The 72,089-nt window shown below is 38.8% G+C and overlaps 1 long non-coding RNA gene across 1 annotated transcript; it reads right to left on the bottom strand.

Annotated features, from left to right (window-relative positions):
* Positions 1–12,618: 12,618 nt before the first annotated feature.
* On the bottom strand, positions 12,619–60,728 carry LOC150049995 (uncharacterized). The gene is made up of 4 exons (XR_016538695.1): positions 60,611–60,728; positions 43,534–43,663; positions 13,448–13,519; positions 12,619–12,744 (listed from the first exon to the last, which is right to left on the bottom strand). It is a non-coding gene; the product is annotated as an uncharacterized LOC150049995 (long non-coding RNA).
* Positions 60,729–72,089: the final 11,361 nt, after the last annotated feature.

Here is a 72,089-nt window from a genome sequence, read left to right as displayed (position 1 = left end):
ATGGGATTCCAACTCCGGTCTCTACTGATCTGAACACTTAAATTGCTGACATGGCTGAGTGGGAAGGTAGCCAGGTGGTTTGGTTATACAACTGATCCATTCCCAGGGTCTCTGTGTCCTAAGAGGTGCAGTTTTCCACGTTGGGTGGTTAGACAGATGAATTAGTTGGGTGATCCATTCCTGTTAGTAGTGGAACAGTCTCTGGGTAGCACATTCCTCAGGTTCTGGGGTGATTTTGCTTCTTCCTTCCTTGTCATGCTCAGCTCAAGGGCTGTAGACTCATTTTATAATTCTCTGTCTTCCTTCCTGGCTAGCCCGGCTCTGGCTGCATCTGCTTTGATATGCGTTCCTGGTTTGATCTCTTATTTATGAGAGGCAGTTTTCACAGACAAAACAGAGAAGCAGGCCTTTCCATCCCAGCAGCAAATGTTTGCCTCACTTCTGGAGCAGGAGGCAGGCAGCCATGGCTTGACTGCTCTGTACCCGCACCTGAGACCAGGGCCAGAATCTGGACACTGGGTGGGGACATTTAGCTCATCGCCGTATTTTGCACCCACTGCACAAATGGGCCGTGTATTTACACCCAGGCTCGGCTCGGCCTCGGGGAGACCCAATGCTTTCCCTCCCCTGCACCACCTATTAATATATCGAAACACTAACCCACTGTGTGGTGGTGTTGAGAGATCAGACTTTGCTGGAGTCATGACAGGATAGTGAAATTACAAGGGTGGGGACCTTCCTGACAGATCAGTGACCTGTAAAAAGAGAAAGGGAGATTAGACTTCCCCTTTCCTCTACCTGTGAAGAAAGAGATAACGAGAAAGCACCAAGGACTCCATACAGAAAGAGCTCTCACCAGAGGGCAGCCAAGCTGGATAACCTGGGTGCCAGACTTTCAGCTCCTCTGAATGTAAGAGAGAGATGTTTGTTACTTTTCACCGTATGGCATTTTGTTCAAGGACAAATGAAGATAGATTGCTCTTTGTCCAGAGAAGCCAATCTAGATTGCTGGATCCACTTTGAGTTTGCTAATGTAGATGGGCAGTTAGCAACTCCAGCAGAATGAAGCCTAAACTGAATGGAGGTGGCTGTGAGCCGTTTGAGTTTAGGTGGTTTGGGAAATATAACTTGAAAGGACAGGCATGTCTGGAGAGTGCTGTCTCCCTTACTGGTTTTGGCATATTTAAGTTAGGGAATCCTCAATTTACTTTGAAATTAGTTCTTTTGAAAAACATATCCTACAAAGTTGATGTAATGGTATATTTTATGTTATATGAACTTCAATTTTAAAATGTAGTAATCAACCAAATTAATCTATTAGGGTCTAGATTTATGTATTAATATGTTAATCAATTAATGTATTTACTAATCTACAGATATAAATCTATAAATCTGTCTATGGAAGTATAATCTATACACAGTACATGCATTTATATATAATATATTTAGTGTATATATTACAGCATATATAATCCAGTAATATACACTATACTATTTATATACTATATATACTATACTACTATATATTATATTTAATAATATAATTATACCATATTCTAAATGTTTTTATAATGTGTTGTAAGTATATAATATAATACATTTATAAATATAGGGGCTGGGAGTTTGACTCAGTGGTAAAGTACTTGCCTAGAATGCACAAAGACCTGGGCTCTATTCTTCCATATCACATACACAGGAAAGCTGGAAGTGGTAGAAAACTAGCCTTGAGTAAAGCCCAAGGACAGTGCTCAGGCCCTGAGTTTAAGCCCCAAGATTGGGAAAAAAATAAATATAATCTATAAACATATTTTCTAATAATATAATATACTATAATAAGAGTGTATATTACAAATATATTAAACATGCTAGCTATATATTAGTACATTATATATCAATACATTACATACTAGTATATATTAATCCATACTCTGACCAATAAATGAGTTTATATTGACAAAAATTTACATGAACATGATTCTGTGTCATAGAGCTATGATAATGGATGAATGGGTATGTGCCAGCCCAAATGGGTCTTTGAAAATAATGTCAAGGATAAACAAATGCTGCAGGGAATAGATGAAACTATACCACAGTTCTATATGTTGTTGCATGTTGTTTATGGGATTTACACATGGCTTTAGTAATCTCTCCAGCAAACACATGAATAAGAAGATTGCTCAGCTGATAAAGAGCAAGCTGTCTATAAAGCCTGAGTGATCTTGGGAGAGGCAACGAGGAAAATTCCAGTGTTACTGAGTGTTATTCTAGATGTTAAATACACCCTAACGGATGTAAATAAACATTAACTTTTAATTGCAGAGGGTGGATATGTAGGTGTTGGGTTTATTATGCTGTATACCTTTCTATATAATTTTTTTCTCATTTAAAACCACGCTTGGTTATGCACAGAATGCTGTTAGAAAACAGAAAAGAAAATGGCCTCAGTGCTTGTTTGGGGAAGAGGAGTGGGGGTCAGAGGTGGTGGGACATTTATTTGTGCTTTGTGAGATGAGGGCAGCTGCCTAAAAACTATGCCCCTTTCCTGTCTGCTGTTCAAAGGTGGTGTTAGGAGAATGTGCCTGCAGGGGTGTAGCGAGCAGAGAATTAAACTTAATTAAACATGGAGAAGAATCCCTGGGTACAGAATTTGTGCTTAATGATTATTAACAGCTATTGGTACACGGATGTTACACATGATATATATATATATATATATATATATATATATATATATACATACATACATATTTAAATTATGCCATCTGTTTTGTTTGTATTTTTGGAAGCTTATTTAAAAGAAACATTAGTATATGTCTTCTAACTTCTGGTAGTGTTTGACTTTTTTTTCCCCTTCCTAAGGTAGAAAAAAAGCTGTATTGGCTTGGTGATGCTTTTCTCAACTTGTTACATGTATTTACAAATAGCTAGGTACAAACATACACAACGCATACACCATCCATGCACCTGTCATGATCTATTCATCCATCTCTGTCTACACTTACATACATGACATGAGTGTGTGCATTGATGCATACAGTACTTGCCCAAGGAATGTACGTTTCCACCATTAAGTTGGCTACTCCACACCGTATGAAAGACAGAACCGAGATGCCTGGGTTCCTTGTTCTAGAGCCCAAGGCTCTAGAACGTGCAATTGTAGTGATCTGAGAGAAAGGCTTTAATCTGAGGCAACTGGTGCACTAGCATGGCATAGAAGAAAGGCCTCACACTAGTAGTCAGCAGTTTCAACTAGCCGGCAGGTGTGTGCTTTGTGTAACTCCTACATTGTTTTAAACTCAATTAATGAATAAAAAAATCCTAAATGGTGTTTGATCTTGGGTAAGTTACATCTCCTCTGTCTCTCTCTCTCTCTCTCTCTCTGTCTGTCTCTGTCTCTGTCTCTGTCTTTCTCTCTCTCTCTCTCTCCCTCTCCCTCTCTCTCCCTACCCCCCCTTATAACCTGAAAAATGAAAGTTAATGCTGTTTCAGTGAGCCCTAAATGAGAGATTGCCAAGTATGTATGGTCGTGCACACTGCGTAACTCAGCGCCTCGTGAGTCTTTGACTTTAGTCTCTAATGGCAGGGCGTCGCTTTCCAGTCTGATGAACCGAGAAGCAATGTTGATGGCTTTTTCATTCCACTTCAGAATTCAATAGCCGCAGTGGGCACTGCAGCCACATGACCTCCAGATGTCCTTTGAAGGAACTGCTCCTCCTGTAGGCGATGGGCTGGGAAGTGGTGATGCCTGGCCTGGGGGTGGGGAGTGGGGTGCTGGATTGGGGCCCATGGTTGAGCTCCAGGGCCTTGTCTTCCTTTGGGATTTCAGACTAGGTGTCCCAGGATGGTAGGAGAAACGGCTCAGATTCTTGGATGATGGGCAGGACAGTGGTTAAACGAGATGACAGAATGAACAATTTGCAGAAGTCCTCCCTGCAGGTTCTGTCACGGATGGTCCCCAACATGGGAATCTCCTAAGAGGCCTCTCAGACTTATGAACTGAAACACATGTAATACGATCGAGTGGACATGAATGCATTGTGTATCTTTGTATGTCTCATCCTAGCATCAGACCCAACACAGGACACAGCTCAGTGGGAGTTCATTCATTCTGCCTCTGAATAGCTACTTTGCTAGTCCTGGACCTAGGTGTTGTCCCTTAGCTCCTTTCATTCAAGGCTGGCACTCTACCACTTGAGCTACAGCACCACTTGTGGCTTTTTCTGTAATTAATTGAAGATGAGAGTCTTGAGGACGTTTCTGTCTGGGCCATTTCTGTCTGGGCTGGCTTTGAACTGTGATCCTCAGATTTTATCTTCCTCAGTAGCTAGGATGACAGATATGAACCACTGGTACCTGGCTTTTTTTTTTGCCAGCCCTGGGTTTGAGCTCAGGGCCTGAGCACTGTCCTTGGATTTTCTCAAGGCTAGAGCTCTACCACTTGAGCCTCAGCACCATTTCTGGCTTTTTTCTATGTATGTGGTACTGAGGAATCGAACCCGGGTCTTCATGCATGCTAGGCAAGCACTTTAACCACTAGGCCAAACTCCCGGCCCTGCTTTTTAATTTTTAAAGTATTTCATAGGAAAATTTCCAACGTGTACAAAGAGTAGGACAATTATATAATAAACTTCCAGGCACTAATCCCGTGGCTTCCACAGTCATTAACATTTACAGGTCTGGGTCCAGATCTTCTCCCAAGCTTTTATTTCTATAATAATTTAAAGCAAATAAGATATTCTAGCATTTTACTCACAAGTACATTAGTATGCATCAATAACAGATAAAGACATTTAAAGGCCACATCGACATTTGACAATAATTTCTTATGTCTCATCTGTTGCTTAGTGAGTGTTCAACATTCTATATTTGCCTTAGAAATATAGTTATGGCTTTTTTTTCAGAGCAAGATTCAAATTCCTTACATTGTAACTATAGTAATGGTTTAGGACCATCAGTTACAATAGCGAATATCCTTTTCTCTACATGCTTATTTGTCTTACAGATGCCCCATATTCTGGATTTGACTGATGATAATCATATTTCTTCCCAACATCATACTCTGTGCCCTTTATTTCAAACTATATGTGTCCTTTACATACAGCCAGAGGCATTACTTGTCTTCTTGTGGTTGAAAATAGTGATTACCAAAGGATGCACATTTCAAGTTATTTATTCATAGGTGTTCTCCTATTAAAAACCATTTGAGGGGCTAGTAGCATGGTAGAGTGCTTGCCTAGCATTCATGAAGACCCAGGTTCGATTCCTCAGTATCATATATATGGAAAACAGCTGTGCTGTGCTCAAGTGGTAGAGCTCTAGCCTTGAGGAATGCCCAAGGACAATGCTCAGGCCCTGAATTCAAGCCCTAGGTCTGGCAAAACAAAAAACAAAAACATTTGATGCTGGGTGCCGGTGGCTCATACCTGTAACCCTAGCTACTCAGAAGGCTGAGATGAGAGGATCTCAGGTCTCACACATGTTAGGTAAACATCCTGCATTGAGGAAGGCTTTCATGTGGTAGGCAAACTAAATCCCTAGCTTATAACCTCTGATTTTTTTTAAAGCTCCCTGCTTTCAAGATACAAAAAAGTGCCTGTAGTTTCTCTTGCTCATCTCCTAATGAGCCCTAAAATCCAGCACTTCCCAGGTAGCCATACTTACTTTTCATAGGGAATTGCAAATAGAAACAATTCATTACGAATGGGCTGGGACACTAATAGTCAATGTTTGGAAACACACACTGTTTTAGTAAAAAGAACATAAGTCCTGGATCCAGGCCGATATATTCTTGGTTCAGATAAAAGTTACTCCTTAAAAAAATGTGTTTTGATTTTCTATTTGCTTGTGTTTTCACTTAGGTACAACGTGACACAAGCCTTGTATGTGTGTGATATCTATTTATATGTGTGAAGGGACAATTTAAAACTAAAAATAACAACACCGTTATTAACATAAAGATTAATAGAAATAACTGAAGTTTTTTTCCCCTGTTGGCATACATCCCACTCTGAATATGAATCCAAATATTTACATGGAAACCACTCAAGTTTGGTCTCTGAAGGATTGTGCTGGTAATTTTTTTTGTTTGTTTTTGGTTTTTTTTGCCAGTCATGGGCTTGAGCTCAGGGCCTGAGCACTGTCCTTGGACTTTCTCAAGGCTGGAGCTCTACCACTTGAGCCTCAGCACCACTTCCGGCTTTTTTCTATGTATGTGGTACCAAGGAATCGAACCCGGGTCTTCATGCATGCTAGGCAAGCACTTTAACCACTAGGCCAAACTCCCGGCCTGTGCTGGTAATTTTACACACAAGTCAGATGCTCTTTTTTTTGTCTCTACAACCTTCACCTGTATCCTTCCAGCCTTTCAGTGCTGATGTTAAGTACTTGAAGTTAGCAGCTGGTCTATAAGTTAATAAGGAACCTTGCCCCACCCCAGTTCTTCCCTGACCTCAGATTCTACTCAGTAATAGGATCCCCTAGCACCCTGGCACTTGTGTCTAGTTGATGATCCTTTGGGGGGATTCCTGCACTCTCTTCCTATGTGGTAGTCTGTTAGAAGGACTTTTTGGGGGGATTCCTGCACTCTCTTCACGTGTAGTGGTCTGTTAGAAGGACTTGGCAGAACTTAGCCAAGTCCTGTGGTTAATTTAATGTCATGTCCTTACTATATAGGACACACACAACCAGAGGAGAGTAGGGTACAAAGGTTGGGGAGTGCCCCAAGTGTGGGAGTGCCTGTCCTCGTGGGGCAGGCCAACTTGCCACCCATTGATATGTCTTCCAATCAGTGAGGTCCCTGTTTATGAAGGTTTCATTACAATCACCATTGACCCACCAATCAAATCAATGGCCAGTCGATTGAATTCAACCTCCAGACTCCTTCACTTCCCTGGAGGCCCAGTGGCTGAAAAAATCCAAGCCCTCTAGTTATCTGGACTTTTTCCCCCCTACTGACCAGTGTCCATCCCCAAATCATCTCTATCACTTGGGCCACACCTCTACTTCCAAGTTACATGGATTCTAATTCAACCGACCTGAACTGGGCTATGGACATTTCTATCACTGAAAATGTACTCAGGCAATTGTTTGCTAGATGATGAAGGTTGCAGTTAGAAGTGTTCACAGACAAGTGTGCGTGTGTGTGTGTGTGTGTGTGTGTGTGTGTGTGTGTGTGCTCTGTCAGTTGAGAGGACCCTGAAGAAATAACAGTGTAATAACAAGCCCTCCTGGAGAGTCAGCATCCTGGTTTTAGGTAAAATCTGGAGTCTTAAAATGCCAGAAAATAGAGAAGCAGCAAAGACCAGTCCCCACTCTGAGGGGGGTTGGGGGGGCTAGGCAGGTCAAAAGCATATAGAAGTCGACTGGACAAACTTCTGATGGCTGAGGCTAGAAGAATTGTTCAACCTAAACATCAAGTAGAGTTGGATGGTAGCCCAGTGCATAAGATAAAATATCTACAAGTGCATACTGTTTAGGTAAATCATTTAAATAAAAATCTTCCATAAAGAAGAAATCTCAAATAATTTACTTGGATATTCTTTATTCAAGGAGGGAGATAGCTAGTTCTGACTGCCTTCAGTGTGTGAGGAAACCTGAAAAGCCAAGTTTACCACCACCAGCCATAATTTCTTTTCTTTTTTTTGTGGGGGGGGGTCTGGTGCTTGAACCCAGGACCTTGTCCTTGCTGGGTGAATACTTTGCCATTAAGCGACACCCAGCCCTACCAGCCATAATTTCATGTGGACTACATGGACCCTACATAGCACAGTACAGCGCTGTACCTTAGTGTGCTTTTCCTCTAAAAGACTCAGTGTCATCAGGAGAATAAATGCATGGAGGCTTGGAACCTTCCAAAACCTATTTGACCAGTAGCACTATTCAAACTGTCAAGGTGATCTCAAACAAGTCAGAGAAACAGCGATGTGGAGACCTGACGGCGAAATATACTTTCCAGGCCCTACATGGGAATCTCAGCATGGAGAAAGGACGTCCAGTGAACCCAGAGGTAGCTAAAATTCAGTAACATGTCACTATGGGCTTATTAGTTGTGATGAGTGCTAGTGCAAGATAGTAAAAATAAGAAGACCCATGCCCAGGCTGTATGGAGACCCTGTCTTCTTTCCAGGACTTTTTTTTTCTTCTTCTTCTTCTGTGAATTTAAACTTGTCTTACAATGAAGAGTTTCTAGTTAAAAGAAAATGCTCTTCTTTTGCAGAGTCTCAGCTGAATGGAAAGGGAGAAAATGACTCATTATACCACCCTGTTCCCAAACCCATTCACTATGTTCCTAAGTAGAAATTGGATTATCTAACTGTTACACCGGAGGTGTGACTTTCTAATAGACTTAACATTTTTTCAGGTGGTATTTACATCTTAAAAGAGGCTCTTTACTCAAATCTCAAAAAAAATACCCAGGAGAGGGATTTCTGAGCAGAGCCTTTTGAAGCTGTATGCCTGTGATGCCATAGGCCATCTAGGGAGGGCAGGCGGACAAAACCACAGAGCTCCACCCACTTTCCAACAGGCTTCTGAGCTCTGCCTAGGCAAAAGGTACTGGCCTTTGCACAATATACTTAATTAAAATTTCAACGGACTATCGAAGTAGAGACAGAACTCAGTGCATGGGAGGGAAGATGGTGAATGATACCAGACAGATCAGGGTTTAATTATGAGGGCAACAATTACACCTTTATAGCTTGGGTGTTGCTGTGTGATGCTTGGGTCTTGCTGGTTCCTAGGTACCTTATTGTGTGTGTTCGAGTGGCAGTAAGTGTGAACTTTAGTCACAACTCTACTTCAGGCTTTCTGTGGTTAGCTGGTGGTAAGGATCTGATGGCTTTTTCCGGCCCATGCTGGCTTCAAATCATGATCCTCAGATCTCAGCCTCCTGAGTAGTTAAGATGACCGGCCTTACAAGGGATAATGATAAGATGTATTATGCCTAAGTGACATAATACACACAAAATACCAAATATAGTATCTAACACACAGAGCATGCTTGAAAAGGTGATGGTTGTGATTTATTACTAGCACCACCGCTATCACCATTATCCACCTCTTCTTCACTGGCTCTTTCATTCAGAGCTGAGGACAAGTTACTAGCATTCCTAAGCTTCATTTACTCATGTAAAAGGCATAGGGGTGGGGGCAGGGGTGGGAGTGGTGTAAAAGTGGAGGTTCTATACACCATTCCTGTGATGATTGCCAAAGAAATGCTTCTGCTGTGGGGTTTTCACTAGTGTAAGGGCACACATGTTTTTGTCTATTTCTACCTAACATCTCTATCAATCTGTCCATCCATCCATCCATCCGTCCATCTATCTAATCTATTGTTATCATATCTGTCTGTTGCCTCTATTTCTATCCTTTATTAATCTATCTGCACATCTATCCTGTTTGTTTCTTTGTCTCTGTTTAATATTTAAACGCACAAGTCCAAGTTATCCTAGGCCTGGTTAAGAAAGCAGAACTGCACTGGAATGTGTTGTTACTAATAACGGCAAGGAACGCTTACATGATTTCACATGAATTCTTGGTTTTGAAAAGGCGCTGAGAGATTTGTGTCTCAGAGGAGATTCTCAGATAGTGCATACACATAAAGGGAACTTTACTCTGCAGTAATTTAAGGGATTTTTAAAAAAAAATTTGTTTTGGATGAGACCTCACTACCCCCAGCACCATGAATTGAGAGTATAAAATAAATCTGAAGCCAGGAGCTTGTCTCAACTTCAGGGTTTTGCCTCATGACACATATATTTTGAATTAAAATATTCTTGGTGTTTTCTTACTGGTGGCACCGAGGCCAGGAAGAAATCATTAGTAATTCTGGGCACTTTGAAGCTTGGAGTCAGGCATGTTTCTTTTATTTTCCAATGTACTTCTCCATATTGTAGAATCTTTGCAGAGCAGTTGGACAATAAATATTGAAAAATTTATAGTCACAGCGCAGTGATTAAATATGCTTTGTTATCTCGGTCGTCTTTGTCTCTCCATTGACACCTGTCTGCAATCACACTAAGATACCCATTTACTTCCTCTGTCCCAGCCAGGAAACACGCAGACAAAATATTCAGGTTGCCTGCCTGAGCTCAACTCTCCGATGCCTTGGATTAATGAGGAATCTAGCATGGAAAACGAAGGCAGAGAACTGGGAGAGAAGTTCTCCTAGAAATTGTAAAACACGTTCACTGAGGATACACAGGCATTCTTATGCAGTTCAAAGCCAGGCATGGGGGTAGCTTAAGCTTATCATCCTAGCTACGTGAGAGGCAGAGACCTGGATTTACAGGCCAGCCCTGCCCAAACCCACCACCACTAAAACGAAAATGCTTTCAGGATTCCATCTCAGCCAAAGGCTGGGGCATGGTAGCGATAAACTGTCATTTCCAGCCACCCGGGGAAGCGTATGAGAGATTGGCATAACTGAGGTCAGCCCTGCCATAATGCAAGATGCTGTCTTTAAAAAAGAAATCCACAAGTGGCTCACTCCTGCCGTCCCAGCTGCTTGGGAGACTGAGATCTGAGGGTCAATGGCACAAAGCCCTCCCAGGCAGGAAAATCTTTAAGAATCTTATTTCCAATTAGCTACCAAAAATCTAGAAGTAGAGCTGTGGCTCAAAGGGTAGAGGTATCAGCTTTGAGTGACAAAGCTAAGGGAAAGAAGCCTTGAGTTCAAGGTCTTACCCAGGGTGAGATTGATTGGAGCACAGTATACCTGTGTGGACATATAATCACAAACTTCCTTCCTGTATCACTACTATAAGCCAATAAAGATAATTACCAACACCCACATAAGTGCCGGCAGAATGTGGGCCTAGCAAGTGTGAAGCCCTGAATTCAAATCTCAGCATCACCAAAAATCATATTCCCCAACTCTTGTTTTTCACCATGACTTTACCTAGCCGTACATAGATAGTTGGTTAATTTTTTTTTCTTTTCTGGATGATTTCATTTTCTTTCTTCAGCAATCCTCCAGGGATTTGGTGGTTATGGAACCTACAGATGCCTGCCCATGTCCTGTGGTATTCATAGCGTAGACTCTGTGCACCCATGCCAGGCCTCGCCTTCTTTAGATCCTGGCTCCAGTTCCCCAATATGCAACTTTAGGAACATTATTTCATCTCTCTGTGACTCAGTTTCCTCATGTGCAAGATGAGGATGGTAACATCAGATCGCCCTTAAGCAGAGTTGCAAATAAAGACTCTGTAAAATTGGATACAAATGAGATGTTTAACTCACTGTTACTTTACTCAGGCTTTCCAGTAAATGTAAGTGATCAGAGACAATCTCTTGTATTTAGATCCTGACAACCTTTGTTTTTTGATGCCAGTCTTGAGGCTTGAACTGGGAGTCTGGATGCTGTTCCTGAGGGGATGTTTTTGTTTGTTTGTTTTTTTCTCAAGCTACTTGCTATACCACTTGAGTTACAACTCTGCTTCTAGTTTCTTGTTGATTGAATGGAGCTAAGAGTCTTATGGACTTTGCTACCCTGGTTGGCTTCGAACTGTCATGCTTAGATCTCAGCCTCCTGAGAAAGGAAGGAATTAAGCTATTGTGAAAATTCATGCATAGATTGAGATTCTGCATTATATATTGTTTTTAAAAAGCCCTCATTTTCAAAATTGGTACTTGAAGTGTTTCTCCAGGTCATTGTTGAGTTTTTGGAAACAGTTTTAATGACTGCATAGTATTCTACCATATGAAGGTAGTTCCATTTATTTAACCACTTCTCAACAAGTTCATGTTTCTTTGAGTTTTATTGACAGCCTACCAACTGCTTTTTAGAGTTTTTCCTCCTCTTTCTCATCATAAATCTTTTGAAAATATGTGCACTTTCCATGTAATTTTAGTGCAACGGCACATTTCAAGTACGGTAAGAAATTATTTTCCTATATCCCAGATTGTTGGATTTTAATTCCTCTTTAATTCTCTTGGAAATGGAAACAGGGTCAGGCAAGGCTTGATGTTTGCCAATTGACACTATGGGTGGGTTTTCCTGGCTTTTCCCATTGAGCCTGGGAGTCTTGGTGAATCTTCATCACCACCTAAGGGAGGGCTGATGAACCCGCCTGGCTGCTGTCCAGAGTGCTGAAACCTGCCGGCTATAGCTAAGCGTGGGCAGAGTCCAGCTCTTTGTCTCCCTGACATGAAAGTGAAAATGTATCCATGAATTTGTTACAACCATGGATTCCTTAGCATGGCATTTCCAAACAGCACATTCAACATGAGCCAAAGGACAAAATTTCTACTGCTCCAAACTGCTGCTCTGTGTGTGTGTGTGTGCGTGTGTGTGTGTGTGTGGCACACCCTGTATCCTGAACTACCCTTCCCCCCACTTTCCAGGTCACATCTTCTTTGCAACGAGGTCCCACTGTTCATTCCTTCTTCAGTCACAACTCTGGCTATCCCAGCCACCAAGTGGCTCTAATAAAGCAGCTGCATTGTGGAGAAGAGGTCAGTGGGGAAGTCAGTACTTTATTAGAACCTACTTCCTCCACACCAGAGCCACACAGATCTCAGCTCTCAGGGCTTTCCCTCTCCACCCCCCTGCCCTGCCCTTCTTCACCTTCCTGTTCTGTCTCTGGTGGACAAGAAAGAATTCCTTGCTGGTGATTTCTTCAGAAGTCTGTGTGGGTGGGGCTCTTGCCAGCTTTGCATCTTGATGTGGCTCGGAGTGATTTTCACAGGGATGGGGTGTTCTACGAATCAGATGCTTCTCGCTTTCCCTCCTTGCTACCTAGAAGTCTGCAATAGTTTTGTGATCTCAAAATTTTCTGCAATACTTCACTGCTTGAAAAACACTTCTGTGCATTATCTCAGCTTATTCATCCCATGTTTGAGTACTGGTTATATAGGCCAGGCTCTGAGAATAACATAGCCCCTTCCCTTTGCTTTGCCTTAGAATTTGCCAATGACTTCACACAATATTTAGCATAAAACTTCCATCACATTCCTAGTTCACTCCCCCCTCCACCACAGTTTCCATGTCCTATCCATACCCCCCACCCCCACACTTCTCTTATAGAGCCCACTACCCACTTCCATCCAGAGAGAGTAGTTATTACCCTGGAACCTGCTTATGACTTTGGTCTGAGATGTTCTTTCTACATGGTCCTATAGCTTACTGCTTCTTGTCTTTCTAACCTCAGCTTCCACGTCCTCTCCTACCAAGATCAAATATTGGCAACAAAAGCACTCCCCCCAACAACCCCTGAGCCCCAAACCAAATCATTGCTCATAGCTGCAGTCTGTAACTAGACTAGGAATGAGCAAGGCCTCCACCAGGACTCAGGTTAGACATTGTGAACACAGTGGCACCAAGCTTTCACATCCCTTGGTTTCTTGCTGTGTTCTTTCTCCTATCTGCCAATCTTCAAGTTGACAAGACCTTGCCAAGAGATGGGCAATAAGATGATGTCAGCCTAAAAGGGGATGTGGTAATGCTTACAGATCCCTTGCCAGGAACTGCTGTTGGCTTCTCTTCTCTGATTTTGAATCTGCTCATGTATAAGCCCACATTCTAGAGGAAAGAAAATAAAATAAAACAGGATTAATTTTCAAAGTGACCCCGCCATCTCTGGAAGAGCACCATTAACCTTATCTACTTAGGAACCTGGTCAGCTTCCCAGCCCCTGTTCCAAGAATGATTCACCCTATTGACGTGAGAAAACAGAGGCCCAAACACACTGGTCCTGGTGTTTACCCACAGAATGTTCCACAGGAGGCTCAGTTTGACTTTTGCTTCCCCCCCCTCCTCCTGAGGAGATGGAGGAGGGCTGGTTGCTATGGCGACACAGGATGCTGACATCTTTGCTTGGTGCTTCCAGGGAAGGTTTCCTTTTGTTCTTTCTGGGTGGAGGAGGGATGGGATGGGTTGAGCTGAGAGTGGTGCGCTGAGATTGGAGCCTCCACTCCCAACCAGGTAGATGGCATCTGATCTAGAGGCCACTGGTTGTGACTTGAACTCCCATCCCTGTGGAGATCAAGTCTCCACCTTGTTAGTCTCGGCTTCTTCCTCAGGATAAAAAAAAAGAACTTTGCTTCACAGAGGCTCTGCTGAGCAAATGAAGTTGTTCTTTTAAGTGATGAGGTGGACACCTACATAGGATAGAGCAAGGTGATAGGTGTTGGCCAGTACAAAGTTATCACAGCCATGGTCATCTGGATGTTTATCACCAAGACATTTCCAGGAGCTTCTATGGAGGTGACAGAGCCAGGGCTCTGGGGCAAAGAGAACAGAGGTGAAACCTTTACCCAGCCATTTATGAGCTGGTGAACTCACTTATGTGCTCAAGTTCAGGTCCACCATGTTGTGAACAAATAAACTCACGCACGTGCCTCAGTTCCCTTATCTAGGAAAACAGACGATAGAATTTCCCCCTTCCTCCCCCTCCCCTGCCACTTCTCTTCCCCCCCCCCTTTTCAGGGTTGTTTTGAAGATTCAGCAAACTTAGTTCAACCCAAGCATCTGGCACATGAGAGTTAGCCCAGACTGGATTTGAATAGATATCAAACAGCAGGGTAACATTTGATTGTAGGATAATATCTATCACTTAGGAACTTTCAAAGGCACTTCATTGTCAAGGAAGAGTAAAAAGGAAAAGAAAAGAAAATAGTATCTTACAACCTGTTTGAAATAAAATCGATTCCTTAGACAGCTCTAAAATGACCAGTGCCATGTAGGCCTGGGTGGGCAGTCCTTTGGCCAACCAGTAGACACTTGTTAAGTACCTTCTATGTGGTCAGTTGTTTTTTCCTTTTTTTGCCAGTCCTGGCGCTTGAACTCAGAGCCTGGGCACTGTCCTTGAGCTTTCTCAAAGCTAGCTCTCTACCACTTGAGCCACAACACCACTTCTGGCTTTTTCTGTGTACTAAGGAATTGAACCCAGGGCATTGTGTATGCTAGACAATGCCATTGGGCCACCCTGTCCTGTGGTGGTCAGTATGTTTTATGGCATTCCACGTAAGGGAAGAACATCAAGAAGGATCCACAAGGCAATGTGTGAATGAGAATGTGTATTATCACACCAGGAAGATCATTGGAAAAGGAATCCAAATGGCTCCAAAGACCTTCCAGGTGAAAGGCTCCAACGCTGTCTGCTGCTAGGGTCCTGGGTCTTTTCTAGGTCCTGGGCACCCCATTTCTTGCTCTGCTGTGATGAATGCCCAGAGTCTCAGCAGAGTAATGGGAGTTACTTCTGTGCATTGTGCCGTTGTGGTCTTCCTGTGGCTTCCACCCAGTTCACGCTGGCATAGGTCTCTTTGTTTCCCTCTTTGACCTGCCCTCTGTGTGTCCACCACATGGCATGGGCACTTGGTAGGTTTGAGGTTGAGTCTCATCAAGTCCATTGGGTTTGCTGCATCTCCTGGCAGTCCATGCAGGACACTGGATGTACAGCCTGCCTTAAAAAAATGGTTCTTGGGCCAGGAGTGCTCTAGTGGTAGAGTGCTTGCCTAGCATGCACAAGGACCTGGGTTCAATTCCTCTGTACCACATAGATAGAAAAAAGCCAGAAATGGTGCTGTAGCTCAAGTGGTAGAGCTCTAGCCTTGAGAAAGCCCAAGGACAGTGCTCAGGCCCTGAGTTCAAGGCCCAGGACTGGCAAAAAAATGGTTCTTGAAGATCGTGCTTCCCATCTTATGCCTGGGGATGTCAATGCTCAAGGCAAAGAGCACAGGTCTCTGGGGTCTACCTTGGTCCAGCTACTGAGTGGCTGTGGACTTGTGTGGTGACCCAGGCGAAACAACTGAACTTTCTGTGCCTCAGTTTCCCTACTTGTAAAGTATCATCTGTTCTCTCATACCATTCTAAGACGGATTACATGAGAATGTATATGCATGGGAGGATGGGGTTACAGGCACGAAACTCAGTCAATAATGGCAATCAGTAGTAACCATTATACAAATGTACTCATCCCTTGGTCTTCTTTTAAATTATGAGATTCTTGGTAGAGTTAATGAATGTTAGCATTATTAGCCTCCATGTCAAGCAGGACACCAGTAATAGGTGATCAACCACTGATTACCTAGAGTTCCAATCTTGCCACATGAGCTGTGTGATGTTGAGCAAGACATCCAACTTTTCTGAACCTGGTTTTAAAAAAAATGTATGCTCTGTTAAGATTATGTGTGTGTGCGTGTGTGTGTACACATGCATAAACACGCGCACACACACAAAAGTATGCTCACACACATGCCAGAACTGAGTGTTGAACTCAGAACCTGGGTGCTGACCCTTAGATTGACTGACTGAATGATTGGTTGATTGATGCTTAGAACTCTCTGGTTAAGCCACAGTGTTAATTAGACATGAGAGTTTCATAAATTTTCCTGCCTGGGCTGACTTTGAACCTCAGATCCTCAGATCTCAGCCTCCTGAGCTGCCAGTGTTACAGGCATGAGCCACTGGTACCCAGTTTACACTAACAAAATTTCTAACTACCTTCGTTCCCTTTAATTCACCCTACAAATATTTTTAGTGCCCATCTGTGGGGGGGGGAGGAGAGGGGGTGGCTGGGAACATGGATCCTACCAGAAAGTTTTGAAGGCCAAGATGCCCCATTAGATGGTAGTGTGCCCTTTCTATATGGAAGGGCTCTCTTCTAGAAAGACTCAGCACTGAACCTGGGAGTAAACTTAACTTTGGTTTGAAAACTACCCAGATGATGGAAACAGACAAAACATCTGTATTGATCTTGAAAGCCGAGGTCAGACAGGAGGTCCATGTAATACCATAATTAGATTTGAAACCATTGTCCTCAAATCCTTGCTTCATATTATGCAACATGAAACTAGAAATGATTCCTTTCCTGGGAAGGTGTGACAGCTTTAGGGCCAGGGACACTTAATGGAGAGGGAAGAAGTTTGCGGGGGAGGGTGTTGGAGGTGAGAAAAGTGAAGGATGGCTGTTGGGGTCAAGTTCACTGGCTCATAGGCTGTCTCTCAGGGCCTATTATATTCCAGACAGAAAGGTTTGAGTGGAGACTGTATATGTTCCTTGGATATAGGCCAAGTTCACATACTGACCTTGCTGGCTCTCCTTGTTCTCATTGAGTGAGGTCAGTTGCTTGAAAGGAGATCTTCCGCTCTGGTTCTAAACTATCCCTCACTCTCCCCCACTCCAATTCCAAACTGAACCAGTCCACATGCAGTGACAGGTAGAAGCCATTCCATCAGGAGAGGCACTAGGAGCCAGCTGTTAGAATGTAGACAGAGTAGCTTCCAGTCCTTAGCTGGGGCACTGGTCTGAGTGAGGTATACTCTGTAGGTAGGTGGGTGGGGGTGAGTGGATGGTTCTAGAAAACCATTCTTCCTGTTTTCTTAGTGGGCAAGAATTCACATGGAAATGATCTGAAATAAAAGAGTAATTTGAAATTATTTTGAACTTAACCAAAACGTTAAAGTTGGCAGACCTTGACTCTTGGTTGTGACAGAAACATGGTGAGTTTCAGGAAATCAGAATACTGGGGTGATTCGTGGAAGGCACGTGAGCAGGTCATGTGTCTGAGTGGAAACTGGGACTTTTCCACATTTCCACGCCCACCTCTTCTATCAATTCGTCTTATCTTTGAATCGCCTTTTCCTACCCAATCTCTTCACTTAGACTGGCATTCTCCACTCCTCTGTGGGAGAATATCATATGATATCTATGTGTCCATGTGAAAGTAGACACAGATATCAGCAGGTCTCAAGCTGATCTGGCAAACCAATACAATCAATACAAGTTCCCAGTATCCCGATCTCAGAGGAGTACTCTGATTGGGTCAGGTGTTTACCTGTGGACCATCGATGGTAGGTTAATGTTTTTTTTTCTATGATGGCAGTTTCTAGAACAACACCCTGGGGGTGGACTGGAGGGGGGTGACAAAGCTATCCAGGCAAACACAAAGTATGAGGGTGGAAGAGGTTATTTATGATAGCCAGGTATAGTACCACAAATCTGTCATTCCAGCTACTTGAGAGAATCACAAGACCAAGGCCAACTCAGATAAAGGTAGTAGAGGGACTCTGTCTCCAAAAACACAAAAATAAAACAATCAGTATCTAGGGATGGGGTGTGACACAAGTAGTCCCATGTTTGGCTAGCATATGTGAAGTTCTGGGTTCAAGTCTTACACCAGAAGAGAGGGAGAGGGAAAAGGAGAGGAGGAGGAGGGAGGGAGGGGGGAGGGAAGAAAGGAGGGAAGGAGAGAGAGAGAAAAAGGGAGGAAGAAGGGAGAGCATAGGATATGAAAACAACAGACTTAGTGTTTTCTTACTGTAGCATAGCTTGGCTGAGACCCTGTCAGAAGCAGCTTCCTCCATTACTTTCTATTTGAGCAACATTTATTGACTGGTAATTGCTAACCTTTGAGGCCTGGCTGTCGTATGATGTAGTTAGATTTGGCTGTGGACTAGAGTCATACGAGGAAAGGAAGGAGGCCAGCCATTCTGCGTGCTCCTTCTGTCTGCTGTACTAGTGTTTTATATCCACACACTGCGTGGACTTAGTATCCCTTTGTTCTGACGTGGAGACAGAGCCCCCACGAGGGGAAGTAAACTCAAAGTCCAAAGCGAAATAAGCGGAGATAACAAATTCTGAAAGTGGTGAAAGAGCCCAAGTGTTCACCCCTAAGCCTCAAGCTCACTGGTAACTACATTTCTCTCCGCCTTGGTGTCCTTTCAAACTTAGCAAGAAGTTTCAAGAATAAAGTTAGATAGCCAGGAAGGAAGGAAGGAAGGAAGGAAGGAAGGAAGGAAGGAAGGAAGGAAGGAAGGGAAAGAAAAAAAGAAAGAAAGAAAGAAAGAAAGAAAGAAAGAAAGAAAGAAAGAAAGAAAGAAAAGAAAAGCAACCAAGCCAGCTCTAAATGATTCATGATACCCAACATGCATATTTATAGACTCCATCGAGAGTGGAGCACTCGAGGCTCTCTTATGCACACCCCCATACATCTGGAAGCTTCTATCAAGCACTTGGAAGAAAGAAAGACTATGCCACTTATTCACCCACACGTGTCTGTGAGGGGATTTGAACTCTCCGTGAACTGCCACCACCACACGAGCCAAACTCTTAAGTGCCCAGCTGGGAGAATAGAGCTCCAAAATTTGAATTCTGCTCCTGGCTGCACCAGTCATTCTTTCAGTTAGTTGGATTATTTTTTTTAAGTTACCCCTCAACCTTGGAGCACCAGCCTCACCCCTCCTCTCTCCCTCCCCCCCCCTCTTCCTCTTCTCCCCTCTCTCCCATTTGAAGTGTTATTTGCTGTGATCATTTGCAAATCTTTATACTAACAAATGATCTCTTTATTCCCTATTAAAAAACTCCCGTCCTCCTCTTTCCTCCTTTTTCCTTTCTTCCTCTCTTTAACCTTTCCACCCATCATCTATCCTATCCATTCCCTATCCTTCTATCCATCATCCATCTATCTTCCTTCCTTTCATATCCATCCATCCATCCATCCATCCATCCTCCATTGGTTTATTCAACAATAGTTTGCTTCATCCTTTCCCTGTGTAAAGCAGTAGAGCACTCAGATGGCAGGTGATGGCTCTTCACTGGGCCTCACAGTATTTCCAGGCTGGCAGAAGGCAGAGACAATGCAAACTGTCCAGTAGGGAGCAATGTGTGAGGTGTGAGGTTGGGCAGGGGAAGGGCTGGGTTAGTATGATGGGTTAGAACTCTGGCTTCCTGCTGTCACCTGCTGCACATCTGGAAATTTATGCTCAGGAGAAAGCAAAGAAGAAAATCTTCGAAGGAAGGGCAGTTGATCTTTCATTGGGAAGCTTTGAGGATTCACAAAGGCAGTTGTGCAGCCTCAACTTTGGTGTCTTTCCAATGCTTTGGTGTCTTTCCAGCTTTGCTGTGGGATGTATGTTTAAGTGAATAAGATTAGGGTCATTCCTAATTGCTTATAGAAAAAAAAAGACTCTTGTTTATGGGCTGAGAATGTTGTTTTTTCAACTAATTAGCTTGGTGGGGCTGAACAAAGAGTTGTTTCTGACCCTCCCCAGGCAATTAAACTAAATGTTCCTATCCTGTCTTACAACTCCCGCCTCCTTCTGAGTTTCTGCTGCCAGTGAATGGCACGCCAGGCATGGACACACGCTTTTGCTCTTGTTTTTGCTTTTTAGTTTGCAATGCTAGGATTTGAACTCAGGATTCTGAGCTTGCAAAGACAGGTGCTCTATCTCTTGAATCACGCTGCCGACCACTTGCTGGTTTGATTATGTTCCAGATAGGATTTTGCTTTATGCCTGGGCCAGCCTGGACTGCAATCCTTTTCGTTATGCTTCCCCAGGGTGTACCACTGTTGAGATGGAATCTCAGAAACAATTTATTTACTTATTTTTTGAACAAGACTAGCCTTGAATCTTGATCTTCCAATCTCTGGCTCCCAGGTAGCTAGAATTATAGACTTGAGCCACTGCCACTGCCCCACCATTTTTTTTTTTAGAGAAAAGGTACTAGAAAACAGTGCTGTTTTCTTGAGTTCTATTATTGTTTGTATACTGTCATAAGTTGCCATGTTTATGATGACTTTGCACAGTAAGGATAGGAACCTACAGAGTTATTACAGGACCTAGGTGTTTATTGAGTATAGGTTTTACCCATAATCCCTAGAGACGCCTTCCTGCATCCATAATCATAGTGTTGAGATCCAGAGAGACTGAAAGTCCTCCAGCCCACCAGCCCACTGTCCCAAAAGGTCAAAATAGAATTAATTCTGGGAATATCAGCAAAATTAAACTTTTTTTTTAAGTCAGTCATGGGGTGTGAACTCAAAACCTAGATGGTGGGTGTCCCTGAGCTCTCTTTTCTACCATTTTGAGGTACAGCTCCACTACTGGTTTTTGAGTGGTTAATTGGAGAGAAGAGTCTCATGCGGACTTTTCTGCCTGGGCTGGCTTTGAACCATGATCCTCAAGACCTAAGCCTCCTGAGTAGCTACTATTACAGGTGTGAGCTTAAAAACAGAAACATTTTTTGAAAGACGGCTATACTTTAAAACTGATATTTATTCAGGAAATACAGAAGCACCACATAACCACTTTGACACAATAAAATAAGTGAGAATAATGTGTATTCTGTAAGCCTGAGCATGTAGGTCTTAATGACAGCTGTACAGTGAAATACTTATGAGCAGAAAAACCTATCTGTGAAGCAGTCGACAAGCTAAATGTCTCCATGAGTATCACTATATTTGGTAATTGTCTGCAAATGCCAGGGTGAACAGCCTGTCTTTCACAAAATTGATCAAAGCTGGTGATAGGTCACCTAAACTCTTGAAGTCTAGGGTGTGGCTATGTCTGTCAGTATGGAGTCCATCACAGCAGAGGAAATTCTGTTCCAGGTCCCATGAGAAAGGTCAGTTGCTGGTCAATGCTTGACGCTAATTCCATAGTACTCACCACACAAAAGGAAAATTCCTTGACCTGATCCACTCAGATTCCTACACCCATTTCCTCTGTAAACACCAGACACACCCAACACCATTCAAATAATAATGGCAACAGTCTAGTGGCAGAGTGCTTGCCTAGCATGCATGAAGACCAGGGTTCAATTCCTTGGTACCACATACATAGAAAAATGCTGGAAGTGGTGCTGAGGCTCAAGTGGTAGAGTGCTGAGCCTTGAGAAAGTCCAAGGACAGTGCCCAGGCCCTGAGGTCAAGCCCATGACTGGCAAAAAAAGAACTACACAACTACTATATGCACAATGATAATATATGCAGATCAAGTTCCAGGGGTCAGGAAGAATATATAATATCTAGGCAGGCAGCCACAGATGGTGACTGAAAAGAAGAAGGTTTTTGAGGTGATATCAATAGACAAAGAGGGCTCTTGGGAAAGCAGTCCCTCATCTGAAAACAAAGTGAGTACTTAGCAAAAAAGATTAAGCTAGGAGCTAGTGACCCACACCTGTAATCCTAGCCACTCAGAAGACTGAGGTCTGAGTATTGTAGTTCAAAGCCAGCCTGGGCATGAAAGTCTGTAAGACTCTTATCTCCAATTAACCACCAGAAAAGCAGAAGGGGTATAAGTTTTAATGTTAATTTGAAAAGGTATAGCTTTTAAAATAAAGGGTATAACCTTTATTTGGTGAAGAGCTCAGGGACAGCGCCCAGGCCCAGAGTTCAAGACCCAAGACTAACCAAAAAAGAAAAGAAAAGAAAAAATTATTAAGTTCATGAAAAAGTGGTTGTTCAAGCTTATCACAAATATTTCATGACCTGCTAGGTATAGTGGAACTGTAGATTTATTATTATTATTATTACTATTATTATTTTGCTGTATTGTAGCTAGGTTTTTCATACATTAAAAATATTCACTGTGTTCTTAACTAGAAACTTTTCTCTGGTTTGGTATCCTTTCCAACATAAAAATATGAATCTTTACATCTTCAAAAACCTATTAGACCTTTCTCTACCACTTTTCTTCTGAAATACTTTTCCAATTAACTTTCAATCCATTTTGTGTCTGATAAGAGATGAAACAGTGCTTCCTAGTTAAGATAGAAACAGCTGATATGTGCATAAGTTAATGCTGTACCGTTCCATTTCTTCTGCTATCGAATATAAGGAGTTTTGAGAAAGTGGGGTAAAACCAAATAATATTTTTTTAATTTGTCAAGATTTTCTATGCAAACTTTCTCAAACATTTTAAATAAATTAATATTAGGCTTGAAACTTTTGCACAAAAGTTTTCAGTGATATTGCTTTGCCTATTAGCTCTCTCAAACAGTGTGACTATGTGGAGAATATTCAACCTTCATCATATCTGGAAAAGTCAGGGAAGCAAATATAGTTTGAATTATGATTACATGGTTTGATATTGATTCATTATATTTTAATTAACTTTTTGTGTATGTATGCCAGTATCTGGGCCTTGAACTGATGTCAGGCTGCTATCCACTAGATTTTTCACTTGATGTTAATACTCAGCCACTTGTATAACAGCTCTGCCTTTGATTTCTTGGTGGCAAATTGGAGATAAGAATTTCCTGGGCTTTCCTGCCCGTGCTAGCTTTGAGCTCCTGTCCTCATATGTGAGCGTCTTGGGTAGCTAGGATTATTGGAATGAGCATGTGCCTGGCCATATTTTAGTTAACTGTTGATTATATATAGTACTGTTTTGTGATGGATAATATAGTACATTTTACAAATCAAGTAGTAATATAATTTTGAAAGTCATTTTATTTGTGTCTGTCAAAAACAACCAAAGCAGATTAGAATTTATAGATATGGGTAAATGTTTAGATAGAAAAAAACAATATCCCTAATGGTCCATGCCTTAAAACTAGTACCACACATTGATGTAATAGTACAGAAATATGAACCAAAAATTTGATCAAAATGATTGAGTTTGACTTATTGCCTTATTCGGGGCAACAAGTTAACTTCCAGAGTCTCTCATCAAACTTTTGGGAGGCAGTTGTCTTTATTTCAAAGGGTATTGGTGTTAGAAGCTTGTTAGGATGGTGTAGTAGAGGGTTCCAAAGAATAAACAGAACAAGGAGGAGAAATGCAAGATAATGAGAAAACTGTCAAAACTGTGAGACATTATTGACCTTTTGGGAAATCATATCCCAACCTACTGTCGTTCCAGGACATGAGCTGTAAACTTTCTTCTTTATGTAAAGTAAATTTGGGTTGTGTTTCTCTTGTTTAAATTACTGCATCTTAAATAACATAATGTCCAAATAAGGGAAAAAGTGTTTTTAGGCTGGGCCTAAAAAGAGAAATTCAACATTTCTGAGGCTTTTCAGATTAAATTTAGTAAGTATACAATCAATAGTTTTATTCTTAGTGGACAGATTTGAGGGCTTGCCATTGTATTACTTTTAACTTTTTAAAATTTATAACAATATTGTATTTTTTCTTTCTAGGGCCAGTATTCCCATCAGAGCAAAGAATGAATTCCATATTCTGTAATAAAGTTTCATTTGTATCTCCAAATCATGGAGAGTACAGTTTTTAAAACTTATTACTGGGACAAATTACCTTAAGCCTTTTGCTGTCCTAGAGTAGATATTTTCTTTTTAGCATTATCATTTCGGTTGTTGTACTTCAAAGTTGTTATGTCCTTGAAGCAATGTGCCAGAATGTCAATTTTAAAAATCTTTCTAAAGCCAACAGAGATTTAACTCTTCAAATCATTTCTGAGAGCCTACATAATCCCCCTTAAGTCTCCTAGTCTTCCATTTCAAATAGTTCCATCAGCATTTTTAACTTTATATTGATCTGGTAAACTAACTGGAAAAGAAATGGTGTAGTAATGTGAAGGCTGAGTGAGGCAGAGCGGGTACTCGGTATTAATAGACACTCAGAGCAACATAGGAACTGCTTGAAAACATCAAGATTTAAATGAGTCAAGTCAATGCTTGTGCATGTTCTTGATCTCTAAGACTGGACACACACATTAGTTTCCCTTTCTTAATTCCAGTCATAGTTTTAACACTTTAAACCCCCATTTGTGCAGCTATTTTAGAAATACAGGAGAGAGGGTAAGGTGAGATGAGAGTTGATTTGGCTTTAAAGTATATAGAAATGAGGTGATGCCCAGGAGCCTTCAAAGCCACCATGCCAAGAAATACCAGTGCTTATTATATAGTGAGATTTTGGAAGAGAAGAATAATAATATCCTCCTCTGGTCTTACAGTGTGAGTGTTCACAGTCCTGTATACTTTATCATATCCTAGTGAATTTTTGTCTTTTACTTTCCAATGTTTTTACTTGGAGAATTATAGGCACATTCTAGATCAAAAAACTCAATAGCTATGTGCATATGATCATACAGAAATACGATTTATAGAAATGAACTACAAGAGATGGAGATAAGACTTTGGTTTTTGCTGTTTGCCTTTTGATTTTTGCCTTTTGTCTTTTTGATGTTTGTCTGTTTTCTCCTTTGCCACCACTTGTGATTTCTGTACCTTTTGTCTGGTATGTATGTTATCTATTTGGGGGAGGGAGAGGGGCACTGAAATGGTGGGACACAGGGTGAACAAATGTATTGGTGATACTCACTAGATGCTATGTTGAAAATTAACTATAAAAATTGTGGGAGTGGACTGGGAGTTTGGCGTAGCGGTAGAGTGCTTGACTAGCATACATGAAGACCCGGGTTCGATTCCTTGGTACCATATACTTAAAAGCCAGGAGTGGTGCTGAGGCTCAAGTGGTAGAGTTCTAGCCTTGAGAAAGTCCAGGGACAGTCCTCAGGCCCTGAGCTTAAGCCCAGGACTGGCAAAAAAATTGTGGGAGAGTTGGTTACCTCATATTGTAACGGTATTTTACCTTTTATCTGATATATTGTATATGTTTATTTGGTTATTTGAAATAGGATAGGGAAGGGGGGAAAACAAGATGAGTGGCGAGGATGGAGGGAGGGAAATGGGGAACAAGACATGAGAAAGGGTATCAATGTATGTGAAGTAATTCACCTTCTATCTGGTGAATATAATGTAACCCTTCTATTAATTACAAAAATATATTTAAAATGTAAAAAATGTGGGAGAGGAAAGCATTTAAGAAATAGTTACTGAACTGTCGAGTTTAATTAGATCTCTAATTTATTTAAGTCTCTTTTTAACAGGGTCTGCAACAAAAACTCAACAAAAGTTAATTATAATTACAATTGTAATGGTGAAAGGTTAAGATATAATCTGAGGTATATACCCTGCTATTAAGGAACTGGCATTTCTTTTGGGAAAGAAGCTCAGTTCTTCCTTGAACACCTTGAGGTTTTTGAAGAGTAATAGTTCTAGTACAAGAATGGATCACATAGAGAATATTAGGCATTATGGAGGAACATGGATATGATAAAGCTGTCTAGGTATATTCTGGTACCTATACCTATACATCCTAGGCCTCCAGCACTTGTTGAAATTGTGATTTCACTCCCATAGCCTATGGACTAAGGGAGTTAAAATTACTTGGGTACTGAATCAACATTTTAAAGTGAAGACTGTCCAGGAATGTTCATATGTAGATCTGCCTGTAGAAATTGGAGCTAACAAAAGCAGCAATATAATGCTCCACAAATACTGTCTGAAAATGTAAATTTTCTTTTTTAAGGTATTTTTATTGTAATTAATAGAAGGGTTATATTATATTTGCCAGATAGAAGATATATTACTTCACAAACATTACTACCCTTTCTCATGTTTGCAATTGTGATTTTTCTTCTGATATACTTTCTACTCAGGACTTATGTGATCACTGGGAATACGGATTTAAAAATAAATATAGCATTCTCAATTATATTTACATTTCAAATAATTAACTGTGTATGTATGTAGGTCTCACAAATTTCCTGAGAACTTTTTCAGATTTTCTCAGTGGTATGAGCTTCATTTATTCTGGTAGTTTCTCGTTCCTGAGAGCTACCTTGAACTATTATGTAGATTTCTGTATGTACTGCAAACTCCAAGTATGGGGTTCTTCTTTCATGGTAGAGATTATTGCCCTACCCTTATACTCTTCCTTCAAGTCTTAACATGTACATAGTTATCCTCATACTAAGTAGGCATTTTTACTGGTGGTCTCACAATGAGCTCTACAAAAACAAATTTCACCTGGATAATAAGATTTCTGTTTCTCTTTCTAGACTAAATCCTATAGGACAAGAATTACTTTTTGCTTTACCTTTATGTAGTCTGTTGTACTCAACATGAGAAACCTGCTGAATGAACATATGTAGAATATACAAGGAATAATAAGTCTTATCAGTGTGATTATCATTAACAAGCTACCTTTTTATTTTCTTGCCATATTTTCACAATGTATTTCAAAGATATTAATAGCCATTCTCTTTTATATATTAATGTGATGTTTGTGAGCAATAATTTTTCTATTGTGTGGTGGCCAATTCTGGTTCCTAAAATAATAACAAAAATTCATTGAGCAGGAAGTGGTGCTGTGGCTCAAGATGTAGGGTGGTAGCTATGGGCTGAAGAGCTCAGGGCCAATGCCGAGACCCAGAGTTCAGGTCCCACGACCAAAAACAATAAAACATTATTGAGCACCCTACAATGTCCCAGTTGCTGTTGGAGCTGCTTATAGATATCTAATGTGCACCATAGCCAACCATGAAAAGATCAATGCTAACTTGGAAAACAGTAATTAAGAATCCGGAATGTCAGTTAATTTAGTATTTCACAGGCTATTGATATTAGGACCAGATTAATTATTAATTCTCTATATGGACTGAATCACTAAAAAAATCAAGATCAAAACAAAATCTATTGCTGCTATGTAAAGGAAGTTAGAGGCAGCGTTAAGAAATAATTCAACAATTTGGTGCTGCAGTTTCCAATACACAAGATGCACTTCTGCTTAGATGATAAATATTATAATAATTAAACAAAAGCCATATAATGAATGATTGTTGTCCTTAATCTACTATGTTATCTTTCATCTCCTTTGCTGTCCCTTGGGTAACTCATATTGTTACAGTATCTCACTTTGTTATCTGATATATCGAATTTATTTGTATTTGGTTATTTGAAATTTGATAGGCAAGGGGTAAAACCAAGACAGGGGGTGGGTGGTGGGTGGGGGAGAGGTTAATGGGTACCAAGACATGTGAAAGGTATTAATGTATGTGAATGAATGCACCTTCTATCTGGCAAATATCATGTAACCCTTTTATTAATTACAATAAAAAAAGAAAAAAATAAATAATATAAAACAGTTTGATTGATATTAAATTTTTGCTTAAAATCTTACCTTTTGTTTTACTTAGCCATAAAAATCATCTCACCAGAAATAATACAGTTTTATAACCCGTGGCATTCTTTCAATCCAGAGATATTTTAAAATGGTGATCTATGTTCATAATCATGTTTGAAACTTAGTTATAGATTATTTCTTTTTTGGAAATAGCTCCTATAAATTAGTATTCTACCTCTTAGTGGGGTTTTTTATTAAGATTTTACATATGAATTTTTCTACATTTGTTTTAAATGTTTGATAATACAACCTTTTTAAGGTTTACAACTCCCAGCTCACAGACTACAAAGTGTTTTAAATTAGTAAGAAACTGGAGAAAATATCAAAGATGTTCAGCTACAACTGCCATGTTTAGAATAGATTGTTTGTTATGGTTTGTAGGCTTTTCTAACTCTCAAAAGTCTCTCAAAAAAAGGTGAATTTCTTTGAGCTTTTTTCTTCTCTCTATCATACTTTGTGTTTGTCCTGCTGTCTTTTTAGACATAGCACGAAGCACCTCCCAGATGCAGTCTCTCAATCTCAGACTTCCCAGTCTCCAGAACTGTGAGACAAAAAAAAACTTCTACTGATTATGATTGACCCAGTCTGTGGTATAGCGACTGCATCACAAAACAGACTAAAAAAGAAAATTGATATTGAAAAGTGAGACTATCACTATAGCAAATAGTTAAACATGTGGAAGCAGCTTTGAAGCTGGATAAAAACCAGAAGAATTTGGAAGAGCAGGCCAGAAAACCGGTATTGTCACTAGCAACATATTGAGGTTTGTGCTGGTGAGGATTGGGAGAAAGAAGGGTGCTGTAGAGAAAGTCTGAATCCTCTAAGAAGAGTGCTTAGGTAATTTGACAGAATGCTGATGGAAGTATAGTTAGCCAATCTATGGTGGAAATGGAGAACAATTTCCTGGAAGATGGAGTAAAACCCATCCTCTCTGCAGTCTCTCTCTGCTTTAGAGCTTTGTGGAAGAAAAATATATGATAGATGAACTTACAAAGCCAAAGAAGCAGGGTTGCCAAAGGCTTTGTGGTGTCAACCACCACTGTGTGTCCAATAGAGAACACATGCAGAGAACTGGTATAGAGTTTGGGGTCTAATGTTGCTTTCCTTGTGTGAATTTACGTGGGTCCTGTTGTCCATTTCTTTTTTGATGTATGTCCTTCCACTGTGTTTGAGAAGCACTTAACCTTAACACTTTGATTTAAAACATCCTAGCTAGACAGAATTTGCCTCAGGATGAATCATGTTTTAGGTCTAGTTATGTCTGATTTAGCTGAGAGTTTGGACCTGTGAGTTGCTGTTGAGTTGCTGTTGGAATACGTGAGGATGTGGGGAGCTATGGAGTATAGAATGGATGTATATTGTGTTTGCAGAAGACATGAATTAGACATGAACTGTGGAGGATCCAGGGCAGGATGTTCACAGGTGGAATGACTCCTCTACACCCTTTTGGAATTTCATTGCTGTGTTGAGGTGAGACCTTTAGAAAGTCATTACATCATGACAGTGCTGCCTCATAAATGGAGTAATGTTACCGATACTAGATACAGCCTAATTTTTATCGTATTTACATACATATGTATTTACATACATATGTTGTATTTACACAAAAATACATATCAAATACTAATAAAAATGTGACTTATTGGACTGTTATCTTAAGGGCACTTCTAAAATTCACTTCTCAAAAAGGAGAGTGTTGCTAGTATGGTATATGTATTGTCAAGTTTCTCCATCTCTGCATGCCACTTGCCAACGATCAAATGTTGCTTTCTTTCAACATTTTTATGCAAAGTAGAGCCTTAACATCAGTAAAATCATGCAGAAAATACCCGTGTCCTCTTTTATGACTGTCAAAGTTTGTTTTATAAACTTGGTGACAAAGCTTAAAAGTGGATCTACCTACTCCATCTCTTAGCAACTACCCCATGATTTTATTTTCAGCTCGGATGTTAGAACTTGTACATTCCATGTGGTGATTTGGTATTTAGGTCTCTTGCTTTTATCCTTTCTCTCTCTCCTTGATCTTGGTTCTCAAATTCTTAACACCTTGGAATCTCCCCAGTGCTTTCCAGACGTAAGTCATTTTATATTTTAGTCAAGTTTGCTTGTTGTTTGCAGTGGAAATATTGATCCTCAATGAGCAAGTACTTCACCAATATAAACAGAAATCAAGCCAAGCAAGTTTCATGTTTTTGAACTGTTCTTTCTGTTTTGCTGGCTAATTTTATGATACAGAAATTTAGTTTTCTTGGGTTGACTCATAATTCTACAGAAGATCCTTCTCCAGCACCTACCTACTCACTCTCCTATCTCTTCAACAGGGCAAACCCTACTTCCTTGAATAAAAGATTTCTTCCTGGTGTCTATCTTGCATGAAGAGTGTACAAGGATCATTTTATGTTCTATCCAGATGCTTATGATTGTTTCTACTTTGTTTAGAACCAAGGAACAAACTAGGAGATTGGTCTTAACTCTAAGGAGAAGGATGAGTAAACCTCTTCTGTTCTTTTTCAAGCACCCTATTTTCTGTTCTATTTCAAAACCCTATGGTTAAAATCTGCAGGTTTGCTGCATCTTTCACTACTTTGAGTAGTAAGTGACACGTCTCGGTCTCGTGATGTTGTTTCCTGTATTTTCTGCTTTTGCTAGGATGCTGGTTCTTATTTTCAAGACTAGTGGTTCTTTGCGAAGTATTGAGAAGTTGTGGATTTTTTCCTTCTCTACCCAGGACTTGGCAGAAGGAAGCCATACATTTGTTACTTTTTAATCTATTTTCTGCTTTAGAAATGTAACTCCAATTACATTGTTCTGATTTAGTTTCTTTCCAAATATAACTGGAGTATGGCCATGGCATGTGTACCAGTTCCTCCTAGGATGTCTATTTCAGCTTAATTCTTTTATCCCCCTCATTCCCTTATCAGTGAAACATAGAATTCTTACCATTGCTCCTGTGGATTTGGAGCATCTGGACTCGTGGGAACAGCTAATTCCCTTCATGACCTCTTGCTTAAAACAGTTCCTTATTTAAACATTTCCTTCTATTATGCTCTTCTGTTCTGGGGTATCCAGAGTCCTTTTATTGTACTCATCATTCCTCCCATCTAAATAACTTCCTCAAAAACCTGGCTGGTATCTCTCAGCTATTAGAATTGGTCAGCATTTCCCATTTTTTAAGAAAATAAAATTATTTATGTGGTAATCTTATGTATGGATCATTATAAAATCTCATTATCTGTACCTTAAATAAGTAAAATGTATGCAGTTGTGGCAAGTGTTTCTTTCTTTGTCAATCTCCTTTCTCTTGAATTATCTTTAATTCATTTTGCGAAATTGCCTTTCTTTTACCTGGGCACTTTCCTCCCCTATTCTGAACAATGATAAATACATCCCAAATGCATGATCTTGAAAGTCAAGTTAAGCTGTGAAGACTTTTGAGTGCTGCTTTTAAAGATGAAGAGGAGGTTAAATGAGAACTTGTTAACTCTAGTTCCAGTACCCTGTTAGAATATGCAGTAGTTTGGATACCACAAAATACTTGAGTTTCTGTTTGTATTGCTATCCTATTTCTTTCCTGATTATGAGACATCTATCACTAGCTAAGAAAGCTAATTTACCACTGATACTTTCCATTTTGCTTTTGTGGTTCTGTTACTCCCAGGTAGGGAAGATTGATAGAGGAGGACAAAGGGAAACTGATATAAACAATACCAACAAGGAAAAAGACAGCTTTTCCTTTGATTTTTCTCACCTTTTGTACTCATATCATCTCTTTTTTTCTATATTCATTTAATTGTATTCTCTTTCTCCAAACTAGTTTTTAATACATTTGGTTCCAAAAATTCTCCCTTAACCCTTGCTAACCAATACTATTCAATCAAATGGGTCGTAAAGACTGTCTTGATTTCCATCATAATCTCGGCTACGTTAAAATCATAACTATCCCTAAAAATTCCCCTTTACATGTTTTCTGTGCCATACAAACATCCTTGTCTTTCTTATACAAATTTATCTGAAAATAACTACTTGTAAGTAAAGTCTCATACAAGTTTGTATCTCTTTTATGATATGAATTATGTCTTGGTTGCATTAAAATTCAACAAGAGTACTATTTTGAAACATGTAAGCAGAGGAACGTCTGTTTTGTGATTCTCAAATAAATGTTCAAATTTGTCATTGGAAAATTAAGGTTAGTATAATTATATTGTAACTGGGATTGAAAGTCTATAGCAAAGAACTAGTGTTAGTGGCCTCCAATCCTAAAACTTCACTCATCTCATTATCTATTGATTCATACACAGTAGGCTTCTCATTGACACTGCTGACTTACAGGGACAGCAGTAAAAACATGACAGTAATTCAGAAGGAACCCGAGTTTTGTCAACTTAGCTACACATTTGTGTATCTTCTCCATGCTTTCTGATACGTTAAATTCTGAAGTATGGGGAACATGGTTTCAGTTACCTGACATAATAAAAATCTTAACATTACATGAGATTTAGTAGAACAGTCTAAATTCATTGGTATACTTTTATGTAAAATTGAATGGAAGCATGATTTTCTAGCAGCACGAGTATCAGCATGGAAATTAGTTAATTCATTTCTCATGCAATAGTATAACGATGACATATATACACAATTCTAATAGCTTGCTACAGTCAGAGGGTGAAAGGTCAAATTGTGACTGCTCCACTAATTCTCTCTGGTTGAAGTTCTCTTTATTTGCAACGCAACCATCATCTTCCTTCAGAAAGAGGAAACATGTGACCTTCCAATGTCATTTAACCTCTCTCTGTTTGCTTACCTTGAAAATGATGTCAAAATACCCCAACTCCAGTGTGAGTCAGTGGACATTTTCCTCCTCACAGCTGCAGATGTTTTGTGTAAAGCAGTATGAGTTCTTTCAAGAATACTATAGTATAGTATAGAAATGTTTATTAGAAGTCATAGTGTGAGGTTAGTTATCTGACTCTAATCACAAGTAATAAGACCTGCATCGATGCATTGTTCCCATGTGACTTGATACTTCCGCATAGTTCTAAGTATCTCTGACCTCAGAAGGCCTTTTCAGGAAGGATTGTCATTGGGCAGAAGTTTTAAATGTTTCAGAGGGAATACAATTGGAAAAGGTTTTGCTTGTTTTCTATTTGGCAGCTCTAGGATTTGCTTGCTAGGCAAACATTATTGCTGAACTTCTAGCCCTGGGAAGATTGTGAATCCTGCTCGGCCTGGTCTCTTTAGCCCTTTTGCTTTGTTATATTTAGGAGGCATTCTTATAGAAAATAACATTTTCTTTCTTACATTTAAATAACACAAATGTAAAAATGCCAGAAAACACTAATAGTTCTATTTTTTTCTGGGAGTTTGAAGTCCTTTATAATAGTTTTAGGAAGAAGATAGCTCTATTCCCAGATAACAGTTGTGAAGAAAACAGACGTGCTCTCACGTATGGAATGACTTGCGTGTGAGTTGTGGAGAGCGTATCAGAAGGAGCCTCTTCCTCACCTGGACGAGGTGTAGCCCAGTGGCCATGGCCAGCAGTGCAGTGCAGTGCACACATCCCACTGGCCTTATGATCACCGGGTCTGAGTTGATTTGGGGTTTTCTCACTTGGCATATTACCATTGTTTTGTGTATATTTAGTTGTAAGTTAGAGGAGTAGTGAGCCTTCTTTAGTTTCTTTCAGGAATTTTTTTCCCTTAAACTCAATGTATGTTTTAGGTGATGCTGAACCTACCTTTGGAATTCAGAGTTGGGCTCAGGGCCTTGTAACAGTCAGAGTGCATCAGCATGCAATTGTCTCTATGCGTTTATATGCAATTACTGGAAAAACATACTAGGCTGGGAAATCTGGAGTACTGGTTAAAGGCTTTTTAAAGAATTGGCTTCCAAATAAAGTTATCATCATGAAAATATTTAAATATCCTTGGCAAACAGAAGCTCTGCATGTTTACTTGAAATATCACCTTTGCCTAGTAATATGAGGGAGAGAATGAGCAGGTGGGGTGTGGAGACCTGAAAAACCAAAGCACTCCCCTACAATTTCAGTTGTATAAATGATAAATATACACAAATACTAAAGTAAAACACATAATAACAATGTGAAAATACTCTCTATAATACTTTAGTTTGTAAAAAAAATACTGAACGACACAGCGTAAGGTAAGAGTACACATTGACTTATGGAAATTTTGTGAGTATAAACATTTGCTGTGGTGTATGGCACTGAAGTGTTGAGGAAAATTGACTTGTATGAAATTTGTCTGAGTCAGTCTAAATCAGTAGCTGGACTTCGCTGTTACTATCTAGTGTTTGAGGGTAGCAATTGTGACAGTAGGTAACAACCTTCTACTAAATATTTTCTTTCAAAATGTTGCCACTCATTCAGTGAAAATTTACCGAGATGAATGTGTGGAGTGTACTCCTATCTGTTTATCTGACTAAGTATGTTTCTGTATATTCTTCTTTGTGATATCACAGAGGTTCCTACCTAATGCTAGACTTCCCCTTTATAATATCAGTATCAAGAATCTGTGTAGGAACACCTTGTAATTTGTAAGTAACATATATAAATAATAAATAAAACATGTGAATAACACCAAAGCTAAATATTTTGGATCACATATGATTAAATGTTTCTGCCAATATCTTTGAGAATAGGAACTGCAAAATACATACTAATTTCTTTGAGTTCAGCCTTTGGTAATTTTTCTTCACCCTTGTCATTGCCAGAAAATTCTGGATGTGAAATACCCTTAGTTTAATTTTAAGTAGCTCTGTACCAAAAGGAACTTGATCATACTTCCTGTATTATTTTAGTTAATATTCTGCTCAAAATGGCTACCCCTGGGTAAACAGAACAGCTTGAAAACTGCTACCCTAAACTGCTGGGTTATCTCACCCTTCACACCTTTGCAGACACCTGAGTGGAGAGGTCATACAGCTTCTCACCTATGTCAGTCCTGATGACCCCTGGCATGCAGAATCCAGCTCCACAAATGGCCTTAAAATTACATTTTTGAGCATCTTATAATAGAACTGTTAACATATTAACAATCTGTTAGCAGTCTGGATTGTCATGAGCAAGAACCCACGTACAGTATGAGCCATCATTTATTTTTGGTCCCACCAGGAAAGTACAACATTTATTTTCATAAACTAAGGCAATATAAAAAGCAAGTTGAGATGCACCAAATGGAGTACTGAGAAACAATAAAATGTTGTTGACTCTTTAGTGGACAGAGGACAGCCAGGAGACAGGAAACTTGTTCTTTTACACAACAAGGCAAGCTATTCACTTGTCACTCTGGGAGAGTCTGAATTACTCCATTTGATTTTTCCTTAACCAGGGGTTGCTTGTTTCTGTAATTTATAATTCACAAGTATTGTTTTCCAGAGAGATGCTCTGTTGGAAACATGTCATAGTAGTCTCTTAGCTAACTGAGAAACATTGAGCTACTTTGATTCTCTTTTGGGGATAGAGAACTATGAATCTACACTTACAATGTGCAATTCTTTTCAGTTGGAGAAGAATGAATGTCTATATAACAAAGGAAAATGGAACAGTCCTTGTAGAAAATAACTTTACTTACCTTAACTTTGGCAACTGATAATTTGCAAGGACGGAAGCTAAGAATCTTATTATACATAGTATGCATTAATCTTATCGAAGTGACTTTTATATTTAATCTTTGGATTTCATAATTTTTCTTTCAGTCTTGGTGTTTTCATGTGGAAACACTGGCTTGAAGTCATTGAATAGACTTTATTTTTGCATAAACACTGCATATTTTCACTTTTTCCCAAGCCCCCAAATCATGGAATTCTGCAAACTAGTCTTCACAGTGGGAAGGGCTTCCTGCCACCTGGCTCCCTGGGGAGACAAGACTCCTTCATGTAAGGGGGGGGATTACAACTGTAGAGGATTCCTGCGCTGTTAATCCAGTTTTCTGTCTTATTCACACTTTTTAGCAAAAAAAATTATCAAATCAGCTACTCTTCACTTTCTTCTGGAAAGTGTCCCTTTTTGCAGACATCATTAACATTGACATGTCCACATAAGCATACTCGTCCTTTTTGTTATTCTCCCTCCTTGCCATCCCAAACCCTTCCCTGCCATCCCAAACCAATCACAGAAAGCCACATTTTTCATGTACATACATGTGCATAGAGTATTCTGACACTTTTAATTTTATCTTAATGATCTTAATGAGGTATTTTAACCTCATTCAGGTTGACCCATTTATTTGTTTCTTAAGTTATAAAATAGTAATTGAATGTCTGCCAGGTGCCAAACAACTATTTCAGAGATTCAGAAGTGAACAGACACAGATAAAAGGAGATTCCTGCCCTCATGAAAACAAAAATTAAAAGATGAATGTGGTATACATATTTATAGATAGACATAGGTATGTTCATAATCAAATAAGTTACCTAGGTTATAGAGCAACAGGTGAAAAAGAGAGCATAGGGAATTTTTAAAAGGATGAATCAGGGGAGGTTTCAGCAAACAATGTCACATTTGATGAAAGGCCAAGCTGTTGTCAGGAATGGAATTGTTACAAGGATATCAAATACTTTGAGTGTGAATGTTCCCAGCAGAGGAAATGGTAGACTCAAAATGCTTTAGGTCTATTTCAAGACAGTGAAGTTGTCAATACTGCTAGAGTACAGTGACTCAGAGAAGAAACAAAAAGAGATAAGGTGTCAGTCAGTTGGTCACTGCTGTGATAAGTACCTGAGACAAACAATTTGAATGGAAGAAGGCTGGACTTTTCACTTACAGTTTGGGAGGTAACAAAAAAGATTTTACAGTTCTTTTCCTAACATGATCTTTTTCTTTACTGCATCATTGTAGAGGATAATGTATTTGAGTTGAGTGTTTTTTCAGATGTAGAATTGGCCTATTTTTTGATTTTCATTTTCACTCCTTTCTTCAGTCTTTTTGGCCTCCAGTCATTGCCTATGATCTCCCCTTTCCTGAGAACTTGGCCTAAGTTCTCCTCAGTGATTTCCTCCATTTTGAAATCCTCCCAGTGAGTTCTGGTTCACTCTTTCAAAGTCTACACTTTGTTCTCTTCTGAGGTTCTCACAAGCAGGTTTGATTCTTTCTCCCTCAGGTCTGGCATAACCTTTCTATTGATCTTCTGTTACCTAAAATTTAATGTCTTCATGTACTCCTATTGAAGTTACATTCATGTTCATGTCTTTCGCATTATAAATAGAAATTCCCAGGGGAAGGGGCAGTTCCTGATAATTTGCCTTCCATCTTTCGTGTACATTAAAACCATCTTTTACAGATAGTAAACATTAAAAATTCAGCTATAGAAAGGAAATTATTTTTAAACATTTGGAAAACATAATGACTGCTCTCCTGAGGTTCCCTGCAGTTATAAAGAAGAGTCATACTGTTATCAGCAATTCCCTTGGTAACTTTCTCAAGTTGAGGGAACTGAGGGAAAATCTCGGAACCTGATGCTATAATGAGGGACATAGTATTTTGGAATTTTCTGTCTTTTACCTTCCCAGGACCACATCCATCTACTTTGATGTTGCACTAAGCAGTCAGAGATTTTGGCAGCTTCATGTGTATCATGCAAATATCTTTTTATCCAATCATATGAGAATCTGATGATTACAGGGTATGAAACCTGGAACATTTATCAAGTGTTGCCATAACCCTAATTAGAAATGTTCATAGGGGTATAGAGAGAGGCATTCTGGAAACTAAGATATTCATCCACTTCCTCTGCCAAATGCTAGTCATATTCTTGGTATGTATTCAAAAAACAAGTACTTCAGAATTTGATAGAGTACTTATATGCTAGCAGGAAAACAAAGCATTGATAATGGTTTTAACAATATTTGTTTTTATTAAGTAATTGTAGGAAGAAGTTTCAATCCCCAAAGTTAGGTTATGAATTCAGTGTGTTAGTCAGTGTTTTCCTGATAAATGTTTTAAGAAAGGGGGTTGTGTTGAGATGAGAGAGAGACAGAGAGAGACATCAGAAGCAAGGTTTACTTGGGTTTGTCTTATGTATGTATGTGTGTATGTAAATGAGAACTTGTAAAACTAATATGTTCTAAAATGGTTAAAAATAACCCTAAAATTCCAGAATAATGTTACTAATAGAAGGTAGATTGACAGTATTCATAATTACTGGGGTCCAGTATAACAGTAATACATGAGGCTTGCACAATTGATTTTTATTAATAAAATAATGTAAATTTACAGTTACTATAAAAATTATCATTGTATGTCATTCTATTTTCATTTGAAAAAATTTAAGACACATTAGAGACATGCTATGATGATGGACAGAGGTGGCACTAAGGCTCATGGAATCAGCAGAAGTAGGCGAGAATGACAGAGCTCAGCGATTCCTGAGCTCTGGGGCCCTAGAGGCCTGAGTGGGTAGTGGCAATTTCCCCACAAAAGTACTCTGAGCACAAAATCAGAAGTGCTTTGCAACTCAGTCCTATCAGATTTCAAGACGAATACATATTTTTGACCAAATGGCATTTACTTTAAAATGGGAACTGGTGGCATTTGAAAAAAAGAGCAGCCATTGCTCTTTATGCCAGACATAATAGTTATTTAATGCTGACCTCATGGAGACAGACAAGTGTAGGGAGAGCAGTTTTTATTTTGAGTGATCCAGAGTGCATGTGTGCGTGTCAGATGGGACTTGAACTGTGGAGGCTCTGTGGGGCCGCCAATCTGAAAACACAGTGACCTGAACTGGCCACATCAGTAATGGTTTCCCCGTGATTCACACATTGCTGCTGGAATTCTTCTTTTTTTTTCTGTCAACACCAAGACGACTTGGTGTAGCGATTATTATTTGCATCCCTCACACACATATTCTTTCTGCACTATATTATGGTTTGGGTGGGAAAAAAAAGAAGAAAATAAAGATTGCACATCAAATAGTTGACTTCTCTGATTGAAGTTTTAAAAACTGATGGGATGATTCATGAACTCTGTCCCTGAAAACAGAAGCAAACAACACTCTCCAGCTGGAGTTGATAGACTATCTATGCTGTTCTGCTCTTAGATTTCTACGCCATGGCTCATCCACCCCTTCATCACAGTCTCTTAGGTGTGTTACCTTTTCCTGCAGAATCTTGTTGTACTTTAGTCATCAGGGATTTCATAAGTTTGTGAAGGGTGCCTTGATATTGAAATGAAATTCTGACTGATTAAAAATAAGTATAAGCACTTTACTAAAATGTTTCTTAATGTTTTTCAAGCTGTTTGATAGGTAAATCCTCATATTTTATTGTCTGCATCGCCATTAGTTGATTTTTCCTAGCATAAGTCCAACAAATGAACTCTGAAACAAATGTCTTTCACATGTCTTGGTACCCGTTTCCCTACCCCCCCACACCCCCCACCCGTCTTGGTTTTCCCCCCTTCCCTATCAAATTTCAAATATCCAAATACAAATAAATTCAATATATCAGATAACAAAGTGAGATACTATACCAATATGAGATAACCAAGGGACAGCAAAGGAGATGAGAGACAACATAGTACATTAAGGACAACAATCATTCATTATATGGCTTTTGTTTCACCATCCTGGAGGTCCTTTCAATAAGCTTCACATTATATGTCCTTATGTATCAAGATTTTGCTCTATTGCAAATCTTTTAGACTGCGCGTATATTTTCATTATGGTCTTTTTTGTTATTTCATCAGAATTAGCAGTGCAAACTTCAATTGTTCTTAAGAGCTGAATGGACAATATTGTTAAAAATGTTTTCTATATTTTTAATTTATTTTGGACGTTGATCAAGTCTGACCCAGATACAAGAACTGGAGTGCTTTAGCACTCCAGGACTTGGGCATGATGGGTAGGTAACATTAATCACTTTTTGGGTCCCATCCAGTAGATAACTGTTTAGTGTTACCAGTTTCTCCAGGCTCTTAAAATATCATTTAATTATCAAATTTGCTATAATATAGGCACTTTTAGTTAGATTGTATGGAAAGTTGATCAAAAATAGGGTTAATTCACTAAGCCAGAGCGCAACCCATCACTTCCATTTCCAACTGGAACCAACTATAGATAGAAGAAAATTACAAATTAGTGAGTTATGTTATTACTAATCACGTGGGTAATATTGAAAGTAGAAGACAAAAGAAAGCTATCATGGTTAGATTCATTTTGGCTTATATTTTTCCTTGGTTACTCCAAAAGGGTGCTAAGCTTTCCTTGGTGCTTTCCAGTGTTAATCCTGTACTTGTGACTGAAACCTTATTGGAAACAGTCATAGCAGATGCAGTTAGCATGAGATGATTACCAATGACTGTGAGCCATCAATCTAAGGACTGGATATCTTTTTAGAGAAGGGAGAAGGACAGTTGGACATAGGAATCCTGAGGGAAGAGAACCATATAAAGATGGACACAGAAATGAGTGAGGAAGCTCCAAGGAGAATTGCCAGATAGATATACCAAGAAAAATGTGTTTCCAGGCCTCTTAGACACACACACACACACACACACACACACACACACACACACACACACACACAGACTTATATTTAGGTAGTGGAGTATTGATACACACTGTGAAAGAAAGAATGGACGCTAAGGATTAATATTCACCATGTGCTAGTAGGCAGGAAGTTTTGACTTTTCTTGGGTGCAAAATTTAAGCTGCAGTGTGAATGATGAAAAGTAGTGACACCAAAGAATGGCAGAATTGTGATTCTGCTTTCTGGGCTGAGAGATAATATTCATAGCATTAAGTATAAAGTTTGAACTTTTTCACACTCTGAACTTTGGAGTTGAACTGTGCTCAACATGTGCATAATAGGGCATGGCAGGAGAAGGAACGTGAGTGAAGGAGGTGAGTTTATACTTAGTTGTTCAGAAAATGCCAAATACTGTCTGGACTTACATGCTACATTCTGCTTCATGACAGTAGAGAAAAGTGAATCTTATAAAGCCAGGCTTCTATTCCAGGACTATAGTTCTACAGAATCAACAAGTAGGGGAGGTAGGAAAGGAAACCCAAGGTATACAATACCAGATATTGTGCTCTGTTCATTATACTGTATTATTTCTTATCAATAAATCACTGTTAAATAAAGGAATATGTAAGTTGGTGAAACTTGGTGAATATGAACATTTAAAACATCTTACTTTAAAATAAATTGGATATTTTATCTTGAAAACTCTTGTTTGGACAGTTATATAGATTCTCAATGGATATAGTTTTATCTTGAATTTGAAATGCCCCTTCTGTTTCCCTAAGACCTGTTCATCACAAACCAGTATTTTCAGGCCTCGGATGATCAGAAGCTCAGAGTTTAAATCTGGGTAGTTATGAGATTTTTAATCTTACCCAGTATAGGATTTCAAATGAAGAAACTAAAATGTGTTTTAATTTGAGACAAGTTTGGTGGCATTTTATACTTCAGTGGGTTCTAAATTGCAAGACCCTTTTCACCTTCTACCACTGGTTCCTTCTGTTCACCTGCCTGGAGAAACAACTGTCATATAAAGTGATGGCAGAACCATCTGTTTCTGTCATTTTGACTGCACATCAGTTTCATTGCATATATGTAAATGCTTGAAGTTCTTTACAAAAGAACTCTGTGATATTATTGATTTTATGAGTTGTGATGTTTTTTGAGGTCTTGCTTTAAGTAGCAAGTAAGCTTTGAGTGCAGTTCATGAAGAACACCTATTTACTCATTTTAGGGTTAAACCAAAGCCAGTTTCTAGAAAGATGGTGAATATCTTTTTGATGTCTGAGCTCTCGAACAGGGTCAGAAAATCGTATCAAAATTAGGTCAAACATAAGGTTACTGGTGTGAGAAAACCATCCTAAGTAGAAAGAAGAGAAACTTAGAAGAAATGGGATCCATAACGAATTGTTAATGATATCACAGTGGGAATCATAACCAAGGAGTAGAAGAGTATATGATGATGGGAATAATTCATTAGGTGAATAGAAAAGATTATAAAGAATCTTTTACCATTTGAATATTACTATATAAATGTCCACACATATGCATAGATGGTGATTTTGAAATTTAGAAGTTTAATTAGCTAGCTCAGAGACTTAAGTTTCTGTTTCCTGGTTCAGGAGAAATTTTGGCCTATTATTGGATGAAATAGAGAGCTACTGAAGATTACTGAGTAGAAGAGTTGAATGACAATGGAAAATTTTATTTGTGTAAAGAAATAAAAGAATCATTAAGATCTGAAAGTTGAGTCAGAGTGTGCCTCTGAGATAATATCAATGAAGTATTGCAAACAGTGGTAAAGAAAATATCTAGATAGCACTATTTACTATAGCAAAGATATGGAAGCAACCCAGATGCCCCTCAGTTGATGAGTGGATCCACAAGATGTGGAATTTATACACAATGGAATTCTAGGCTGCTGTCAGAAAGACTGACATTGCCCCATCTGTAAGGATATGGAAAGACTTAGAAAAATCATATTAAGTGAAGTAAGCCAGACTCAAAGGAACATAGGCTCAATGGTTTCCCTCATTTGTCATAATCAGTAGATACCTTGGGCTCTCCTAGCAAAGATTTCCAATAGAGCAAAACCTAGATACACAAGGTCACATAGTATGACACTACATGAAAGGACCTCCAGGATATAGAAACACAAGCCATATAATGAGTGATTGTTGTCTTTAATGTACTATGTTATCTCTCATCTCTTTTGCTGTCCCTCTGCTATCTTATATTGTTACAGTATTTCACCTTGTTATTGGATATAGTGTATATATGCTTATTTAGTTATTTGAAATCGGATAGATAAGGAAGCAGGGAAAACAAGATGAGGGGCAGGGGTGGGGAGAGGGAAATGGGGACCAAGACATGAGAAAGGGTATCAATGTTTGTGAAGTATTGCATCTTCTATCTGGTGAATATAATGTAACCCTTCTATTAATCACAATAAAAATATATGAAAAAATAGCTAGTAAATGAATGTGCTAGCCTTCTAGCTCCATGGCAAAATACCTAAGAAAATCAGCTTAACGGTGGCAACATTTGTTTTGGGATATAGTTTCAGTCTGCTTTGGGGAGAAGCAGAACATCATGGTAGCAGGAATATGTGGAGGAGGAAGCCATTTATTCACGTTAAGTAGGCAGGAGAGAGAGAGAGAAGAGAAAAAGGAGAGAAGTGGAAGAAGGAGAAAGAGAATTGAAGACTGGAGAGCAGAGATAGAAGAGAAATAGGAGAGAGAAGAGAGCAGAACAAACATCATTTACAAGGACACATTTCAGGGATGCATTTAACAACCTTAAGTCCCAGCTCAAATTGGAAAGTTTTTATCCCTTCCCAATAGCTCATCAAATTATGGACACATGAGTAGGTTGATCCTTTGGTGAGAACAAAGTTTTCATGATCCCACCACTTTGTAAAAAGCATATCAGCAGGCAATCGAATCTTTAGCATATAGCTTTGGGGCAACATTTTAGATACCAGCCATAACAAAGAGGAATATATCTTAGGGGACATTAATTTCATTTTTAATCATGAGCTTGATACGCAACCAGAAATGAACAAGAGGAGCAGAGATTAAAAAAAGAATAAATATGGTCAAAATATATGCGTGTTTAGAACTGTTATAATAAAACCTCTTTGTTGTTAAGTCTGGGAGCTTAAGCTAGCATGTAAGATATGTGAAAGAAATCACCAAGTGTCCAAGTGGTAAGAGAGGAAGCAAAGGTTATTAACTTTCCAAGAGGTAAGGGACCAGATGGCATAAGAATATTGTTCATGAATAGAGTGAGTGAAGGCTGGAGTTGATGAGCATTTCAAATGCTGAAGGAATGTATTACTTACGTTTCATAGTTTTTTGCAGCTAGTTGTTCAGGAAGCTGAAGTTTCTCAGGGTTTTTGCTAGGTGGTGCAGTACAATCCTTTCCAGAAGTGATTAATACAGGTAGGGTTCTGTTTGAATACAGAACAGTTTCTGCAAAACAAAGGAAAAGAGCCTTCCTGACAGGTGGCTCCTCAAAAGACTTAACCTAGAGCTCCCCTATGACCCAGCAATTCCACTAGTTGGCATTTACCCTGTTGTCCAGAAACAAGGACATACCACATCCACTATCACAATGACGTTCATTGCAGCACTATTTACCATAGCAAAGATATGGAACCAACCCAGATGCCCCGCAGTTAATGAGTGGATCAACAAGATGTGGTATTTATACACAATGGAATTCTATGCTGCTGTCAGAAAGAACGACATCACCCCATTTGTAAGGAGATGGAAAGACTTAGAATAAAATCATTTTAAGTGAAGTAAGCCAGACTCAAAGGAACATAGGCTCAATGGTTTCCCTCATTTGTACTAATCAGTAGAAACCTTGGGCTCTCCTAGCAGAGATTTCCAATAGAACAAAACCTAGATACATAAGGCCATATAGTATGATGCTAAATGAAAGGTCCTCCAGGATATAGAAACAACAGCCATATAATGAGTGATTGTTGTCCTTAATGTACTATGTTATCTCTCATCTCTTTTGCTGTCCCTTGGTTACCTCGAATTGTTACAGTATTTTACCTTGTTATCTGATATATTGTATATATGTTTATTTGGTTATTTGAAATTGGATAGGGAAGGGGGGAAAACAAGATGAGGGTCGGGGGAGGGAAATGGGGACCAAGACATGAGAAAGGGTATCAATGTTTATGAAGTAAAGCATCTTCTATCTGGTGAATATAATGTAACCCTTCTATTAAGTACAATAAAAATATATTAAAAATGATTCTGAGCTGGAGAATGGGCTGCTGAAGAATTTCGAGGAAGTCCTCCCAGGAGAAGATAGTCAGTGCGCCATGCCTTGGGAGTAAGACTGAGTTATAAGAACAGAGCATATGCATGACACTCTGGAGACCATGAAAATCACAGGTGGTGTTGTTGAGTTTGAATAAATAGCATGAATTAAAGGTAGAATGATTTCCTGATATGAATGGTTTTCTCATGTGGAGTGGAATGTTACTGTTGTTGAATGAAGGAACAGGAATCAAGACACTTATTTTGTAGTAGTCACATTCTGATTTCCTGGAACTTCAGTTTCTCCTGCTTGGACCTGTGGCAAGTACTCCCTGCATTATACACTGAACACACCACTCACCATGGTTTTTAGGCTTCATGAAGTGAAGGATCTGAACAGTTCTTGAAAAAAATGCGGTATTATTTCAGATGTAGTGTAAAATTTCATGGAAACATTAAAATGTGGTCAAATTGTGAAAAAATGAGTCAGCAGTTAAAATTATGTATCAGAGTAGCTTTTGTGAACTGGCTTTTGTGTACTGTGCACAGAGGCAGTTTCAGACTTTTAATTCCAAACTTGAAAATGGAAAATAACTGTTAAAGAAAATTTTTTTCTTTCTGCTTCAAACTGAGAGAGAGCAAGTTGTATAACTGTTGCTTTACAGAAGCAGCTGGTAGCATCTGTCAGGACAATTTGCAGCTATTACCCCCTCTTACAGATCTGACAAAATTGAATTGCTGACTAACTAATGTAGTTGCGGGTGAAAGTCACCTTTCAGTCACCCAATGACTGTGAAACAACCCTATTTTAAAAATTCATATTGCTGAGTTGCATTTGGAAAAGTGTTGTCCTCTTATAAATTATATTTTAAGATACATTAAATTTGCTTATGCAATATGTATATTTGTATACATATGTCTACGAAGTATGTATTTATAGAGTAGAAGAAAAATCCATCCTCCTCTCTCCATGATGTGATCCTTTTAACAATTGAAAGCGGTCATGAGGAAATGGGGGGATGGAGGGGAATTTGGATGAAGGTAAATGGAAAAAACAGAGATATTTTGAAGGTTTTTTTCCCAGTCATTTTGTGTCTTTTGAGTTGGTAATGTGAGGCAAATATTTGTGTTGCTGATACTGTGCTATAGTCTACTCTTGTGATACAGAAGGATAAGACCTAATTTAATGTGGAAAAGAGCATGTACAGAGATAATGAAACAGATCTACATTGAAATGTAATATGTTATGTGTACTATGAACCAAGGAAGGTTTGCAGATCAATTTGCATTAGAGCAGATACTGGTTTTCATTTGAAGTGTATTTGGACATATGAGTATCATGAGTGGTTGCAGGAGTAAGGTGTACTTTTCACCTACATTTGCTGATAGTCACCCTTCAAAATGTATATGATGCCTGATATACTACAGGGGCAGTAAATATATGTATAGAGAGCAGACCAATGGAGGCAGTAAATATTGTATGTTCAGAGAGCAGACTAATGGAGGAAACAAATATATGCAAAGTCTTCAGGATCATCTTGATTTGAATTGCCAAACCCTTCTCCCACTGTGCAGTGTTTTGTTGAAGCCCCATGTGGCCTTTTACTAGAATGAGTAATCAAATCAGAACGCATCCTGGAATATTTAATTGTGGATCACTGTCAGTCCTGTATAGGGAAAAGCAGTGGATCCTGTGTGGAGATGGGAACATAATTTCCAGATAAGGAGAGGAATTTGCAATGACAAGGGTTTTTGAAGGACTGACTCCAAGGACAGAAAGAGGGACAGTGTACAAAGAACCAAACCAGAGATTATGATATAGCATCCAAGAGAAACTTTGAATTTTATTTAAAATCCTTTCCCTAAGAGTGAAAAGAGAATGACTTCATGGGCTCCGTTCCAATGGGACTTCCCATGCTCAAGGCACTGGTATATTTTGAATAGAGGAGGAGGAGGAGGAAAAGTGGTCATTGGGAGGGAACAGATGATGCAGGGACTTTTGACTACAGTAAGAGTTGGTTCTAGGAGCAGAGGTAAACCATAGTAAATGTTTCCTCAGAATTGTGATGTGGCAAGTTGCTGTTCTTCAAAAGAAAAGGAAATGCCTGTGTCTGGCAGTGTGGGGAATGAATGCTAGGGAACAAACGTGCCTGTGGAAGACCTTTGGGAGTGACAGGGAAGAGTTGTTTTGACTAGAATGTTGTTGGGGAAAACAGAAGTAAGTAGGTGGTGCTGCCATTGATTCTGACTGGCTGGGATGGCTGACGTGGGGCACATGTTCAAGGGTCCTGTATTAGCAGTGGTGCATTAGATGGCCCACATGTCCATATCAAAAGAGCACAGGCAGTACTCAAGATGAAAACTGGGGATCACATCAGTACATAGGCACTACTTGAAATGGATTCAATTCCTAAGGCCACAGGTCAGAGAAGGGGAAAGTAAAGAACTCCAAACGCTGATCACCGTACCCTAGCGAGAAGAAGATCCTTCTAGAGTAGTAAGTTGGAGACAGTTGAAATGGCTGGTCAGAACTCTTACCTAAGTGGTTGTGGTAGCCTTTCTTGTCTCTACTGTACACTTCAACTTCCTTCTTTCCCTCCTTACTGCAAACTTACCACCTTGTTTTTTTTTATTTTATTTTTTATTGTAATTGGTAAAAGGGTTACATGATATTTGCCAGATAGAAGTTGCATTAATTCACATACATTGATACCCTTTCACATGTCTTGGTACCCATTTCCCTCCCCCCCACACCCCCCACCCGTCTTGGTTTTCCCCCCTTCCCTATCAAATTTCAAATATCCAAATACAAATAAATTCAATATATCAGATAACAAAGTGAGATACTATACCAATGTGAGATAACCAAGGGACAGGTAACGAAGGGAGCTAGGTCTGTGTTTTTTTTTACCTTTTTTTTATTGTAATTAGTAAAAGGGTTACACGATATTTGCCAGATAGAAGGTGCATTAATTCACATACATTGATACCCTTTCACATGTCTTGGTACCCATTTCCCTCCCCCCCCACACCCCCCACCCGTCTTGGTTTTCCCCCCTTCCCTATTAAATTTCAAATATCCAAATACAAATAAATTCAATATATCAGATAACAAAGTGAGATACTATACCAATGTGAGATAACCAAGGGACAGCAAAGGAGATGAGAGACAACATAGTACATTAAGGACAACAATCATTCATTATATGGCTTTTGTTTCACTATCCTGGAGGTCCTTTCATTTGGCTTCACATTATATGTCCTTATGTATGAAGATTAACGATGGCTTTTTGAACTTGAAAGTCAGTTTATATTCAATCTCACTTGAAAACAAAGCTAAATTATCATTTGTTATGAATGGCAATGTCACAGCTGTGTGTGTGTGTATATATATATATATGTATAACTACATCTATATATTCACTTTCCAATAGCATTCCATTATATTAACTCAGGTTGTCAAAGGATTTCTCCTAGACATCTTTTTTTGCATATAATTTTTAATGTAATTAATAGAAGGGTTACATTACATTTGCCAGATGGGAGGTGCATTACTTCACATACATTGATACCCTTTCTCATGTCTTGGTCCCCATTTCCCTCCTCCACCCCCACTCTCATCTTGTTTTCCCCCCTTTCCTATCCAATTTCAAATAAACAAATATGCAGTTTTTTCTCCTCAAAAATGTTCTGAGAGGATGCTTTAGACAAAAAAATTTAGAAAGGAACACCTTCCTCGGTTAGATATGATGACAATGCAATTAAAATTTTTGCATTTGCAGTATTCTGTCTGGATAAAAGATTCCCCCCCCCAGGAAAATGTGGATGATGTTTTAATTTCCCCATGGCCTTTCAGAATTCTGTTAGCAGTGAAAAAAAGTTTCAAAGTATTATTTCTTACCATAAGTTTGAAAATACCTTTTTATTTCCTCCTGCATATAATGTTTAAGTTCACTTTTCTCCTATTAGCTTCTTTCTCCAGAAAGAATAGTTTCATTTAGTTATCATGAGCTTACCCTTTTGGCATTTTCTTTTTGATACACATTAATGTACAAAGCAATGGGTTCTGCTGTGACATTCTGAATGTTCATATCATGTCAACTCCCTTTTAAAAGTAATTGTAATTTTAAAAATTATAGTGAAGGGGATGTACAGACGGGCTACAGTTCGGTAAAAAGTACACTTCTTTTTTGGGTAATGTCACCTCTTCCCTTGCTCTCTCTCAGGCTTTCCCTCCCATTCCCCCACTCACAAGTTGTACACAACTTGTATTCAACAATTTTCAGCATAGTGTCCAGTGAGCCCCACTGCTGCATTTGTTTATCGTTTGTCTCTCCATTTCTGTGCCTCCCTTTAAACTCCCACAGACAGATAAACAGACAGAACAAAATGGAAAGACAAGAGAAACTAAAAAGAAAAAAAAACCCTCACTTTCATTTCCTGGAGTTCATGTGGATATATAGTATTTTGGATGATCAGATGCACATAGGCAGTGTGCCTTTCTGTTCTTCTCCTGTCTCCTCCTTTGGTTTCACTATATGTGAATGCCTAGAGACCTGTATAATTTCTTATGCCCAAGTATTTTAGATCTAGTTAATTTTGTGTTTTTTTTTAAAAACTATCTTTAAGTAGGTGTACAAAAAAGGAGTTGCCACTTTATGTATCAACCTCTTTCTTAACTCCCCTTTCCCTTTCTATGTCTTCTCTAATCTCAGATCTTATATGAGAACACAAAATACTACCCTTACAAAATCAAGCCCGTTGTTTATATGCCACACACAAATCTCCATTTCCTCACTACCACTCAGAAGAGAGAAGACCATGGTTACAATAACAATACTTCAAAGACAAACTATACATTTAAGTATGGTAAATAAAAATCAGAAACAATAATAAGAATAGAAAAGTAAGAGATTGGGCATGTGTAGGATACACTAGGAATTAAAATCATCAATGCTTATATTAAAAATGAGGTGGCAGGAAAAGCAAAAAGGGGCGGAAGAAATAGTGTTCTGGATCTGGAATAGAAATGTGAGGAGAGAGGTAAAGTCCCCCTGTGTGCTGGAAGTGGAGGATTGAAGACAGAAGAAAGAGAAGGTAGCGAATAGGCTCTTAACACTGCTGAATAAAGGTGGGTAAATTTCTTCTTCTTCTTTTTTTCTTCATTTCCTCTTCCTCCTCCTCCTCCTTCTCCTCCACGCTGAAGCCTCTCCTTTTCCTTTTCTTCTTCCTCCCTCCCTTCCTCCTTCTCCTCTTCTTTCTCCTATTTCTTTCTCCTTCATTGCCTTTGTCAGAGACCCAGAAACTTCAGGGGAAATAGGTCATTTACAGAAGGATCTTGGGAGGTCTTCCCAGGGTTATGCCCTGGCCTGAGACCCACAGTTTGATTTACAACTATGTTTGCCTAGCAAGTACACTGATTCTCATTAGGTTCCGTATGTAAGTTGATTTGGGGAAAAAAAGTTAGAGGATGGAGAACATTGGGGGAAATTAGAATTTCCTAAAGGCATCCATTAGTGCTGTGTTGCTGCTAGCACTGAGTGTTTTACAAGCTGACAGTCACCTCAAAAACTTAAAGGAAAGCAGTTTCTATAGCAACAGTGGAACCATTTGAAGTGTGACTAGATAATCTTTTCTTATAACTAAGAAAGCAGAGATATGGAAATTCATTAAAGATATATTTCATATCTTCTACCTAATGCACATTCAGGGCAAGTATACTCTTTGACATGTCAAATATCTTGCTGCCATCTCAGTGCATTAAATACTGATGCACCTTAATGGTTTGATTAGCTTCCCAAGATGAATTTTGGCTGCTAGTAATCATGATTAAGGATATGTATTCTGGACTTGATTGCCTTGGGTTCAAACACTAATACTCCCAATTTTAGTTCATTGCTATATCTGTTCCTGAGTCTTTTATCTTTAGAATGAAAACAAATAAATCTACTCTGAATGTAAGCCTTAAAGAAGTGGAAATATATAAGCAGTGTCTTGTTGGTGAAAATAGCTTACCAAACACTGCCTACTGTAAATAACAAGTCTTTCAGAAATGGACTGGCTTCCTGTTTTCACAGATAAAACTGGAATTCATAGTCCATTTAAATAAATGCAACTACAGTTGGCTCAACTTTCTAACATTTCTATTTGATCCAGGCATCCTCACTGGCATAGTCAGTAATACAAGATGAGCACTGTGTCATTACTTCCTTTTAAGTTACATATTTGCCCAGTAGGCCAGGGGAATGATGTGCTGTCAACCCCTTTTCAGGGTCCACTGGTAGAAGGAACATGGGAAGGCAAAAGGCCCCTTTGGTGGAAGCTTATAATCAGTCTCTCTTGTATTCTCTGCATGACTCCTCATACTCTAGCCTTGGCTTGGTTTCTAGAATAAGAAAGGGTCCTGCTTCAGGATTTCATGAGTACTATTCCTTCACGGGCTCATTTTCTTTTCTTGGTTCTCCCGATAACTGAATGTTTGTAATCACAACAGTTTCAGCCCAGATGTTGTCCCTCTTTCAAAAATTGTTTTGCCAGATCATTTTGTATCAAATCAATCCATTAAAAATTCTTAGTGTATTTACAATTTGTAATGATTGACTTAAATTAACTTGTGGAGCTGCCTGCCTCATGGATTCATGTTTCATGCAGGAAGTGACTGGTTTCTTTCTAGTGAGGGATGTAGGCACTTAGTAAGTGAATGATTGAAAAGAGTGGACAGGCACACAGAAGAGTAAGTCCTCATTTGGACCAAGATTCTACTGAGTTCTTAAAAGAAAAATGGGCAGTGCGAGATAGGTGATGTAGAACTCAAGAGAAGCATAAGGGAACATATAAAGGATTTCTTTTGAACCTGAACACATAACTACCAGGTCAGGCTTCCTATTTCCTGCACACCCTTGAAAACTGCTTCTCCTTGTCTCACTTCTGTTATTGGGTAACTTTTCCTTTCACAGTCCTCCCATTCCAATCTTGTTATCCTCCTACTTATAGAAATGAGGTGCCACCCTGTAGCTCTAAAGCAGAATATTTTGTTAAAACATTCACATCCACAGCCACAGGGGATTGCTTAGATAGCACAATCATGTTTATGTAGCCAGGAGCAAGAAACGATGACTTTCCACTGGAGGAGATCACTTAGCTAAGAGCTATGGGCTTCCATTAACCGTGATAACCACAGTCTAATTTCACTGCGGAATGAGAGCTGTGAGATAATTAGGAAAAGTGCATGCCAGAATGCCAGTGCATATTTCTCCTAAATTAATACAGCCTCATCAAATAGGTTATATTAAAAACAGACACTGTATGAAACAAGATCATTGATTGTCTTAATTAATATGAATCAGCAGGCAGAGTCAGGGCCTACATTAACCTTGGCAGTGGTTGAGGGTCTGGGGAAACTTCACTGAGCAAAACTGACTTGGAGGAAATAAATCTGTGCTCCGAGTCTGGATATTGTGCACTGGAGCATCTGTTCTGATCTCCATGTCCAGTCCAAAGGGTCTCCTTTGTAGGCCAAGGGAGGAGAGCAGACCATACAAAACAAAAGTCTCCATTATGGGTCAAAGTTCACAGGTGAAAATAAACCAATAAAATGACAATGTCTAACATCTTTTGAATAAATAGGATTCCAAAAATTAAATCTTGAGGAGAATGGGCAAAAGATTAGAAGTATTATTGATCAAAATTTCTAAGCAATATGTGGGTCATTTCCAAATGCTTCTGATAATTACAGTGGCTATGTATCCCAAGGGAAATTAGTTTCAAAGTCCTTCCTTTCTTTTCCTTATGGGTTTTTTTTGTTATTGACATCTTAAGATATTTTAATTTCTAGGAGGAAGAAATTTTTGTTCTGTTTTGAATGATATTCCAAGAAATTCTTAGTTATTTCAAGCACAGCCATTTTTAGGTTGCCATATTTAGCAAACATATATGAACTGCCCAGTAAAATTTTAATTTTAGATAAACATGCAATATTCAAGACATCCTTGAACTGAAAATTTGGTTCTGAAATTCCAATTTAGTTGAGAGTCCTTTATTTTATCTGAAAAACTATATGTGGCTTTTATATTTCTGAAACCATATTTTCTTTTTCTTTCCTTTGTGGTTTTTAGAGAGGATTTCAAAATGTATTCCAGGGTGACCCTTGAATTCATGATCCTCCCGTCTCACCTTTCAAAACCTTGTTTTACAGGCAAGAACCACTACTGTGTTCACATTGTTTTTAAGAGGAGTATCTACTTCATTTGCAGCGAAGAAGACTAGAATGTGTTAAACAAAGTAAAAAGTTCTATAAAATTGCAGAGCAGTACCTAATATTTAATTTAGTTAATTGGTGGGGATGTAAAATAAGTAAGGTTCACTTTAGACCTATGTCATACATTGGATGTGATGGGCCTGGATTCTGAGGACCAATGTGTCTCATTTCCAGAGCTTGTTCTCTTTCAACTTGTCTTGTTGCTTGCTCTTCAGGCCCAATGTTTAGTACTTGAGTTCTAGTATGGACATTTGCGAAAGTGTTCTGAGATTTCAGGCAAGTCCTCTAATATTTCTATACTTCATTCTCATAAAGTACAATGTCTTGCTAAATATAAATTGCTCTGAAACATTTGTTGAATTGAATTGGGTACTCATTTGCATATGGATTATAGGGAGGGTTGTGGTATACAGCAGAGGGATTGAGAGTTCAGGTTTTCTGGTCCACTGACTCAACTCTGGGCTTATTTAATTTCTTTACACTCTGTTTTCTCAATGATAAACACGCCATAATAGAATAACTAAGCCACCACATCATTATAGAGGATAGAATACATTTTAAGAACACCTACCATGGAACTAAGCTTTTAACAACTGCTCTTTAAATTTCAAATATAGGAGATTATAAATGAGCAAGACACATTGAAAAGTTTGGGTGCTGAATAAAAAAATACAACGAAAATAGGACTTGCTTTTAATCCTTGCTCCGATGGGGGTAATCAACCCTTTCCAACATTTTTGGGACTCACCAAACTTACATTTCTGAGTTCAGGTTTGTAATCAGAATAAAGGAAAGGTAAGAGCTCTGGATATAATTTTTTCTAGCTTTCCTTAGCTAGATAGTCCCTTTCCTTTGAGTATCTGTGACTACTTTTTATCAAGACTTAGACATCTGAGAATGTGGTAGAGCCAGAAAGAAAAAACAGGGTGCACATACCAACATCTATAAGTAGATGATAGAAGAAAGATGGCCTTCCATTCTGTGATGTCACGATATCACCTTCTTTAGGAGTTAACCTATATTTGGGAGTTTTACTCTGTGAATTAAGAGAATATTTTATGTGGTTTTTAATATAAACTATATCACTCACCAATGTGATTGGTAAAAACTAATCTTCAAAGTCTAAGTAATGGCTCTGAATAGCACTGAATTTTATTTTCTTTTGTCATGATTGAAGTTTCTCTTCCCCAAACTGCCAAGTATTTATTGGAATATAAAGAATAATTTATGAATAGATCTACTGAGCAAAGATTAACCTTTTTCTTTGTTGCAAAACCCTAAGTCCACTGGAGTGAAGCTCTAGGAGAATTAGAATGGAAGAGCTCATCAGCTTCTGTTGCAACTATAAAGAAAATGACACAGCAGCATGAATGATGAAGAACTTAAAAGGAAATGCAATAGTTTTTTAAAACCCTATTTTAAAATTTTACCTGTGTGATTTCACCAGTGGAGAATAAAATTCTTGGGATGAAAGCTTGCAAAGTGAAATGTTATATGGTTCACGTTTTGTAAGAAGAGACTGCATTTCTGATCTGCTTTTTAAAGATTCAGATAGCATTTTTGAAAAGTTCCTCTTCATTCTGAGGTTGAAGGTGGAGCCCTTGTGCTGTGCCCAAGGGGTGTTCTCTGAGAATTGCATGAACAAGCAATTCTCACAAGGACATAGGACAGTCCAGAAAAGAAATGTTGCTTATATTTTTTAACTTCTAGTTTACCACCTACCACATCTTGTATAAACTGGGTAAAAGGGAACTTTGTGGCCATGGAACAATCAGCCCTTTGAGCCCTGGAAGTTGAAGGTTTTTTTTTCCCAATGGCCTCTAGTTTTAGTCATTTCTGGAGGATAAGAGGAAATGGTCCCTGCGCATGCATGTTTCTATAGCATGATCCTGATGTGGTCTGTTTCACAATCTGTATAATCAGGGGATTTGAGCCTGTTGCTGTTTACAGTTCCTTTTCCCTAGAACATTCTTTGAATTTAAGGTGAGTTTCTTTGTTTTGGTGCTGGCACTAGGATTTAAACTTAGGGACCTAGCTCTGTTCCTTGTAGTTCTACCCCTTGAGCCACAGCTCCACGTCTGAATTTTGGTGGTTAAAGAGTCTCACAGACTTTCCTGTCCCATGCTAGCTTCCAACCTCCATCTTCAGATCTCAATCTCCTGAGTAGCTAGGATTACAGGTGTAAGCCTCTGGTAAGGTGAATTCCTCTTTGTCTTCTTCTCTCCCTCCCTCCATTCCTTCCCTCTATTCCTCCTTCCCTTCTCCCCCCCTTTATTTCTTCCTTCTTTCTGTTTTCCCTCCAGATCAACTTGCCTTGTGAAGATCTAGGTATGAAAGCAAGGACAGAAAGGTAAAAATGGGAAGGAGATAAAAAAAATTCACAGCAATCAAATCCCTACTGTGTTGCCAGAACTTCACAAATAACATCTCATTGTTTTTCTTACTGGACCCTATGAGGGATCTGATTATTGGCACTGTTTATTTTTAATGTATAGAGACACGGTAGGTCAGTAGTATGATATAATTTGTGCAAAGACAGGCACTGAAGTAGTAGAGTTGGGTTTTGGACATTCGTCAATCCAATTCTAAATTTGTGTTTTTGTTCCATTGCAAATAAGGCTTTGTGTATATTTGCAACAGAAGATGTAGCCAATCATCTCCACCCCCTCTTGGGGTAAACGGAGGATCTAAATTAATAAAACATAGCATGGATTTAAATTATGTGAAGATGTTATTTATCCAACAGTATCCTATTTTGCCAAGAGCATGATAAAGATAATTAACAGACTGTTTTGACAAGTGGCACTGTCATGCTAGGCATTGATTTTCTCAGTATTTCACATACTTGAGAAACATTCAGGAATTACTTTTAATATTACTGGCAAATATCTTTGCTTACTTAGTTTATACAGCATTCCTTTTGATATCATGTCATAATTAGACATATCTTCTCTAATTCGAATCAAAGAAGTATCTGAAATACCTTCTAACATTTTTATGTTTCTGAAAACCTTTATACTTTGTGATATTGTTAACTGTTATTATTTAGTAATAGTCTGTATGCTAGATATAATGTAAACCATTTGGATTCCTTGAAGATGAAAATAAGCAAATTTTATTTTATTTAATGATTACAATTTTGAAAGAAATCACAATTCTTATCTTCTTTCTCCATTTTGTGTTTGTCCAGCTCTTTCTTTTTTGTTGTTTTTCTTGCTACTGTAGGTCAAATTTTTCATCTGTATTGGGGAATAAACTTTTTCTTAGCAGTTTTTTTGGCCGATATAAATCTCATGGTATTTTTGAAGGTTTGCTGCCATGTTAGTTGTATTTTTTTTCCAGGTCACAATGAGGTACTGGTCAGTAAAATAAAGGGTAATTTGTTAGACTGTGTTCTAATAAAGTAAGACTTCTGAGCAAGACACCAGTGGCTGACATATGAAATCCTACCTGCTCACTATGCTGAGACCTGGAGGATCAGTTTGAAGCGAGTCCAAACAGAAAATTCTTCATTTCCAATTAACCAGCAAAATGTTGGACTGGTGGTGTGGCTCAGGTGATGGAGTTCCATCACCAGTACCAGAACAAAAACCCAAACGATGATGATGATGATGATGATGATGATGATAAAGATAAAGATAAATTATATGGCAGACAGCATCATAATGATTTCTACTCATAAGACATTCTGAGATGAGATACTTAGTATTTATGAAGTTTCAAGCATTTATTCAGTTCAGTGTCGTGATTGTATTGTTCTTGCTGTGTGGGTGGGAGTGAGTAACTTCACTTTTGAATCATAGTGAAACAATGAAGGCTTTAAAGATAGGGCATGTGAATAGTAGGTGCTATTTTGGCTCTGAAAAAAATATACCAGTGAACTCTGCTGCCATTGCAAAGGCACCTGGTGAGAAACACCTGGTGCTTTTCTTTTCTATTATTAAAGAACTTGATGTCAGAAAATAAAATGAAATAAAATGCTGCCAGTGACACATTCTGAAAAGATGGGTATCAAATCTTTGGCTTACGGAATTCATAAGGACTTTGAGATAATAGATTATATTACTTATGAGTGTTTCCTTCTTACAGTGGTATGTGTGGCTATTTATAATGATTCTGTCATAAAATATTTTATATGGACTCTCTACTATACTTCAGCAACAAATAGTAATTAATACTTTGGCTGATGTCTTTCAAAGTATTTCCCATGTGCATACATAAACATATAAATACTTTTCTAACACAACAACCCTGCTAACCAGATTACTTTTAGGACTTGTGAATATGAATGTTTTGGCGAATATTGCTTTTGCACATGTAAATAGGAAGTGTGAATTTTTTTCATATGGTTATTCTTTTGAAAAAACGTCATGCTAGTAGCCACAGAGCTCTGATAAATAGATACACTGTAATTTATTGAGTCTTGGACTACTCAGCTATTACAAATTGCACTGTGATGAACATATCTGGTTCGTCATTCATCTCTGATACCTCTTGATTCTCCCTCCACAGCACTGTGGGTATGTTCTTGGACTGTCCTGTCCACGTCAGAATATTAGCATCCCTCGCTTCTACCAAAAGATGAGAGGAACCCTGACATCTCCCTGTGCCTCCAGACAACCCAAATTTCCCCCTCCTTCCCATGTTGCTAAGGATCCCCTTGGGAATCCAAAGCTTCTCTCTGGCGGGCCATGGACCCAGAATAAATTCAGTCAAGAAAGGATTCTTACACAGTTTGCTACTGTTTTCTAACTAGCCAATTCTAAGGTACATTAGTCCTCAGTTTCTTTAGCTGTTAACTGGGAAGATGATCTACCACATGGAGTTTTGGGGAAAATTAAACACAAGACATTACAATGCCTCACACCTGGAAAGCACTCAGTTAGTATCGTACCTACCCAAATTGAGAGCATCATTTATGGTCTCAACTTATTTCTGTCCTTTTAGGCTCTCTAAAAGAGGCATGCCAGCAACAAGAGTTGTCTTCAAGTTTTTTGTTTTGAGCTGTGTGGAAGGGATATTTAGGGAGGTAAATATTTATAGTTATGCACGAGACATCATCATAGTCAGTATTTGAGTTATGTGGAACAGTATGTCAGGCAATGTGGGGAAAAATACTGCATTTTATATCTCATACAGTTTATATTTCAATTTTTATATTTGGCAGCATGTTAGTAAAGTGATGTGATGTATATAATTTGTAAATGAAAACACACTGTGCTTTCTTGCCCCAAGTTATTTCTTTGCTCATGGGTGTGAGAACAGCATTTATTTTGGAGACCACTTGCTGGGAAGATAGAAATTCTTTTTTTATTTTGGAACAGAGGAAAGGAGTTGTAAATTTCACTGCCGTTCAGAGTGCCTACAATTCATTGTGTGTTATTTCAACATCATATGCATGAAGTTCATCATTCTCGGGGTTTTCAATAACCGCAGAGTTATGATTTAAGTGTTCCCACCCCAGTCTTTCTTTGAAGATTGATTAAAATAGGAAGGAAAGTGAAATGTTTCCTATGTTGTGGATTGCCTTTCCTTCTGCTTTGAAAATGGGAAATCAAATATAATATGTTGTCCCTTTTGCAATGTCAACAACAAATATCTCGAGAAATACTGCCCTAGTTAATTAAGTCTTTTCCTGGTCCCTCTGTTCAATCCTCGTTGAAATAAGGTGCCTAAGATATGTGGAGTTGCTAAACTTCAAACCTGCAACCTAATAACAGGTTTTAGGAGCTGCTGGAGGGAGTGAGCTGTGTATTTGGCAGTGTATACCATGTACATTTTCAGTATGTGTGCATTCATATTTGATTAAGAGAAGCACCACTGGGACATGAACTCAGGACCCTGAGCTCTCACTTGGCTATTTCAACTATTTCATGCTCTACCACTTGAGGCACATCTCCACTTCTGAATTTTTTCTTTTTGCTGATTAATTAGAAATTAACATTTCATGAACTTTTCTGCCTTGTCCCCAGCTTATGCTATTTATTATTTTTATTGATGATGATGATGATTTTAGAAAATACTTGGTTTGAACTTATGGCTTCATATTTGCTGAGCTTGCTTGCACATCTGGTGCTCTAGTATTTGAGCCAAACCTCCAGACCAATATCTATTTTTATTCTGATATAATCAAAGAGAGAAGAGAATCTCTCATCTCTCAGACAAACCCAAAATTTGAAGAAATAAATGAACAATAAGGTAGAAAGTTAATGAAACAGGACTGTTTCATCCATATTAATTGTCCCCGCCCTTTCATGTCCAGTGTAGCTACCCTACCTACTATGTAGAAAATATTTGTGAATAATGTAATTTCTATGCCTGCAAGCAAAACAGTGCACATGCTTTTTCTTTTATTTATTTATTTATTTTTTATTGTAATTAGTAAAAGGGTTACATGATATTTGCCAGATAGAAGGTGCATTAATTCACATACATTGATACCCTTTCACATGTCTTGGTACCCATTACCCTCCCCCCCACACCCCCCACCCGTCTTGGTTTTCCCCACTTCCCTATCAAATTTCAAATAACCAAATACAAAGAAATTCAATATATCAGATAATAAATTGAGATACTATAACAATATGAGATAACCAAGGGACAGCAAAGGAGATGAGAGACAACATAGTACATTAAGGACAACAATCATTCGTTATATGGCTTTTGTTTCAATGTCCTGGAGGTCCTTTCAATTAGCTTCATACTATATGGCCTTACGTATCAAGATTTTGCTCTATTGCAGATCTCTGCTAGTAGAGCCCAAGGTTTCTACTGATTATGACGAATGAGGGAAACCATTGAGCCTAAGTTCCCTTGAGTCTGGCTTACTTCACTTAATAGGATTTTTTCTAAGTCTTTCCATTTCCTAACAAATGAGGCGATGTCATTCTTTCTGACAGCAGCATAGAATTCCATTGTGTACAAATACCACAACTTGTTGATCCATTCATCGACTGAGGGACATCTAGGTTGGTTCCATATCTTTACTATGGTGAATAGTGCTGTAATGAACATTGTTATGCTAGTGGATTTTGTATGATGTATTAATTTGTCCTCCCACAAAAGGGAAATGTCCTATTCCTTTACATAATTTTCAAAATTCCCATTGAGGCAGAGTATCTTTCAAATGTGTCTTCCTTGGCCTGTTTTCCAGATGTATGACTGGGAGTGGTGTTTTTAGATGTGAACTTGAAAGAGCTCTTCCTGTCCTGCTGGTTGCTTCCCTGTTTTGATGCTGTTCTGTTGCCAAAGAAACCAGAATGGTGTCTCTAAGATGTGCCCTTGACTACTGAGTGAGGAAGAGACTGATGGTACCATCCACGTTTCTCAAGACTGAGAAACAACACTGGAAACTTCACTTGAACCACTCATCCACAAAACTCAACAGACTAAATAACAGAACACGGATCAAGCCTGTTGGCTGTTTGGCAGGCAATGTGTGATCAACAATGCCTATTCTTTCGGCTGGATTTTGTTGGATTTATCAGTTACACCTTAACTTACAATGCCATCAGGGACTGAGACTTGATTCCCCAGTACTCAGAACACACAGAGCAAAATTACTTAACACCTTGGCCTGAAGTAACAATATCTATTTCACCGAGGTCGACCAGACATCCAGTTCTGTGGGAAGGTACTGCTGTCCATCACAACTATCCTATATGCTATTTTATTATTTTTTCCTGCAGCTTTCCTCGGTGTGGGGTAGTAAAAAGCTTACAGAGAAAGATGAACCCGAGCGGCACTTTGTAGAGGCATGTAAAGAACAATGCCAATTGTTATGCATATGGATTATTAGATGTACAACACTCAGTAAGCTTTATGCATGTTGTGTTACCTAGAGAGAACATATGTGTTATTAATATGATTTTAAAACACAGTACCTTTTCCCATGAAACTCTGATGCTCTGAGTAGTTTATATTCTCTAAGCATCTTTCCTTTTCCTCTTTCATCAGATTGCACTCTTAAAATTCACTGCATGGTCTCTGTAGGTAAGAGGAAAAGACTTAGCACTGCGATGGCCTTTCTGTTAAGCTCAGACAGTCCACATTTTCTCTGATTCTGGGATACTGTTATGTTTTGCAGCCTCCTACATATTTTTCTTCTTTCATAGACAATTTCAAGTTTAATATTATATGTTTAAAAAGTGAGATAATTTTAAGGTCATAAAAATTTTGGAATCCTGCAGGCTTTAAAATACATGAAAAATGATTTAAAAAACCCTCACAGAGCCATTATTTCCATCTTTTCTAAAACTCGCCTACTAGTTAGCTGCCTTGTTGTGGAATTACTGTAAGTTGTGCTTTAAAGGGATTAAGATTAACTTGATTAGAAGAAATGCTAGTTACTAAACAATTAAGACAGGAAAAAGGCCTGTATGTTTGTATGTTAGTAGGATATTAATGAAATCCATTTGGTAGAAAACAAGCCATTTTAAATATTAATTTTAATATGAACTATTCTCTGGGCAAATATTTCATAACTCCACACTATATTAATATTAGAATTTTCCTGATGATTTGTGGCATTGAGAATAATAGGGGTTGTCAAAATGTACTGAAGGTGTCTCAGAAATTTTTCTTGAGGATTCACTGAAATTAAAACAAATTACATGCCTCAGGATAATCTTTGCTGTACCTCTAGTCTGGTCCTGAAATGACTGATTTGCAGTTCTGAAAGAAAGCTCAAAAAGAATCAACTAGATAGAACTGTGATAAGGATAAGCTTTACTGATCAATTAGAAAATAACCTCAGGCACAATCGTTCCCCAAGCTAATGCACTGAAAAGCAGGCTACTAGTATTGTTTTGTGTAAGGTGTGTGTGCATTCATTTTGGAGGTGTTGAATTCACCTCTGGGCCACATGCTTGGTGGCTGGTGCTTTACCACTGAGATATTATTCCAAGCCCTTTCAATGTTGGTTATTTTTGAGGCTGGGACTAGCCTGGGGTGGACAGGTTTGGGCTACATTCCTGTTAGCTGTGCTCCCATGTGTCACTGAGGATGAAGGCAAAAGCCATGTGCGCCCAGCCAGAGATGACGGGTGCTTGCCATCAGGGCCCCTGGCTGATATGGAGTTGGGAGTACTTCTGACTGGAATGGCCTTGAATTGCTCAACCCCCTGATCTCCACTTTCCAAGAAGCTAAAATTATAAAGATGAGCTCTCAAACCTGGCTCAAAAATGAATATTTTTTCATATATTTTATTGTAATTAATAGAAGGGTTACATGATATTTTCCAGATAGATGGTGCATTAATTCCCATTCATTAATACCCTTTCACATGTCTTGGTCCCCATTTCCCTCCCCCCGCCCCCACCCCTCTAAAAGCAAATAGTTTTACTACTGACATTTCATGTTTTTAAAAACATGAGCAACAAGCAGTTGTTATAATCTTGCTTTCATGTTTCAAGTAATTCCTGTTTTATTTTTTATATATATATATGTATTCTTTACTCATGCATTCTTTTAACAATCATTAATTATCTACTTTGTACTTCGTTTTATATGGAGAGCTGTGGGAAATGCAAAATATATGATATAATCATTGCCTTCTGAGAGTTTCTTTGGAATATTATAATAAAATATGAGAAGAAAATGAAAAAGGTCCAAACGTAGAAATCTCATTCTGAGCACCAAAATGAGCCGAATCGGTTTTGTTCTTTTCTGTTCTGATTTTTGACTTTTTTTTCCTTTTTCCTTTTTGAGACAAGATCTGGCTATGTAGCTTAGGCTGGCTTGGAAATAACTACATATGTACTCCAGGCTGGCCTCAAACTTAAGATCTTTCTGTTTCCATTTCCTAAGGATGGGATTATAGGCAAGTGCTACCATGCCCAACTTGAGTTTAGTCTTTAATTACTGTGCAGACACAGACACAGAGTAATTGAAGAACCACCTTAGGAAGAGCCAAGATTTCAACAGGATTAAGGCAGGAAAACAGGCTAGAGTGGGGACTAGTGGGAGTAACAGGGGCTGTGATCAGCTGAGTAGTTTATCTGGAGGGGAAGCCTCTACTCTGCTACAGCTTATCATCATGAGGCAGGACTGTAAGCCTAGAATGGTCAGTTGTTTCATTGTTTTAAGGAAATTTAAATTTTAAACTTAAGTCTTCTGACACAAACACACACACATGTGCATGTATACAGCATACATAATAGATGTATATATATATATACAATAATATATATGTGTGCACATGTACACAGACCCACATGTATGTTAATTAATTTAAGGGTTGGTGTTAAGGTTGGTGCTGTACCACTCAAGCCATACCCGTACTTCTGAATTCCTATTGGTTAATTAGGTTTAAGAATCTTACAGACTTTCCTGCTCAAGTTGACCTCAAACCGTGATCCTCAGATCTCAGCTTCCTGAGTAGCTAGGATTGTAAGTGTGAGATACTGGTGCCTGATATAGGTCTTCTGTTTTGTTAAATGATGGCTCAAATGTGTAGAAATACTATGCTGCTTAAACAACATGGAATGGGACTAATTTGATCTACTGGGCCATTAATTCTCAACTTCTGGCCTGTAAGTTGGAGTCTACAAAAATCTGGTAGTGGAGGCACAGCCAACTTTAGGATTCGTCCTTGTATTCTTTTTGCCTTTAGGCCTGTGTGGGCGGGGTGGAGGGGTCTGAGTTAAGTTCTATTGCTTGGCACCGCTCTGCTTTCCCTTTGTGTTTGGGGACGTGCTGTATTACTCACGCCTCTGCATCCCTCTGCGGGTGCTACACGGTGGTGGGGAGTCTCTCACTCCCCTCGGGTCTCCGCTGTCGCCTGTGTTCCGAGTCTGGGTTCCGCTGCTTGCTGTTCTGGTTCCGCGTCTGGGTTCTGCTGCTTCCGCCGTTCGCTGGCCCGGTTGTATGTTGGTTTCTGCAGCAATCGGGCTCCCAGGCTGGCCCCCTCCGCCCGCAGCCGCTTTTCCCGGCCTGCTGCCGCTTTTCCCCCGGCCCACCTGCGCTTTCAGTGGCTTGGAACTGGCGGATGGAGGTGGGGGAGGGGTCCTCGCGTTCCGAATTCTTTGAGAAAGTTGGATGTGAGCTTTATCTGGATTTCTTTTCCACTTTGAGTCCTTCTCCGTTGCCTTTTGAGTTTGTTGTTGTGGATTTCTTAAGATAATTGGCTCGTGGGACTCCTTAGTTCTCTCTTTTTGTGAGAGAGAGCTACGCAGCGTCCCTATTGTCTCGGGGCCATCTTCCTTCCCTCTCCGCATGCGTGCTCTTCACTGGGCCTTGGCCCTCGTGCTCACTGAGCATGCGTGCTCTTCGCTGGGCCACGGCCCTCGGTGCTCAGTGAGCATGCGTGTTTGCCAAGGCCACGCCCCCAGCTCATGGCCCACGATGGCAGCCGCGAGCAGGTGGCCCTGATGCCGTTCTCCCCACAAACAGGCGAAGCTCAACACCCGCCATTGCCTCAAACGTGTCTCCCAGAGCTGAGGAGCCCGGTAAGTGACCAGGGGCCGCGTTTAGCCGCTCAAAGTAGAAAGAACCCCAGGAAGGACAAGGGCGTCCTCTTCCCCACCCCTAACACCCCTGACCCTGAGGAAGAAAGAGACCAGGTCTTTCAGGTATCTGTGCCGGGGCTTGCAGGTGAATGAACCAGGGAGTAGAGACCCCAGTTGGGGCGACACGGGGGCTGCACGGGGCCTGCATGGGGCTGGGGCCTCATGGTCTGAGAGGAACGAGGGGCCTTGACTGGGCTGGTAGGTTTTGGGAGGATCTGTGCATGCGCGAAGTTGTGCCTTGTGCAGCTCAGGCTGGAGGATCTGCACCTGCGCGAAGTTGCGCCTTGCGCGTGTCTCTCAGGCGGGAGGATCTGCGCATGCGCGAAGTTGCCCCTGGGCGCATTTCCCAGGCCTGAAGCGTGCGATGCGTGAAGCCTTCCAGTGGGATTTTTCATTTTTTGGTTTTTGCCGTGAAGATTGTTGAGTCTGTGTCTTGCGGGAGTCACGGTGAGACTGCTTTTGTTTACATTTCATTAGCTGTCAGATAAGGAAGAGTTATAACCACAGCTCAGCCGCTCGGTGCCTTCCTGGCCCTTGCACTTGGGCCGGCAGCCTGAGTGTCCGTGCTCAAGACTGGTGCACAAATGTGGAGCTTCCGTTGGCTATTACTGTTTTATTTTTATGTTTCCCCACACATAAAGCTGCTGTGAACATGTGTGCACAAGTCTTTGTAGCAGTATATGCTGTTTTTTTTTTCTTTCTTTCTGGAATGCATTGCGAGGCATGAATACCTTAATCATACAGTAGGTGGGTGTTTAAGGTTTGGAGAAACAGCAAACACGTTTTCTGACATGGTTATACCGTTTTAAATTTTCATTAGCTGTTTCAGAGAGCGAGGGTTCCTTCACAACAACACTTGGTACAAAGGCTGCTTAAAAACATTGGATCTGCTGTAAAGGTGATATTTTTCCCTCCTTGCTCTTTGGCTCATGTGCTTCTGACCAGTTTGTTAGGGCATTTGCTTTTGAAGATGCCAAGAGAGTCATGATGTAGGTAGAACAAGAATTCATTCTTTATTTTTTTAAATTTTTTATTATAATTAGTAAAAGGGTTACATGATATTTGCCAGATAGAAGGTGCATTAATTCACATACATTGATACCCTTTCACATGTCTTGGTACTCATTATCCTCCCCCCCGTCCCCCCACCCGTCTTGGTTTTCCCCCCTTCCCTATCAAATTTCAAACAACCAAGTAGAAATAAATTCAATATATCAGATAACAAAGTGAGATACTATAACAATATGAGATAACCAAGGGACAGCAAAGGAGATGAGAGACAACATAGTACATTAAGGACAACAATCATTCGTTACATGGCTTTTGTTTCAATATCCTGGAGTTCATTTCATTTAGCTTCATACTATATGGCCTTATGTATCAAGATTTTGCTCTATTGCAGGTCTTTGCTGGTAGAGCCCAAGGTTTCCACTGATTATGACGAATGAGGGAAACCATTGAGCCTAAGTTCCTTTGAGTCTGGCTTACTTAACTTACTATGATGTTTTCTAAGTCTTTCCATTTCCTAACAAATGGGGCGATGTCGTTTTTCTGACAGCAGCATAGAATTCCATTGTGTACAAATACCACAACTTGTTGATCCACTCATCCACTGAGGGACATCTAGGTTGGTTCCATATCTATGCTATGGTGAATAGTTCTGCAATGAACATTGTTGTGCTAGTGGGTTTAGTATGTCCTTGTTTCTGGTTGGTTGGATAAATGCCAAGTAGTGGAATGGCTGGGTCATAGGGGAGTTCTATGTTTAGCCTTTTGAGGCACTGCCACACTGCTTTCCATAGTGGTTGAACGAATTTTCACTCCCACCAACAGTGTAGTAGTGATCCCTCCTGGCCACATCCCCTCCAGCATCTGTTGTTATTCGTTTTCCTGATCCTGGCCATTCTAACTGGAGTGAGGTGGAATCTTAGAGTTGTTTTGATTTGCATTTCTTTTATGACCAGAGATGTTGAGCATTTCTTCATGTGTCTATAGGCCATTTTTTTAAACTTTTTTAAAAAATTTTTTGTATTGTAATTAGTAAAAGGATTACATGATATTTGCCAGATAGCAGGTGCACACAATGGAATTCTATGCTGCTGTCAGAAAGAATGACATTGCCCCATTTGTTAGGAAATGGAAAGACTTAGAAAAGATCATATTAAGTGAAGTAAGCCAGACTCAAAGGAACTTAGGCTCAATGGTTTCCCTTATTTATCATAAGCAGTAGAAACCTTGGGCTCTACTAGCAGAGATTTGGAATAGAGCAAAACCTTGATACAAAAGGCCATATAGTAGGACGCTAAATGAAAGGATCTCTAGGATATAGAAACATAAGCCATATAATGAATGATTGCTGTTCTTATGGTACTATGTTATCTCTCATCTCCTTTGCTGTCCCTTGGTTATCTCATATTGTTACAGTATCTCACTTTGTTACCTGATATATCGGATATATTTGTATTTGGTTATTTGAAATTGATTAGGGAACGGGGGAAAACAAGATGAGAGGTGGGGGTGAGGGGGAGGGTAATGGATACCAAGACATATGAAAGGGTATCAATGTATGGGAATTAATGCACCATCTATCAGGCAAATATCATGTAACCCTTCTATTAATTACAATAAAAATATATGAAAAAAAGAAATGAAGGATACCTATAGAATGATCTTTGAGTTCTAACACAATAAATAATTAGATTGACTGATTCTCATTTTCCACCTAGCTATTACTGAAAATATGTAAAGAGAAATTTAGTAGCCAAAGACTGCCTGAGTAAGCTGTTTCATATGCTGGAGTAGGATTTGCCTTTTAAATTGTTTACCCATCACTTAAGGATAGTTTACTTTCCAAATGAAACATTAATTTTTTAGGATGCTGTTTCTTTTCTGGTCTAAAGACTACTTTTAAGTAACAGTTTAAAATGTTGACATGGAAGTTGAATAAGGGCCGTAAGTAAGTTTGATTAATATGTATATCATACCTAAATGCAAGCAGTCATAATTATAGGGAAATTATCAAAGCTATAAAGCATTTCCTTTACAAGTACTGAGGGGAGAAAAGAACGGGTAAGATTATTGTGTTCAGTTACTCAGCCTATTCAGTCAAAAAAAGTGTTTTTCGTAAGAATCTAACAAAGTTTTCAGAATGTAACCAAATGCAATCCTATTACTTGTTGCTGTTAAAATACTGTGTAACAAATAATCATGAAATGAAGAGATTTAGAATATTCACATTATTATCATGAGTCTATGTGTTATCTCAGTGGTTATATAACAGTGTAGGATGAAGGTAATCCAAGTTGGGCTAGCTTACATATCTGTTGTCAGTTGACAGTTTAACAAAGGAGCCTAGACTAGAATGATATTAGCTTGGACAACTCAGCTTCACTCCATCTCTTTCATATCCCTCACTCATACAAGATTAGCTCACTTTATTTTGGTCATAGTAAGGATCTAGGAATGAGTCAGCTCATTAACAAAAGAAAGAAAGCAAAAATATGCATACTTTAAAAAACCTGTACTTGGGATACATAGACCAGTATCTTATTTGCTAGAGCAAGTCACATGGTCAAGCCTACAGTCCGAATGGGAGAGGACTACACAGTTCTGGGGAAACACCATGGATGTGATATAACCGCTATTTGGAATTTAGAATCTTTAATGCAGTTAATCTACTAAAACAGACTTTTGTGTTTATTTAGGGACCATGAGAATAGGCTCTGTCTTTGAAGACTTCAGGCCACATTGGTTGCAGTGTTATTGATTGCCCACAGAACTATCAAACTAGTTTGTATATAGTCTAGTTTGCTTCTTCAATCGGTAATTAGTTTTGGACCTGTCACCAATGTTTTGAGAAGTTTTATGAATATTGTAATTACTTTGTCACTTCTCCCCAATACAAGCCTTTATATTTCTTCTCATAGGCCAAACCTTATTCTTCCTTTCATATAGAAGTTATTGTCTTTGATTAAAAGGAAGCCTCTGAATGAGAGGAAAAACTTCTTTCCAGTATTTCTAGAAGTGGATTTTGGTAGACAAAGGAAAAGAAAATATCTACTAATTGGCATAAATTCCATATGGGTATGATGTGCCATATAGAACTATGGCATTCTTCAAGGACTCCTAGATTTAGGATTGTGTGCATATTGCAGGGAATATTAGAAAACTTTATCCTACAGTACCTCCAGAAAAATAATAAAAAGTCATGTTGCTATTGGAAGACGACCCGTCATTGCATCAAATTTTTCTAACTTAAATTTTTCATGCATAAGCAAGCACTTACCTTGGCAAAGTCTCACATTTTTCAGCCCAAGAAATAAGTGTAGTGTTTTCCTCAGTCAATTTGAATTTCCAAAGAATATGTTGAAAATTATATATGCCTCTACTTTAGAGTTAATTAGTAACTTATTCTTCTCTTACCACTGTAAAACAGAAAAGGTCCAGACTAAAATTTCATATGGGAAACTTCAGTGCTTAAGAGGATAAGAATGAAAAACCCACAGCAGTTATTTTTTAAGACATAAAGAAAATGCAAATGTTTGTGAGCTTAGGAGATATATGAAACCACATAAAGCAGCTATCTGTTAAAATAGTTCAAAAGCAAAAGTGTGGTTAGTTATTGACTGGTTTTAATAAGCCTGAATGTTGTTAATTCACTTGCAAAGAATTTCAGTCAAAAGTCAAGTCTTCATTATTTTTCAGTAAGCATTTCATGGTCAGTGTTGGATTGCTTGTAGTTGTGCTCAGCAGCAGGTGGACCAGATGCTGAACGTTAAATTAGCAAAATAACTAGCTAAAATTCTCCTTGCAAGCTTTGATTCCTCCTTGCCTTCCTCCCACATATAAAAATCAGAGATAAGAAAATATATTGGAACAGACAGTTATATAGCCATGGGTTCTTTTTATAAAGTGTATCACCTTGCTTGCTCCATCTATTGACTTCTGTAACGTCCTTGTATATGGCTGGTGGTGGGATCTGTTTCTGTTCCTCCTTCAGAGAATATTTATGTAGATAGATAGCCAGGCAAATACAGTTTATACTCAAATGCTGCAGCTTCTACTTAAATAGAATTTTCTACTTTTTTTTGTTTCCATTATGCCCTCTACTACAGTTCAAAATGGCTGTTGCCCTAGTTACAGAAATGGGGAGGAAAACATTCTTGGTCATTATGAATGGAAATTAGCTTATATATGCTAATAGTGAGAAATTCAGTATCAGTATTCTTTCATTCCAATTCAGCTTTCCTCTGAGAAATTGATCCTGAAGCTAAATGGTTGGAGCTCAACTACTTTACCATTTTCAATGAGTGTGCTGTCAGAATACCATGAAAAGAGAAAAAAATAAGCATCTGATAATTTGCAAAAAATTGTCCTACAGAAAATAAAATTTCTACATGTCCATTGTCACTCAGCTGCACAGGACTGCTGAGTTAGCTAAGTTTGCACTCTAAACAGATTCCACTATATTTCTAGAATAAAAAAATCCATCATCTCAAGGACAGCTATGCATTTATGGACATATTACTTATGATTTATGAAAAATTAAAAATTCATAGTTGCATCTGTGATTGCAGTTCAGTTTCATTGTCATGGCTCTACAAAATAAATTGAAAACAATTCAACACCTAGAATAATAGTGACACAATTAAATATGTTTTTAGTGTTACATTAAGTGTAAAACAGATTGTTTATGGTGCTTGTTATCAACAATGTGTTTATCATGTTGATTACAATAATAAATTCTAACCGATGCCTGGCCGATTCTGTTTTTATCTTATAATGTAGCACATATTCCTGCGGCAAGTAGCCATCAAAACAGAGAAGACTTAAGCCTGTAGGACATTTGAGAAAAGTACCAGGGTTGTTTCTTACATCATTGTTGGCATAATGGATAGCTTTCTGTTTTGGAAATAAGAATATGAATGTAAGGTACTATGAGACCACTTTCTCAAACAAAATTCTGAAGTCCATATTTGATGAATTTTCTTGAAATCATTGACATCCACAGTGATACTTATAGGAACTCCAATAGATAGTTTTCTGTTGCTTTCCCTCTCCATAGCCCACAGGCTAAATGGGGATTGGTGGCCCAGGACATGAGGATGTACAAGTAGAATCACAGCTCAGATCTAACTGGGCACAACGCAACTCTACCTGGAAAACTGTGAACATAAAAAGCAGCTGGAGACTTGGCTGAAGTGGTAGAGTGCTTCTCTAATAAGTACGAGGCTCAGAGTTCAATTCCTAATACTACGAAAAGAGAAGTCCAGTTGGAATATTAATAGCATTTGAATTTTGGTCACTTCTTTGACCTAACTTGCACTAATTAATATTTTTTTCTCTTGTATTTTTTAAATAACTCATTAGTGTTTGCCTTTTCCTTACTGTAGATGCTAGTTTATCTGATTTTTTGAAATTTTAATGAAAAGCCAGGATATATCTTTAAATTATTAAGTTATTAATACTAATTTTGCTTCTTTTTTTGTCAGTCGTGAGACTTGAATTCTGGGCCTGAGCTCTTCAGCTCAAGGCAAGCACTCTACCACTTGAGCTATAGCATCACTTCCTGTTTTCTGGTGGTTAATTGGAGATAAGAATCTCACAGGCTTTTGTGCTTGGGCTTACTTTGAATCAGGATTCTCAGATTTCAGCCTCTTGAATAGCTGGGATTACAGACACGAGCCATGGCTCCAGGCTAAAACTTGCTATTGTTTACTGGAAGAAATACCATGTATTTCACTTCTTGTAAAGTTTTGAAGACATGTGTTGTCTTTTTCTTTGAAGTTCAGTTATTAATTTTTGTGACAGAATACTTACATAGGCAATGAATCTTTTGCCTTCATCTTCAATAGCTACTATATTATTCTAATTAAGAATAAAATTAAAACAATATAAAGGCAGAGATTGTAGTATCTTTTATTCATTTCTGTAGTCCCAGAGCCTGAAATAGTGTCTGATATATATAAAAGGCAAATAATACATATATGAATGAAAAAAATATGAATCAGAAATATTAAGTAATTTAAAATCTTTTAGATCTTAGAGCTAGTATTTAACATTAACCATTTTATTTTTGTACAGTTAACTTTTGAAGTTATTCCAGGAAGTTGTTATATAAGTCATAAAAGGTTGCCTATAGTTTCTCTTTAATTCACCTACATTGTGTTGTTTGGTGAAGTAGATCAAGGCTCTCTGTGAAGAGTTGTCAGTGTTTTTCTGAAGCATTGGTAGATGCATAATGAATAAGAGTTATGTTCTATGAAATGTTATTTTTAATTGGAGTGTGTCCATAATTTCTTCTTTTATTCTTTAAAGATTTTTTTTTATATTTTATTGTCTGGATAAGGTACAGAGGGGATACAGTTATACTTGTCAGGTAGTGGGGACATTACTTCTCCAACCTTGATACACTTTCTCATGTTTTTGCCCACTTTCCCTTCTCCTACCCCCTCCCAATCATCTTGTTTTCTCCATTCCTTTCCCCATTTCAAATAAGCAAATAAACATATATACAATACACCAGGTAACCAAGTCAGATACATAATTTCATTTCTGGATCATAAGTTATACTTCAGTGTGTTGATCGGGATGGATTCTGAGCATGTGGGATACATTTTAAATAAGAAGTAATTTTGTTTGCAGTGTAATAGCTAGTACATTGCAAACAGATCCTGTGGACATTGCATTTCCATCCACATACATATTTTAGGTTCAGCAGTTCCAAACAGTAAACATTTGTGTTGATTACTACTTTTGCTGAAGAGGTAAAAAAGCGTGACTCCAGTGTTCAATATTCTTATTGTTTTCCTCAGATATTCAGTGTTTAAAATTTTGCATTCTTGTAATGTACCTT

Source organism: Megascapheus bottae, chromosome 18 (assembly GCF_031878675.1).
Source record: "Megascapheus bottae isolate mThoBot1 chromosome 18, mThoBot2.hap1, whole genome shotgun sequence".
Taxonomy (NCBI): Eukaryota; Metazoa; Chordata; class Mammalia; order Rodentia; family Geomyidae; genus Megascapheus; species Megascapheus bottae.
This window is presented reverse-complemented; position numbering and strand designations above follow the sequence as displayed.